At 45.1% G+C, this 70,628-nt stretch overlaps 4 protein-coding genes across 8 annotated transcripts; 1 reads left to right on the top strand and 3 right to left on the bottom strand.

The window, feature by feature from the left end:
• Positions 1–16,457: 16,457 nt before the first annotated feature.
• On the bottom strand, positions 16,458–31,993 carry LOC112553238 (lamin-A-like). 3 transcript variants are annotated; one of them, XM_025220331.1, is made up of 14 exons: positions 31,169–31,993; positions 22,972–23,050; positions 22,450–22,633; positions 22,130–22,193; positions 21,913–21,988; positions 21,365–21,460; positions 21,040–21,183; positions 20,701–20,844; positions 20,276–20,373; positions 19,997–20,069; positions 18,749–19,337; positions 18,380–18,481; positions 17,915–18,021; positions 16,458–17,629 (listed from the first exon to the last, which is right to left on the bottom strand). In XM_025220331.1, the coding sequence occupies exons 1-14, from the start codon at positions 31,228–31,230 to the stop codon at positions 17,561–17,563; spliced, it is 1,887 nt and encodes a 628-aa protein (XP_025076116.1). In that variant the 5' UTR covers positions 31,231–31,993; the 3' UTR covers positions 16,458–17,560. The 3 variants fall into 3 exon arrangements, with proteins under 3 accessions (XP_025076116.1, XP_025076115.1, XP_025076113.1); XM_025220330.1 differs by lacking the exon at positions 31,169–31,993 and adding an exon at positions 28,528–28,923; XM_025220328.1 differs by lacking the exon at positions 31,169–31,993 and adding an exon at positions 25,324–25,944.
• A 5,287-nt stretch (positions 31,994–37,280) lies between these two features.
• Positions 37,281–42,701, bottom strand: LOC112553162 (derlin-1-like). The gene is made up of 8 exons (XM_025220203.1): positions 42,435–42,701; positions 41,813–41,924; positions 41,459–41,523; positions 41,082–41,108; positions 40,530–40,625; positions 39,770–39,822; positions 38,607–38,717; positions 37,281–38,404 (listed from the first exon to the last, which is right to left on the bottom strand). Exons 1-8 carry the CDS (start codon positions 42,591–42,593, stop codon positions 38,272–38,274), a joined length of 756 nt encoding a protein of 251 aa, XP_025075988.1. The 5' UTR covers positions 42,594–42,701; the 3' UTR covers positions 37,281–38,271.
• A 172-nt stretch (positions 42,702–42,873) lies between these two features.
• LOC112577146 (TBC1 domain family member 31-like) lies at positions 42,874–59,867 on the top strand. Its single transcript, XM_025260120.1, has 23 exons — positions 42,874–43,315; positions 43,858–44,013; positions 44,166–44,281; positions 44,673–44,851; positions 45,545–45,693; positions 46,228–46,387; positions 46,682–46,882; positions 47,364–47,510; positions 47,720–47,817; positions 48,393–48,539; positions 49,306–49,439; positions 50,959–51,092; positions 52,373–52,552; positions 52,885–53,064; positions 53,599–53,651; positions 54,146–54,298; positions 54,649–54,784; positions 55,367–55,459; positions 55,787–56,044; positions 57,171–57,248; positions 57,370–57,517; positions 58,841–58,921; positions 59,271–59,867. The coding sequence occupies exons 1-23, from the start codon at positions 43,236–43,238 to the stop codon at positions 59,408–59,410; spliced, it is 3,201 nt and encodes a 1,066-aa protein (XP_025115905.1). The 5' UTR covers positions 42,874–43,235; the 3' UTR covers positions 59,411–59,867.
• Positions 59,663–69,102, bottom strand: LOC112577147 (arylacetamide deacetylase-like). Of its 3 annotated transcripts, none has more exons than XM_025260122.1 (7): positions 68,998–69,102; positions 65,624–65,777; positions 63,897–64,022; positions 63,109–63,235; positions 61,699–61,762; positions 61,207–61,396; positions 59,663–60,931 (listed from the first exon to the last, which is right to left on the bottom strand). In XM_025260122.1, exons 1-7 carry the CDS (start codon positions 69,000–69,002, stop codon positions 60,341–60,343), a joined length of 1,257 nt encoding a protein of 418 aa, XP_025115907.1. In that variant the 5' UTR covers positions 69,003–69,102; the 3' UTR covers positions 59,663–60,340. The 3 variants fall into 3 exon arrangements, with proteins under 3 accessions (XP_025115907.1, XP_025115909.1, XP_025115908.1); XM_025260124.1 differs by lacking the exon at positions 68,998–69,102 and adding an exon at positions 68,896–68,966; XM_025260123.1 differs by lacking the exon at positions 68,998–69,102 and adding an exon at positions 68,698–68,954.
• Between the last annotated feature and the right edge of the window lie 1,526 nt (positions 69,103–70,628).

Raw genomic sequence — 70,628 nt, 5'->3', positions numbered from 1 at the left:
AGATTGAACTGGAGTGTTCTATATTGCACCTCCTATATATGTCAATATTATTATTTTATTACTCTCTCCCTATCATGAAAAAACTTCTGGAGGAACCAGCGTAAATGATTCACCACCTGTAACAAAAACTAAATCAGAAATGTATCTAGTTATTTTAAATAAATGTATTTCGGATGGAAATACTTATTTTCAAACTGGCTGTTGTGTGCTGACTATAGACTTTGCATTTGCATTCTCTCGGTATCTAGAGCTTTTTCTGCGGATGACACAGACGTAAAAAAAAAGTCTACACAGGTAAACAAAAAGACCAACCTTCGATGTTTGTGCCTTCCATCAGTTCTCTGAAATCATCTACCAAAATATTTATCACTTTCTCCTTTCATCACGGGTGTTTCTGGTGGCACCCTGTCCGCTGATGGATGTTTCTGACATCGAAATGAAATTATGGAAGATCTTAAATTCGTTCATTTCTTTCTCATTTCATCTCTTTCTTTTTCTGGTAAAGCCTCTTCTTCTCCCTGGTAACCTCCTCGATTAAGACTAATATTTCGCTGTCGCACATCCCTCCTTCGTTTCAACCATGGTGCGCAGACGAATTTCGCGGCTCGGCACCATCGCTGTAGCGCAGTTTTCATTGGTGGAATATACGGTTGGCAAGGGAAGCCTCGGCCGCTCCCGGACGAATTTATTTATATCACTGACCTCGACCGCCGCGCTGACCTGACCCGTTTCTCAGCTAAGCAAGGGGCTGAGCTCGCTCATGCAACAGGATTGAGACCGCGAACTTAGCCAAGACGAAAAGCGAGTTAAGCAAGGCATCTTAAGACGAAAAGTTAAGACCGCCTATGCACCGGAGCCCTGGGGACGAAATCCTAAAACAAGGGAGACAATTTACGAGCAGCATCGCCAGTCTCCTGTTTCGTCTCCATTCGGACTAGTTTTACCTTGCCCTCCAGTTAATTTGCTGAATGTTTTTCAAGCGTGATCAAGTGCGTTTTGTCGTCTGGGCGACCAACAATCTGGATGGCATCTCGCGATCTTATCCGTGGGTCTGTCCGTCTGACTGTCTGGCTGTCTATCCACCTTGCTCTGGCACCTGACAACACGAGTGAGGTGTTTCTTGACAAAACCTTGCGGGAAGGAGTGTTCTTTCCGGAGTATTGTCGGAGAACAAAAATCTTCAGCTACTTACCTGGACTGGCAGCTGCCATCATGTGCAAATCTTGAAAACCATGAATGGATCAGATGTTGTCTAATACCTTGAGAGGTACACCGCTTACAACCAACGCCTAGCAACCATCTAAACCGCTGACATTTTAAAGTATTTCTAGATGACTAGTTTGCGATTAGCTGGACACATTGCACCTGTCTGCGATTGTTCCTTTTGCCCAAAGAAAAAGATACAGGAACCCTATCTGATCCCTTGATTGAGCAGTTGGCTACAGGGCCGTCGTCTCGCAATGAATTATAGATGGAGTCTGCTAGTGACACTGATACTGCTTACAGGCATGGTATGACACTGAGGGGCACAGCAGTTGAATACTTCTTTTCATATCTTTTTCATGCTTTTACAACTGCCTCTGAAAATATTTTTTTAAATAGTTAAAAGCGATCTGTTCCTATAAATTTCATATTTGTGTCACACCACTAATTTTTGCTTGAATATTCACCTCGACAGACCTGAGCAATCAAAGAGGTTCTACATGAAATGTTTCTTTGGAAAAAGAGCTCAGCGCCGCCTGTCTTGTCACAACAACAACAACAACAACAACAACAACAACTACTACTACTACTACTGTCGCTAAGGACACAGCAATCTGATGTTCTCTTCAATGATCTTCACTCCATTGTTTGATTAATCGTCTGCTCTAAGTTATAAATGTTGTTACGGATTCGTTCCATGTTCAACGTGGGACGTTCTTGATGTTGCAGGACATTGTGATAGCAGTGAGAGAGTGAGCAGACTATACTGTACCCAGGGTGGAAGCAGGATGCTGGCTGCAGTCTGTGACAAGATGGAAAACCTCATTGTCACTGACTGCTAAACTGTCCAACAAAACGTAGGAGGCAAAGTCTTGTACCTGCTCCTGAGGTTGGAGTATAGAGGGAAAGTCAGTGACAGAACATTTTCTCGCAGTCCCTAACTTGCTTCATAAAGTAGGTCTCAGTGTACACACATGACGTCATTATAATAACAAAAGGCGTTAAAATGTCGAGTTTGCAATAAGATGGAATATGGAAAATGGTCTGCGTACATTTTTTTAATTGTTTTTCATATCAGGCTGGAACTTTTCTCTCCCCCTCTCTTTCTCTGATCCTCTCAAGCATGCACGAAGACATTTTTGTTTTCTACATACACACGCTATATCAATACATGAATACCATTCGATGTTCTTTTCCTTATTGCTATTAGTGTTGTTTTTATTATTCACATGCATCACACATAAAGCACACGCACGCACACACACACGCTAACGCTGAATGAAGCACGCGCGGGCCGTTGCCCAATGTCTTGCTATATTTAGCCCGCGACATATTGAGTGATGACTTTCAGATGGATGTAATCGTGTTAATCTTTGAGTCATCGTGCTTGTCGTAATGACAACAAATCATTCCCCACATCTGACGCTACTTCACGCCAAACAAAAGTCTGGCACCGCATCCCTGGACATTACTCAGCAGCACAACATGGCCTCCTCAGGCAGACGGAGTGGACGACGGAATCGCAGCCCCGGATGTAATCAGTTTTGTTCCAAACGATTACTCAAAAATCTGCACGACGGAAGCAATTAAATTTACCACGCTTACAGTAATCTTGTTATGTTTCCACTTCAACGCTTGTGGACGGTGGAGGCGCTGTTCTACAGTCAAGAGTGAAAAATGTGTTTCTTGCCGAGCAACAACCGTTTGGTAATATTGCCGAGGACAAGAAAGCTGCCAGCCTGGCGGTTACGAACCTTGGTCTTCTTGCTCTTCTTTTGATTCCTTGTGTGACAAATGTCATCAGTCAGTTAAATGTAGACTGAACATCCAGCTAGGCGTGGTAGAGTGGTCGTGTCCTCCACACAATTAAAGAATCACTGAGAGAAAACCTCTGTAGATGGATAATTAACTTGATCCTAACAGAGAAATTTGCATGTTGGCCATTGTCATGAGAAACTCATCCATTAACTTGCCTTTCGAGCACGATTTCTTATATGATCGTCACTACAAGAATGCTTTATGATCTCAAACCAAAGAGTGGGTACGTTTGCACCCTGTGAGGGGCTCCCATACCCAATCGAGAATCGTGCGTGACCTACTGACCGGAAATGATTTGTGTTTCGATGATCGTACATGTAAAGCTGCTTTCGGCCATTTCCCGTGTACCAAAGTTATTTTTCCTTGCAGGCTTCGCCATTACACTCATTTCAAACATGACAGTATTTTTTACATAATGCGACATGGCACATTCCTTCCACACCAATGTCTCTGGCTGCTTCTCCATTGACGGACAAAGCTTATTAGTTAAATAACCAACTTGTTACTGCCAAACAAGTGGCAGTCCACAGACATTATCACACAAGATGATGTTGACATGACATTTAAAGGTTTGATGCAGACTGAATATCAGCTGGACCGTTTTCATTCATCCTTAATTTAGTATTTCGCCACTCCATGAACACTAATCACTCTCGTGCCTTTATGTCAAAAGTTTAGACATTGTTTTCTTTTTTTTCCTTTTTTTTTTTTTTTGTTGTTGTTGTCTGTTTGGCCAAGAGTGTTGATGCACAAAAAATTATTTTTAACTACAAAAGTTCCAATTTTAAATAGTCATTATGTTAAAATTAAAATAATACAAGATATGTAAGTTGCAAAGTCTTTCAGTGGATTAGTAGCAACAACCTCTACCGACAGGACGCCAGATATGACTCCACTTCATGATTTGAGAAATCTGTTTGACCAGACGTTTAAACAAAGAAAGTAATAATAAATGAGATTGAGGTATGTCACAAACCTGCTGCGCTATATTTTTTAATGTTTTTTTTTTTGAGCTAGGAAGGAGACAGGGAAAAAGTAACTGGAAGGGGGAGGTTGAAAGACAGCAATTACTGTCTGAGTGCGCGCCACACAGGGATGGCCGGCCGGGCTTTGTTTTTTTGTTGTTTTTTTTTTAATCAACTGGTGTTGATAGGTTGTTTTGTTCGAAGAACAAAGGAAAGAGTGTTTGAGTGTTTGGGATGTTGCTGTGTGAGTTTTTCCTTGACGGGGGCGGGGAGAAGTAACAGTCTCCTCGGTGTCATCAGTGTGTCCGGACGTTTTGTTTGCAACAAGTCTTGAACCGACTTGGTGTTGTAGTCCTGACCGGACTGTACACATCCTGACCAGATTTGTGTTATTTAACAAGTCCTGACCAGATTTGTGTTATTTAACAAGTCCTGAACAGAATTGGAAGTTAGCCTTGACTGGACTGTGCACATCCTGACCAGATTTGTATCTGTTGAGGTGAGTGTGTATCTTTGTTGATTGTTCGGTGAGCGTGTGTTTAATGTTTGAAGAATGTTAGTTAAGTTTTGAACTTGCCATTTAGCTAAAGATTTTTTTCTCCAGGTTTTTGTGGGTTTTTTTTTCACTTTTGTTGTTTGATCTTCGCTTATTCATCGTATCCGCCTCGGGCTCACCAACCAGAGCTGAATTAGAAATAACTTCAGGAAGAGCATCGGTGTCAGTGAAAACTTTGTGTTATATTCAAGTGGACATATTTGTGTTACCTAGAAGTGGAAACTTTGTGTTACTTTCAAGTGGACATATTTGTGTTACCTAGAAGTGGAAACTTTGTGTTATATTCAAGTGGACATATTTGTGTTACCTAGAAGTGGAAACTTTGTGTTACTTTCAAGTGGACATATTTGTGTTACCTAGAAGTGGAAACTTTGTGTTATATTCAAGTGGAGACTTGGTGTCATTTTCAACTGGAGATTTTTTTTTTTAGGGGGGAGGGGGAATTGAATGGTCGGAAGGAACATAAGATGTGTTGTGACAGTGGAAGTGTTCGGACTGTGGGTTCGGAAATTTGGGATTTGTTTTTTTGTGCATGGACAGCTGTGGAATGTGGCAAACATATCTCACATAAAATATAATAGAGAAGTCCGACATATTTTTGCCAAACACATCAACTTATCTATTGTAATTTAACAGCATTGATGCTAGAAAGCTCTGACAAAATCAACTTTTTAAAAATATGTAACAATTTAACATCTACATGTCAGTCCAAATTTTAAAATGACAACACCCTACCTACCTTGGGGTAACCTTCGATAAGAGACTTACATGGAAGCCTCAGACCAAGAAGGTCGAAGCCAGAGCCAAGGTGCGACTTGCAATTATGAAGAAGTTGGCTGGCACGAACTGGGGCGCGGATGACAGAATCCTCAAGAAGCTGTACACCGGAAGGGTCAGACCAGTCCTAGAGTATGGCATGACAGCATGGGGCACAGCAGCAAAATCCAACTTTGAGAAGGTCAGCAAGGTTCAGAACCAAGCAGCCAGACTCATCACTGGAGCCATGAGGTCTACGCCCATACAAGAACTGGAGACAATCACAGGGTTGGAATCACTTGAGGACCGACGTGACACAAAGATGCTCGTCCAAGCCGCCAAGTTCAAGAGACTTCCAAATCACCCCATGAGAAACAGACTGGCTCAGCCGACGAAGGGAAGGTTGAAAAGGGGAAGTTTCATCCACCAGGCTAGGATCCTTGAACGAAAACACCGAGACATCTTGGAACACGACCTCAGAGAGATCCCCTGTGCCGGACAAACCCAGCATGGAATGAAACTGCTTTCCCCCTGATTCACTGCAGCATCCCTGGTGTCAGCAAGAAAGACTCCCTAGACGCTGTGAAGAAGTCCTGTACTATGGAGTATATCCACAACAACTTCCCACAAGATCAATGGACTCACGTGTTCACTGACGGGTCAGCCGAACAAGCCGTGAAAAATGGTGGCGCCGGAATTTACATCAGGTACCCAGGAGGAAGAGAAGACCGTCTTTCTCTCGCAACCGGCCTCTACTCCACCAACTTCAAGGCTGAAGCAGTTGCCATTCAGACTTGTGCCACCCACGTTGAAAACAGTCCAGACACCTCCAACAACGTCGTCTTCTTTACGGACGCACTGTCTGTCCTGCAGGCCTTACAGACTGCCAGAGACAAGAAATTGAACGACCTGTCCACTGCTCTCTCCTCCTTATGCGGAGACTGCACAGTCGTCTTACAGTGGATTCCCTCCCACTGTGGGATTTTTGGCAACGAAGCCGCAGACACTCTTGCCAAGGAAGGATCCAAAAAAGAGCAGCAAGACAGGTCCACCACCTACAGCGAAGTCAAATCCATCATCAAGGCCAAACAGCACAACAAGTGGCTGCAGCAGCACCCACGTTTCAACCGAAACGACCCATACTACCTGCTTACAAGAGCTGAGCAGGTCATTATTTTCAGGCTGAGGACAGGCCACAACCGTCTCAATTACCACCTTTACACCAAGCTCCGGATCGGCCAGACAGACCAGTGCCCGTGCCAGACAGGCAGTCAGACAACAGCACATCTACTGCAAGAATGTCCCATGCACGAAGAACTCAGGCACCGCATTTGGACTGATGAGACGCCAGTATTGAGGAAGCTACACGGCAGCCTGGAGGACCTGCGGCGCACAGCATCATTTGTGCAGGAGGCAGGCGTGTCCATTTGAGTGAACGACGAAGAAGAAGAAGAAAATGACAACATGACGAGGACGATGTAGTTTAGCTTACAGTTTACTTATTTTATGAAAAAATAATGTATATTTAAAACAAACTTTACCACAGACAGTCACAATAATGTCTGGGTTTACTGTCGTGTACCTTGCTGTATGTAGGTGTTAAATAATTTACTGTGTCATGTGACACTTTGACACTAATGACCCAGCGTGTCTCTTCACACCATTTAAAAATCTGTTTCAATACAATTTGCTATAATTTATATCTGATATCTGATATCTGGCATCAACATTCTCTCAAGATACCGTTTTTATTTTTGCGTTTATTCTGAACTATACGTTTGTCTTTTCTTGGAGGTGTTTCTCAAATGTAAGTTTTATTCACTCCTTAAAGATTATCCTTTTCTCTTTTCTCTTTCTCTCTCGCACGCGCGCACACAGATGTGGGTCCCGCTCTACAGTCTGACAGAAGCGGGGGCGAGGGCAAACTGCTCGCTGGTTTCCTCCGACAACGGACGAATAAGCTGCGGTAACCTAGTCAATGATTGCCAACTGGTGTGTGAAGGCGCCATCACTTTCATGCCACTTCCGGCGTGTCATTTTCCCGCGCACCACTTCTCTTTTGCCAGGGGAGGCTATTGAGGATGTTTGAGGCTGGGTGGGTGCACGGGAGTGGTACATCGGGGGACTCGGACCCGAGGTCGGCGGCGTTCGACGAGCTGCTGCAACTTTTGACGCCGCACAACAGCCCGACGTCAGGTCTGGTGCCCCCGCACGAGGCTGACCGCCTCATTAGGCGCACCGTGTCGCCACGCGTCGCACGTGCACTGGCGCGGTCCTCGCGCGGCACACTTGTTTGACTTGCGGTCCGCCCGCGGCCCACTGGGCCAAGGTGCAAGGCTCGGCAGCTAATCGCCGGCACTCCCCGACCTAATTGGTAACCGAACCCCTACCCCCTTCCGCTGATTGCTGCGCGCGCGTCTGATAGGTCACGTGGTGTGTCGACCTGTAAATCACCCATTTCTTCACCTTCTCAACTAGCGCTCCGATTGAACGCCGCATATTTTACGACCGGGTAGGTCGCCAGGCCCGTCACCACGGTCACGTGACTACCCTCGGGCAATCAAAATTTAGCATTCTAATGTGATGCAAGCCAAGACTGCATCGATATTAGCCAACTCTAAAATGTCTGGATCATCACTTCATCTGAGTTAGTGTCATTGACATTGTTCATTTAACGTATTTTTATTTTTTATCCAGTTTTTCTTTCATTTTAAATGGAATTTTTTATGTTAGGATAATGCAAAAGTAAATGTATTAGTCACCCCTTAGAATAAGGTAGACTTCGTGTTCTGGAAGTTACTGCATACGGTCACTGGTTTGTGGCCTGTGGATAGGATTCTGCTTCCCACCCCACCCCCACTCTCCATCCTGCTCATTTTTCAGTAAAAATAAAAGTGGCTACCTGATTTATAAGGAGCTATTTAAAGCTTACAGATGTAAATGTGGCGGAGGGAAAGCTTTGATTCCGCTTTCCACGGGACGTACTCTAGACATGATGAGCCACTTCGGCCAGTAGGCTACAGGAGTCCATGCCAGTAAACTACTTCGCTCATTTATTCATGTTTATCTGTTCACCCTGGCCGTGCCTAGCATTATGTTAGCACATAGCTAGCTTGTTTGTTTGTCTGTTCATCCTGACCATGCCAAGCATTATGCTAGCACATAGCTAGCTTGGTTACGAGTGCTTGCGTTGCTCAGTACAAACTCAAGCCAAAGGCATGATAGACTAGCTGCTTGACTAGCCACTGTGTTTCCACATGTAATGTTCCATCAGGTAGTGTTTGTAAGCATAAAGCCAGCCATCTGTTCATGTGTTTGATGTGCATCCAGATGGCCGCCTACAAGTGACCTCAGGTCGGTTATTTTGATGAGACTGATATTTTTCAAACTCTGATGTGATCTCACTTGTTTCGAAAATCCTAACAAGTGATCACTTGTCATGATGGTGAGAGTAGAAAAACAGTCTTCATATGAATGCTGACCCGCAGTCCATCCCTTTCCACATTCTAGAATTTTATGCGGTTACAAATCGAAAGGTGAATAATGATTTAGTTATTTTATTATTGGGCGTCATCACGGATTCTTTAATGTGATCTTGCTCTTTTCTTACACACACATGCGTGCACCCCTCCAGTGAGACTTGAAAGAGAGAGAGAGAACGCTCACTCGCTAGAACACACACACCCTCTCTCTCTCTCATCCACGCACGCACCCACACACACACACAGTGGCCTGTCTCTCCGGGGGCAAGCGAGGCCAGTCAGTTGGAGGTCTCGGTAAACTCAGACCCCTCTTTGTCTCCGCATCTCTGAAAAGTTTGTAACTGTCCTGGCCTAGTCTGCTGGGACAGCCAGTCCCACGTCGACCATACATTATCTTCATCATCCAGCGGTCCTCTTCGACCCGCCGCCCTGCAGCCGCGGTAGCATCGTGGGTGATCGCGTTGTTTGTGAGGAGAGAAAGAATGTGTGTATATGTGCGTGTGATTGTGTGTGTGTGTTTGCTTGCTTGTTTGTTGTTTGTTTTTTTGTTTTGTTTTGTTTTGTTTTTCCAGGAGAGGATTCTTTCGATTTGCAATAAATAAAATTCTTTTACCAGCTTCATTACGAAAACGTGCTCACCAGACACCATTGTGGGCAATGCGAATCTGAGGATAATTTAATAGAGAGAAAAAGAGAGAGATAATCTAATCGGTGTGTGTGCGCGCGCGTGCAAAATGTACATTTGGAAGACAGCGTAATGATAAAAATGAGAGAGAAGAAGGGGTGAATAGGAAAGCACTTACACACAAATAAACAAAATAAAACACTACACACACGCGCGAGAATAAGTTTGCTGTGGACTCCATGTCTTGCATCTCTATTTTATTGGTACAATATCATCATCAATAATAATAAGTATAAAAATAATAATAAAATTTATATTAATTATTATTATTGAACAACAACAAAATAAAAAGCTTAGACACTAGACAAAGTAAGAATCACCACTCTCACATTTTCATGATAATGGACTGATTTTTTTTTTAACCAAGAGCCTAGCATTACTTCAAAAGCTGTTGTTATTTACTGTTTTTATTTCACATCACTAGAAACTGTTGATTCTGGGAGAGCAAGATAGAGTTGTTTGTCTGCGAAATGACCACGTGATACTTCATGTAAACAAACACCGAAAACCAAGGTTAAATATAAAGGAAACAACTGCCACGTGACAGTTTGAATGACTTTTGTACAACGGACAGGGCTGTGGGTCACGCGACGTCAGCACAAGGTTCGTTCGACAGAAGTAATGACGTCACAACACAGAATGACGTAATGTACTCTTGCAGCGTCAAAAGTAATAGAGTCAAGGTCAGGAAGCGTGCTGCAGCTCGAGCGGCACGTGATGCGCGGTATGTGGTGCGCTGTCGTCACGATTGCCTCCCCTTGAGCCTCTGTCACTTGCCTCCCCTTGAGCCTCTGTCACTTGCCTCCCCTTGAGCCTCTGTCACTTGCCTCCCCTTGAGCCTCTGTCACTTGCCACTCTTGTGACCTGAGATTTAGTGCTTGGCACGACGCGCGGCTTATCTACCTGCTCACTCGTGTATACCTCTGCCGTCATCCCTTTGTTGTTTTCACTATTACGTCTTTCTTCTTTCTCTTTGAATCTTCCTTTTTTTCTTCTTATTCTTTTCTTTCTTTTCTTTATTTCCTTTCCTCCTTTCTTTACCGTACATTCGTGCGTCTGTCAGTGTATCTCTTTCTTTTTCGCTATCTCTGTCTGGTAAAGGTAGATAGAAAGGTGTCAGAGACCGGAGCGAACTCTAAAACAAAAGGTTTTCACACATAATATCCTCAATATGAGCAGGTAGAGAAAAACAGAGATTGACGATCCAGAAAAATAGAAAGAAGGAGCGAGAGAGTGGGTGGATGGGGTGCGGTAGGCTGCTTCCGAGTGTAGATGACAGCGTAAATTTTCACACCTTTTGGCAGACACACCTGTTCCTGTCGCTTGTCAAGGGTTCTGTGCACTGAACCTTGCAACATGTGCTGACGCCTACAAACCAGAAACATGAACTTGACATTGACTAATGGCATCCTTGACCCATCTGACGTCGGAAGTGTTCATATTCCACGACCCTGTGTACAGTATACCCTGCACTTTTGCCTTTTCGCCTTTGTTTTTGTTTACTCGTTGGCTTCCTTGCTACAACCATTCCCGTTTCGAACCCAACATCAGTTTCCGTTTCCATTGTATGTCGACCCATCCAACCCGTAGTCTCCCGTGTCTGGATATACTAGAGGCAGATGAAATGAAGAAGCCGACATCCGGGCACTGTGAAACGGAAACAAACGCGCAGCATACTGGGAAGCCTCTGACTCTATCTCTTCTCAGTCTTAAAGACCAGCCAAAGTCAAACAAAACTAAGTTCAAAGGTCTAGTTGGGTGTACATTTTTTCCTGATGCCTGGGTAAGACTCAGTACAGGGCACTATTTCCACAATCTGGGTCGTGACGTCATATGTGTACACAGAAGAGCCTCATTCACATATGACCCAGTTGTCCCATTGATGGATATGGCTGATCTTATTCATAGATATCTAATTCATTGCTACACCATTCATTGTGTTGAAATACTCGTAGTGACCGACACTTCCTGTCTCAGGCCTACGTCACAGATGTTTGTAGGAATTTTTCTCAAAACTAGTGAAGACGAATGCTTGAAGCTGTGGCACCATTGTAACCAGAAGGCAAGATGTCTACCAACTGTGCTACCTTGACAAACGAATCTTTCTATTTTCATTGACTTTCTCGACGCGACAACGACACAAACAGAAATTTCTGAAGCCTTCTGACATGGACAAAACATCAGATTTGGATCAAATTGTTTTCTTTAAAATAAACTCTTCCTTATTTAATTTGCTTTCTTTAAAGTCATGTAAAACAAAAGGTGAAAAGTTCAAGTGTTTTATACCTTTAAATTAAAAACGTTCGAAATCACAGAAATTTTCTCATGATATGTCCAGCAATTCAATTGTACTTGCGAGGACGAGGGGATGATGTCTAAATGTATTTGTTGTTGCTGCTGCTGCTTTTGTTTGGTTTTTGGCGATAGCACAATGCGTCATACAGTCAATGTCCTCCTTTATACAACCCTTCCTCAGATAACCCTTCTCTCTCACTTCTTTAAGTTAACGCCACAGTTATCAAAAACTCTTCCTTGACGACAGAAGCAAGAGAAGAAAAAGAGAAAGAAGCACACTCACACACACACACGCATGCAGAGACACACGCCCAGAACTGTAACAACCTGAGCGTTCACAAATCACATTCACAGCAAAGGCATACTTCACATGACAAAACAGATCCTGTGTCCAGCGTCTGTGAAAGTGATCAAAAATACACATTTCCTCCATCACACACATACACATCTTCCAGCCTGTCTTTGTAGTTAAGACGGCGGAGGACATTAATGCCGAATTGATGCAACCTGTCTCTCCCAGAGCGCATTTCAACTGTTTGCCCGCCACTGATCTCCACCAAGAGCGATTTTCTCGCTGAGAAATGTCTTTGTGATTGCGCCAGCTCCGTGGGTATATGTCTCCTTTACAAACATTTCGGAACATCTGACTGCAAAGGTTCGACAGCCACAAACAAATCGCAAACGTCTCACTTTCGAAGAGGCCAACCATCTGTGATATCATTTGTTTTAAATCGGAGAGGGAATCAACACCACGATGCCCAAACAATAAGGAAAGTGGAGAAGAGAAGACAGAAGAAGAGGAAAGATACAGGGAGGAGGATACATGGAAAGTGTGGACAGCGCTGGTGTGATTAACTCCCCATGGGGCTTTGAGGAACCGTGAAAAATGGACAGAACTGGTGGCGAGGTCACCGTTGGTCAACGAGCATGAAAGCTGTGGGTCACATGACAGTGATTTGTCACTGGCCACCTTACAAACTCAGCTTCATCTCCATGTTCCGGTGAGATGGTCGAGGAACTCGGGAAAATGTGCTTCTGGGGAAGAGATGGAGATGAGAAATGATGTTACAAAACCAGATGCGTAGGTAGAAATAGTAGGTTGCCATGAGAACGCTGCGGTAGGTAGAAGTGGTATTCGAATATTAACGTCTCTGTGGTAGACCTGTAAGTCCAGATGTAACTGTGCTTTCAACATGATCATAGACTTACAAAATGGTGGAAGCAGCACACACACACACACACACAAACCCACTTATCTTTTTAGTCTTCTTTGTCCTCCTAGTGCCGCAACCATACCACCCCAGCGGATCCGGTTCTGGCCGAGGATCGATCTTCTCCTGGTCTGTCTCCGAACCTGCGTTTCATCTGTGGTTTAAGTCCAGAACTTGTCTGGTTAAACTCGGTGTCAAATTGCAATAAAATCAAATTGTCAACCGTACACTGCAGTCTATGCAAAAACTTATTAAATACATTTTTTACTAAAAAGGATATCGGCCGACAGCTCTTCCTTGCGATGTAAGTGTAGAAGCAGGACTGAAGTATCGTTGGAAGTCAGAGAAACATTGCAGTGTACTGCTGACGTCATGCAATGTCTGTAAGACACAATAACAAACACGTTAATGCTTTGTACAAAGCCACGATAGTGTGTTTTCACGAGCAAACCGTCGATGTCGCAGTTGAAGATGTGAAATATTTTCAAGGTGAGTCCCGTGCTGTGTCCTGGTGACCGTTAGCACGGACACCTCGTGTCGCGTAGTCACTGGTCAGTGGAACTTATTCTCTCCCTGTCTTGCTTGTGTCTTGCCGTCCACACAAAGTCCTCGACATTATGGATAGCAATTGTCATGAACTGTGGAGGACCGGCCATCTTGTCACTTATTTCTTGTTGGTGTTCTTTGTAGGGTACTGTTGTCCGTTTTCGATGTCCTCCATTGACTGGGCAGACAACTCTGACCACGCGTACAATGATGTCGAGGGGAGAGGATCGGGTAGGTTGTTGCCGTCTGTCACTCCGATCTTGTTCACTCCATTGAGTATGACGTGTGTGTTCCTGGCAGTTGGAGGTACCTAGGGGGACAGTAGCAGGGTGTTCGTGGTCCCTCGTGCACTAGTCATCTTCGTTAACAACAGCCTCGTTGTCGATGACGTCACCGGTTCTGGGGCCTTTGTTGACGAAGTTGACTTTTTCACGAACTTTAGACACGTTGTTTGTTAACGGCTGTATAGCCTGGTGGCTAACGACGAGGTCTGAAGACTGAAAGGTGGTGTGTTTCAAATCTGACAGTGGCAAATGACATGTGAGTGAGTGTGAGTGAAGTGAGTGAGTGAGTGAGTGAGTGAGTGAGTGAGTGAGTGAGTGAGTGAGTGAGTGAGTGAGTGAGTGAGTGAGTGAGTGAGTGAGTGAGTGAGTGAGTGGTGAGTGAGTGAGTGAGTGAGTGAGTGAGTGAGTGAGTGAGTGAGTGAGTGAGTGAGTGAGTGAGTGAGTGAGTGAGTGAGTGAGTGAGTGAGTGAGGAGTGAGTGAGTGAGTGAGTGAGTGAGTGAGTGAGTGAGTGAGTGAGTGAGTGAGTGAGTGAGTGAGTGAGTGAGTGAGTGAGTGAGTGAGTGAGTGAGTGAGTGAGTGAGTGAGTGAGTGATGAGTGAGTGAGTGAGTGAGTGAGTGAGTGAGTGAGTGAGTGAGTGAGTGAGTGAGTGAGTGAGTGAGTGAGTGAGTGAGTGAGTGAGTGAGTGAGTGAGTGAGTGAGTGAGTGAGTGAGTGAGTGAGTGAGTGAGTGATGAGTGAGTGAGTGAGTGAGTGAGTGAGTGAGTGAGTGAGTGAGTGAGTGAGTGAGTGAGTGAGTGAGTGAGTGAGTGAGTGAGTGAGTGAGTGAGTGAGTGAGTGAGTGAGTGAGTGAGTGAGTGAGTGAGTGAGTGAGTGAGTGAGTGAGTGAGTGAGTGAGTGAGTGAGTGAGTGAGTGAGTGAGTGAGTGAGTGAGTGATGAGTGAGTGAGTGAGTGAGTGAGTGAGTGAGTGAGTGAGTGAGTGATGAGTGAGTGAGTGAGTGAGTGAGTGAGTGATGAGTGAGTGAGTGAGTGAGTGAGTGAGTGAGTGAGTGAGTGAGTGAGTGAGTGAGTGATGAGTGAGTGAGTGAGTGAGTGAGTGAGTGAGTGAGTGAGTGAGTGAGTGAGTGAGTGAGTGAGTGAGTGAGTGAGTGAGTGAGTGAGTGAGTGAGTGAGTGAGTGAGTGAGTGAGTGAGTGAGTGAGTGAGTGAGTGAGTGAGTGAGTGAGTGAGTGAGTGAGTGAGTGAGTGAGTGAGTGAGTGAGTGAGTGAGTGAGTGAGTGAGTGAGTGAGTGAGTGAGTGAGTGAGTGAGTGAGTGAGTGAGTGAGTGAGTGAGTGAGTGAGTGAGTGAGTGAGTGAGTGAGTGAGTGAGTGAGTGAGTGAGTGAGTGAGTGAGTGAGTGAGTGAGTGAGTGAGTGAGTGAGTGAGTGAGTGAGTGAGTGAGTGAGTGAGTGAGTGAGTGAGTGAGTGAGTGAGTGAGTGAGTGAGTGAGTGAGTGAGTGAGTGAGTGAGTGAGTGAGTGAGTGAGTGAGTGAGTGAGTGAGTGAGTGAGTGAGTGAGTGAGTGAGTGAGTGAGTGAGTGAGTGAGTGAGTGAGTGAGTGAGTGAGTGAGTGAGTGAGTGAGTGAGTGAGTGAGTGAGTGAGTGAGTGAGTGAGTGAGTGAGTGAGTGAGTGAGTGAGTGAGTGAGTGAGTGAGTGAGTGAGTGAGTGAGTGAGTGAGTGAGTGAGTGAGTGAGTGAGTGAGTGAGTGAGTGAGTGAGTGAGTGAGTGAGTGAGTGAGTGAGTGAGTGAGTGAGTGAGTGAGTGAGTGAGTGAGTGAGTGAGTGAGTGAGTGAGTGAGTGAGTGAGTGAGTGAGTGAGTGAGTGAGTGAGTGAGTGAGTGAGTGAGTGAGTGAGTGAGTGAGTGAGTGAGTGAGTGAGTGAGTGAGTGAGTGAGTGAGTGAGTGAGTGAGTGAGTGAGTGAGTGAGTGAGTGAGTGAGTGAGTGAGTGAGTGAGTGAGTGAGTGAGTGAGTGAGTGAGTGAGTGAGTGAGTGAGTGAGTGAGTGAGTGAGTGAGTGAGTGAGTGAGTGAGTGAGTGAGTGAGTGAGTGAGTGAGTGAGTGAGTGAGTGAGTGAGTGAGTGAGTGAGTGAGTGAGTGAGTGAGTGAGTGAGTGAGTGAGTGAGTGAGTGAGTGAGTGAGTGAGTGAGTGAGTGAGTGAGTGAGTGAGTGAGTGAGTGAGTGAGTGAGTGAGTGAGTGAGTGAGTGAGTGAGTGAGTGAGTGAGTGAGTGAGTGAGTGAGTGAGTGAGTGAGTGAGTGAGTGAGTGAGTGAGTGAGTGAGTGAGTGAGTGAGTGAGTGAGTGAGTGAGTGAGTGAGTGAGTGAGTGAGTGAGTGAGTGAGTGAGTGAGTGAGTGAGTGAGTGAGTGAGTGAGTGAGTGAGTGAGTGAGTGAGTGAGTGAGTGAGTGAGTGAGTGAGTGAGTGAGTGAGTGAGTGAGTGAGTGAGTGAGTGAGTGAGTGAGTGAGTGAGTGAGTGAGTGAGTGACCCTCTCACCTCACTATTTCTTTTGACGTCACTATACGTCATTTGTCACGTTCTATTTAGACAACGTCCATCATTCGCACGCTTTCATCTACACACGCGCCCAGTCCTAGCACTGTGACTAGATCCATGACAATGCACATGGGTGTTTATTTACTTTATTTTTGCGGTGCTACAGACATTGACATCTCATTCTTTGGATTTCAGTACAAATGTACACACCTTCTGTATACATGTGTGTACAGTGTTGGGAAATGGACCATAAAAGTGAGCAAATTGAGTAACACCTGCGTGTTGTGTGGCCGATGTGTCAGGCCTCTGTTAAAGCATTATGTCAGGTGTGTGTTCAAACACTTTGTCAGAACAATCATGTACAGTTGTAGTGTGAGCATATGCAACGGCAAATCTGCTTAATATTGACATGGGTGATATCTGATCCAGGGTTAGAGAATTCGAGAGGTAAATACTTTTTAAACAACGTTTTTATAAAGAAGAAATTTTCTTGTATCTCTAGAATACAATCAAAATTTGCACAAATAACCACTGTGCAATAACAACAACTACAACAAATGGCTGTTTCCTCGCATTGTTATTTGCTGGATCATTTGACTGGTTGGGTGACCAGTGTCAGCAGTCTGTTTTGCAGACATGCTTCCTGCACCAGCAAGACTTGCATGTCACTTTGTCCATTTTGTGGATGTTTAATTTAAGATGGACGGATATGCTTTGAAAGGAAGGAAAAAACTAGGAACAATGCATCAGCAGTCTCCTGTACACTAATCAACAGTTCATGATATTTATAGCATCTGTCTGTTTTTTTTTTTGTTCCACACCACATGCTAGATTGAGAGTTGTTTTTTTTTTGTCTTGTGACTTGAGAATAGTCACAAAAATGTGTATAAATCTGAGTGGAGTAACAGGTGTGCAAAGGTGCAATGCAACTAACTTGCACGCTCCATTCATCGTCTACCCTTCATGCCATTGGTTTGTCAACACACAATCCTTGCCTAGCTCTTCTTGACCCGCTTGTAGTCCACTGTCCCTCAAATACTTTGCCATCCAAAGAACAACAATCCCTGCTGCCTGAAGGACTTAACGTGCATGGAGGTCCAAACAAGTGATGACAAGAGTGACAAGATGGCCTCCATAGCGCCAGGATAATAATAAAAATAAAAATTAATAGGATGGCTTGTAGGCTGAGGTGACGTGTCACACTAGAGTTCGCGTCGCTGCCGGTTCACTTCTAATCGCTGCCTGGATTTTTCTTGAGGTGTCGGAGCAACAGGCGACTGGCTGGTATGTACTGACCGCTCTAGAGACAACAAAAAGCATTTGTTCATTTTAGCGTGCGCTGGCAGCTTTAGCAGCAGTACAGCTTTGGCTTATTTCATATCAAGATCTTAGCAACAGGAGAAACAACACGCAGTTGTTATATTGTGGAATTAAAGCTCTGCGAGAAGTGTTTTAGTTCGTTTGAACGATCTTTGTAGTGAGCCCAAGCCTTCAGCATCTTGCTCATTGTGGCAGCCCTCCCCACTTTACCCCCACACGCGTTAATCCAAACCCTTTAGAGGACTTGGCCAGGTGTGGCGCTCACCTTGACATCAAGCACGGAAGTCAGGTCTCGAACCCTGAAGAACTTGGCGTGGTTGTGGGGTGTGAACATGTAGCGTCTGCCCTTGAACGTGCCGTCGTTCTCGCCAACTGCAACAGTCACGTGACACCACCTGCAGTTCAACGCTCTCGTGATACTTCAATGTGAACAAGTGAACAAACTTTTCCCTTCTTCGCCTTACACAGAGAAACGGGAATTATTGCTTGGGGAGACCGTCAAGGATGGTCAGAGCCCCGGTGAAAGAAAGAGAAATCAGCTGCAAAACTGACAAAAGAATGGATGGTCAGTCCGGTCCATGCAGGACCAGGTTACCGCATCTCAAAATAAATAAAAGAGAAAAGTCTCGGCGGTGATCTTTGTCAGCCGCTGAATTCTCTCCCCCTGGCTGACCAGCATGGGATAAATAATAATAACGAACTGTTGATGATGAAGGTGACAGGTACTCACTGGCGTCGTCCAGGCGGAGGCCGACGTAGGTGGCGGTGTCGTGGGTCTCGCTGTCCAGCTGACCGATGTACTTGACCATCCCAGTGTACACCACGGCTTGGGCTGCACACACACACACATACTGTACTTTATACCTCCTCACCATTCCGTCATGAGAGACAAGGAAGTCGTCCCCCCTCTGTCGGACTCGATCATTTACCCACAAGTGTTTTGTCGTTTACCGAGGGAGTGATCGGGAGTGACTGTAGCCTTCCTTCATCTACTTAAAATGCAACTGTCCTTTTCGTACACGACTTTGAAAATAAGAAAGGAGCAGCTTTCCGTCTACTATCGTGCACGTTACTGAGCGAGAGGGTGAAAGCAACTCACGCTTCTTGCGGCCGTAGCGCGGTGGCTTCTGGGTGATGGTGAAGATGACGCGGTCCCCGACGGCCACAGCGGCCGCTAGGATGTCGTCTTTCTGGCGGGCGGTCAGCTGAGCTCTGGCCAATAGCTTGCCTTCGTACTCGGTGTCCAGCGAACTGCAGGAGTCCACGTCACTTCCGTCGTTCGTGACGCACTGCGCACCCACCAGCGCCGAGTAGGGGCGGCCGCCAGACTTGCGCGGAGCGAGGCTAGAGTGCGCGCGCACCCACTGGCTGTCGCCGTCCTCAGCTCCCCCTAGCGGGTAATCCAGCCAAGGCTGGTATCGCGTGCCAACACGTGTTTCCGGTCGGTAGGGGATGGCCACGCCCTGGTGGCCGTTGGGTTTGGCGGGGCGACACCTGGCGACAAGTCTAGGGTGATCGTTGACGGAGGCGCTGCGACGCACGGGGTGAACCACGGCCGTCCTGTTGGCTCTGCCCTCTGTCTTCTTGCTGGTGCTGTCCCCTAGCGGCCAGCGCTCCGAGATCTCGGTGTCTCCATTGTGCCACCCGCCGTGAGGCTCGGGGTCAGCACCCGCCTCCCTACCACCGCCCTGCACAGACAAGACATCTTCCCTCAACATAGAGTGGTTCACAATGTCAAGGCGTCACGTGGTGCTGGGGGTCTGCAGGGTGCGGCCAGGACAGGAATTCTCCACGCACAGGACGCTCAGCAGACAAAGACGGGAGCGGGTCATCTTGCTTACAGCATTTTATTTTCTAATGACTGGGTAAAACAGAGCAAGATACTGTGTCCCCGCCTCTGTTCTTGAGATACACGCCTACAAATATCACCAAACACACACAGAGGTCAGCAACAGACACGTCAGCATTGTACATGAATCAGTTTGCGCTGTCAAGGTAACAGCCAATGAGAGCTGAGATCGTACGCGAGAACAGGTGGCGAGGAGTATGTCTACGATTTGGGGGAATAATACCTTCCTCTGTTTTACTCGGTCACTGTCAATAAAAAAGTGACCCAACTTGACCTTTCATTTTGAAGAGTCAGAAGGACACACCTGCTCATCCGACCTAATCTGTCGCTGGGATGACCATCGCAGTCTCTGATCACATTCATGGCTGCTTCCCTAATGTGTGATACGTCCCGTTATCTGGCGTGTAGGAGCATGAGAATATATCTGGTGTGGCTTGCAATGCTATCTAGTGTACATATATATATAATGTAGGTTGTGTGTGTGTTGTCAACACGTACCTGTGTGGACCACGAGGTAGGCGTGGTCACACCATGCTGGTGATTGGCGGACTGTGATCCGTCGCCGTCAGGCCTAGAGAGAAAGTTGAGGTCAAGGTTCAGCATTCTTTGTCTGAGGGAGAGAACTATTACCGAGTTTCAGTCTTTCCCACAGTCCCCGCCATCTTATCATAAGTTTGTTATGATGTAGTTTGACATGGAGATCACTTTTCATCCCTTACGTGGTTAACACTACTTTCCCCTCCCTTTCCCCGCAGTGGAAGGCTTGTGGCAACTCACTCAGTCTCGGACAGAGAGGCCATCCGGGAAATAATCTCTGTCACCTTTTTCATCGCCTCGTTCTTGTCGCTTGTTCTCGACAGCTCCTCGATGATCTCCTGCAAGCATGTGCAGAACACTCTCAGAACCAAGTAACCATAGCAACTTCGAGGCCAACGGACAACAACTGTACTGTGACAGAATCTGACAATAACACGGAGCAACACAATAAGGTAGTAACATCCACATGGACTGCCAGCAATGACAGCTGCGTCAACATTGAAAGCGAAGATTGAAGGACGACCTAATGTGCCCCACCCCCTCTCCCCTTCCCTCCCTCTGTACCTCTTCCTTAACCATGTCTCCACCCCACCCCCTCTTCCCTCCTCGCCAGTCTCTTAACCCATCTCTGGGAGGGAGGAGAGGAGGTCACAGTGATGGCTGACCTTGGCCTGGTCAAGCGCCTGGCCTTTGCGCATGAGCAGAGCGTCCTTGCCCGTGACGAGGCGTTTGAGTGACGTCACCTCGTGACGCGCCAACTGCAGCTCGGTGCGCAGATGCTCGCCCTCGGCCTCGCTGCCCTCCAGCTCCTGTGACAGCAGGGCACAGTGTGATGATGATGATGATGATGATGATGATGATGATGATGATGATGACACTTAGACAGAGCTGATGTCATTGACTGAAGCTAATAGACAGCTTGACCTGCGAGCGGGGTCATCAGAAATAAAAACAACGACAAGACCGATGGCAACATTCAGAAGACGAGGAGGCCTTGAACTCACCCGCGCCCTGTCCCTGAACTCTCGGACAGCCTTGCGGGAGGTCGCCAGCTGCAATGTTTGTTCTTCCAGCGCCTTCTTCAGCTCGCCGATCTCCTTGTTCCGCTCCTCAATGTCGTCCTTCAGTTGCGGGATCATCTCCAGGCCCTAGTATAGAGCAGAGGACGTTCATGTCAGGGTTATGTCAGGCTCTACTATAAGACGCAGGACTCTATCATGCACGTGTCCTAGTGTCAGCTACTGAGAGCTACTGAGCTACTCTACACTCTACAGACTACAACCATCAGGGTGACATTTGCTGGCAGCGCCCTCGGAGATGGCCGCTCACCTTTTCAATATTTTCATTCTTGATGAGGGCGTGACGCACTTGCAATTTCAAATCTTCAATTCGTTGCTCCAGCTCGGAAATCTTCTTTTTGGATTGCTGCGGTGGAAAAGACAGGAGAAATAAATAGTGAACTGACATCTTCAGTCGTCCTCTCACTGTTCTGTCTCTCTCTCTTCCCGTCTCTGCCACATCCGTCACAAACTGTTTCTAGGTTGCACGCACATGACAAACATTCTTACGGGCGACTAAAACAATAAGACAAAAGAAAACAAAATGGACAACAGCAACAACAACAGCAACAACAACAACAACAACAACAACAACAACAACAACAACAACACGTATTTAAGAGCAGGAGCAAAGTTCTGTCCACTTCCTGTAATTCTCGGAGGTCATGAAAACGCGACAAGATCCACGAGCAGAGCAAACCTTTCTCTACATGTTGACCTCTACACTTCCGTGTGAACACTTCGCTAGTCGTGGTGTGAACATCACTTGTGAACAGCACTACATCTACAGTAGGTGTGGCCACGGACAACCAGACTTACTGCCAGGTCTTGACAGGAACGGTCGTACTTGTCTGTCAGTCTGCGGATCTCACCATCGCGCGCTCGGCACTCCTGTCTGTGACAGAAAAGGTCACAGAGTCACACGTGGATATGTCAGCGCTTTCAGTTTCGGCCAATGGAGAGCTGGGACTATTTGATAGCTGGAAGACAGAGACAGAGATGGGTGGGAGGGAACAGCCAAAGGGACTAAACTCACTGGCTATTTTCCAAGTTTCGTCGCGTTGACTCCAGAGTTAGCTCCGCTTTCTCGACTTCAGACGCTGTAGACAGACATGTGACCGATGACGCTCGAACATCACGTGATCTTAATTCTTAATTCAGAAAGTATTTACAGGGTTGTTGTTTACTAGGCGCCTGTTACCCTGAAGTCCCTGAAGACCTACCCGATTACTGACACACATCCCACACAAAAGATTCTCTCACATCACTTGTTCATGCCCCAACACGACATGCATCTGCTGGAGCGAGTTTCAATGTGACTCAAGGGTGGTGTGACAGCAAACGACTCCTACCTACCTCTTATCTCCAGGTTTCTCATGCGGTCCTCCAGGTGTGAGTTGGTCCGCTCTAGTTTTTCTATCTGCTCCGTCTTTCGCTTGATTTCTTGTCGCAGCTTCTGACACGACTCGTTGACTTGCTGCACCTTGAGCTGCAGCTCCCCCACACTCGCCTGCAGCTCCTCCGCCTGCTTTTTGGAATTCTGAAACACACCTCCGACATTCAAGACAGCGCTTGGTATTCTGAAACTAACTTTGGACATTCAGAATAAAATATTTTGGAATTTTGAAACAGATTTGCAACTTTAAAGACAAAATTTCGCATCCTGTCCACTCATGCTCTTCAACTTTCTCCTCTGCGCGTGTCTGCATTGTTTTAAAGCAGGTACATGTACTTGAAATATTCTAACATGAAATATTTCATAGATTTCTTAACACCTAAAAAGTGGTTTTTGTTTGCTAAAACTGTTAAGGTTGTACAACTGGCGTGGGAGTCGGCCACAAGGTGTGTTTAGCTGAAGCCTTGCCTCCTCCTACAGACCTGATTGTCGCTCTGTTCGTGTTCCAGCCTGGCACGCAGACCCTCCAGCTCCTCATTTCTGGCCTTCACCTCCTTCTCCCTGCAGACAAGATGAGACGTTGAGACAACTGAGGTCTTTGAGACAAGAAATAAGATGATAACTCTTGTGTAGAACTGAGGGAAGATAATTTAGTGAGAGCTTAGCTGTTACATCGTCGTCTCATGCTGGAAAATGGCGTTGCCGTGGCAACAGACATTTTAAAAAGAAGGAGTTGTGCACATCTTGTCCCTCTCTTACTTTATTTTATATCGCGACCTCAGCAAGAATAGGAGCGTACACACAGACCACATATGCACTGCACGCACACTGTCAAACACACACACACACGTGCATGCTAACAGCCACGCCCACAAAACAACGCGCTACTGCTGCACTCAGTGACCTTTTAGCATCGTACTTTCCTTTGTACGGGAAACTGCACATTTCTGGTGGAATTCAATCAACTGTTGCCAAGCAAAGCCAGCAGAAGCCATGTCTAGTCTGTAGACCAGTGTTTGATGCCAGCTGTCGCAGACGACGCGGAAGAAGAGGAGGATTTGAGGGGGAAAAGAGAAAGGTCAAAGGTAATGAGGGAGGAGACTTGTCAGGTGACCAAGGGGTGGCACTGGCTTGTGTACAAACGACCTGATTACCTGTGGCTTCACGGCATCCACTTCCGCTGACGCACGTGCCGTTTGTTTTTAATGACGAAGGAGTTGGGGGTGGGGCGGGGGAAGGGTTGTGAAGGGGTGGGGGGACTGACTCAGCCAACCAGTCTGCACGAGAACCAAAGTACATCTTCAAGCAATCAGGATGGATGGAGGAAACAAGAGAGTACATCAGCGACCTCGCTACTGATGAAGGTCTGAGGTGGTTAGTCAGGTCTGTACTTCACCGGGTAGTGGCAAGACACCCAGCTCTCCATGTCTTCTACCGGGGTAGTGGGTACAGTCTGGGTATACACTGGCCTGAGTACACGCTCCGTACTATGTGTACATCACTGTGTCATGAATGTGTCATTTCAGGCAAAACCTCAATTTCGTGTAAAGTTTATTAGACACACACACACATCCACCTCCTCACTTCATCTTGTAATACAGAGTGAGATCGACTTCTGGGAGTGCAAGAAAGGTTTTTCCTCCGCAGACTGTAGACACTACATCATTTACATGCAGCTTGTGTGGCACGAGGTACCTGGTCCCACTGTCAAATCACAGTGAAGAAGCGTCTGTGTGTTGTCACTAGCCTGACACAATGATGACTAGACAGTAGTTGAAGGGTCACCAGATAAGAAATGTTTACTTTGAGAAATTTTCAAACTATCTAAAATTTGTCGTAACAAAGCAAACAAATTCTTTTTAGTTTTTCATGATTTGTGAATGCTGTCAGTTATGGAGAAGAAAGATGTACACGGACTGTCCACAAGTCATTTAGTGTGTATTGCCCACGACATGTAGGTATATGGCGGGTGGATGAGTACATGGTCCCAGGTATGTAGGTGTGTGGTGAGTATAAAGGGTATATGAACTAGTGTAATGGTGCGTGACGAGGTCGCTATATGAACTTTCTGTTAGAAGTATTCGACAGGAACACGACGAGCGAGTGTTGTTATTGTCCACTTGACAAACCGGGTGCCAGGTAGGGACATACACGCAACATTGCTCCTCACCCGGCTGAGTGCATCCACCCGGAGTGTGAGACAAAGACTCTCTTTCACTGATGGCAAGCCGCTTCACGCATGGCTGGTCATCTGACAGAATGCAAAGCAGTAAACCTGGTACTTACTCACGTAAATGTCACCCCGGGTAGAGCGGGGGAAATGCACATGAAAAACTCTTCCCTGTGCGACAAAGCTTCTCAAAAGAAGGATTCCCTCTCTGCCAAGTTTTACTCTCTTTGTTCGAGTGAACATGAACATTAGGGTGGGGCAGCCATTCGGTGCGAGTTATATTGCTGTGCAGAGTGAGTGAGTGAGTGAGTGAGTGAGTGTGAGAGAGAGAAAGAATGTTTGTGTCTGTGACTGAGGCACCACCACCCGAATAGTCATAGTACAACAGCTACAAGCAGGTCTACCATCTACCTGTATCTGAACACCCAGTCCTGCGACTGCTGACCTCTTGGTTCCTAATCCAGCAACGACTTACTCAGGGAGCTAAGCGGATAACTGCCTCCTTCAAATGGTGACGTCATGTCGTCTGCAGCCACAGGCGAGACACCTTTAGGGAAGACAACTCTGTGGTACGTCACTCTGCGAGAGATGGATAATGGACAATGGATAATGCCAAATCTCACCTGTAAGAGAGACGAGAGGAAAAGTGCCTGTGAACGCCCACCTGTTCCGCTGTTCCATGAGAGACGAGGCCAAAGCGTGGAAACTGCTGCGAGGTTTCTGCATGCTGCTGTCCCCCCCACTGGTGCTACTGGCACTCCCAGCACTCAGCCGTGCACCTCCTCTGGCACTCCCGGCACTCCCAGCGCCTCTGAGACTACCAGCACTACCAGCACCTCTGGGACTCCCGGCACTACCAGCACTACCACCACTACCACGTCCTGCAGCTCTAGGACTGCTGCTTCCTCCGTTGAGCGCGCTGCTGTCGGTGGAACCGGAAGTACTTCTCGAGGCAGTCACCACTCTCCGCCACAGAGTTGTCCGGCCGCCGCCCTGCTCCATGACCGCCTGCGCCACGGGTGGGTTCCAGGTGTGACCCGGGGCAAGAAAAACTCAGGTGTCGATGCGCAAAGGAGCATGCACCACGCACACACGCTGCAGTGCCCAGCTCGACCTCTGACCCGGGCCATGCCGCGTGCGGACCACCCTCCGCCGCAGCGCCAGTCTTCTGTAGACGCGCGCACACGTCACGAGCCACGTGACAAACATGGGTGCGCACCTTGTCGGCGTCGTCCTCAGCAGACTGATGGCACCAAACACCTCGGCTATATTGGCAACTGGCTTAGGGCGTTGGCTGCGCCACCAACCGGCTGAAGTGCCGGCGAAGGGGACATAAATCCTTGAAAAGAGGATCTTGGCTTGGGAGCTTTCTCCCTCCCTCCCTCCATGTCTTTCAACATGACGGGGTTGGGTTGGGTGGGGTAGTGGTGGTGGTGGTGGTGGTGGTGAAATTTTCCTTTGCAGGCGAGGTACCGAGTCTGGCAGCACCGCGAGGCCATTGGTCAGTCTGCCAATGACGTCACTTCCTTCACGCGCCTCCGCCTGACCAAGTCTTCAGGAGAACTGCGACAGAACGTTGTCTGCTCCAATCAGTCAAAAGCTTTGAAGACCTCAGAGGTCAGAGGCTGAGTACATGGCAGCTACAAGTACACGACGGCCACACGACACCGAGTACACGAGTACAGGACCGTCAGGACGCCCCCACAACCTGAGGGAATCAAAGCTGGAACTGCGGCAACCGCCATCCTTGTAGATGGTGCATCGTACCAACTGTTTGAACGTGTTTCAATGTGTCAAAGCTGCTCAAACTCCAAAACGAGGCTGACTTTAAACTCAGTTTGTACTTTGCATCACGACATATGGCGTCTGACAAGATGTTTTATTGTTAACGAGAAAGGTTTGATGTCTGCTGTGATTTTATTGTCAACTTTCGATCTCTCACGTGATTTGAGTGAAGCGAAATGTGACGGGAAGTTTGTGAGCTGACAAACACGTGCACGGCACTGTGAACACTGAACGCTGGTCGGATGTTGCCATAGGTCATAGGTCACCAGTCAAAGCAAAACACATTCGTTTCTGTTGTCTACGTCAGCGGTGCCGCAGTGTCAAGCACTGTGAGTCTGTGAGGTGGGTTCAAAACTGTTTGCAGTCGAGTGACAGAGACTTGCTCGTCACGGCTCGTGACTCTGTCTCCAGTGGAGCGGACACAGCGCAGGGGAGAAAACACTTTCGCTGGGGGCATCGGGTACAGGCAAGGGAGAGAAGACGTGTGGAGACTTGTAACCTCCGGTTATTTCTTATCTGGAGTGTAAACTTTACTTCTCCCTCTACCGAAATGATCGCCAGACCTGATGTTAAGGTGTGAGAGAGACAGAGACGCACCGCTCACACTGAAACCATTTTAGGTGGTTGATTAAACTGTAAGAGGTTCTTACAGACCTTTGGTGAAGAGAGTGACAACAGATGTTTATTTACGTGGCGGTAGAGTAAACAAAGAGAGAGAGTTGGGTGGATAGGGTATGACATCCACAGACAGTGGAACGGGTAAATATGACAAGTGGTAATCTTACACATATTTACAGAGAAGTAAATATTCACACAGACAGAGAAGGGAGGGTACATGCCAAGGGATGCTATTCACCACACTCAAATCGTGTGCTCTCCCTTGGTCCCACACTGCTTAATCTCCCCTGAGAGGTTTCCACTGAGTGTCACTGTCTAATATACATATTATTTATCCGCTTTTGTCGCCTCCTGCCCCAAAACATCTGACGAGACAACGACTGGCTTATCGTTGAGACTGGAGATAACGAAAACACACCTGACCTACAGGTGGCGCTGAACTGATGACGTCTGTGGCTACAAGGTGGTTGAGACGAGTCCTTGGGCTATACTATAGCAATACACCTTCGTGGAAAAGTCGTCTCAGGTGTGATTCTCCACGAGCCTGGAGCCAAAGCAGTCTTCATGCCGCCAAGTCTTCTAGAAACTTCAGAGAAGCTTAAAGCGCCCTCTGCCATCTGACGTCACGAGCGATAAGGATTCTCCTTCCTTCTCTGTGTCCACGTCTATCGTCTCTCTCTCTCACACGTAGCGGAATCTTCTAGAGCTGAACAGTCTGTCAACTCAGTCTTGTCGATCGTGACCTGTGACCTCTCCTTGTCAAGTTATGAAGTGTCCTAAGCCCTCCTCCTTCTTACTCTCCAGTCCGCAGTCTATCATGTCTGCCTGCACTCAGCCTGGTGTCAGCGAGATTCTCGTCTTTATCTCACGTGATCTGGTCCGTAGTCCACGTGCCTGCTGTCAGGGGCTGACACTAAGGGACAAACTATTTCGAGCGACACAGTGTGCGTGTGTGTGTGTGTGTTCATGTGTGCACGTGTGTAAGGGGACCGTCTGTCCGTGCGTGCACGTACCTTTTACCTGCGCCTGGGAGGCTGTGAGTCCTGACGACGCTACACGACGTGGACAGTGGGGGACATGGACTGCTGGACATTGTGGTGACACGGACAGTGTCTGGACTTCTAACTGTCTCACATTATGATGACAAGAAACTTGCAGCGATTATCATAATAAATAAACAGGATAATAGGATACTGGGCCTGCGGGAATATTGGAATATGAAGATAGTGAGACATGAGACACTGGGATATGAGATATGATATATATATATATAATTATCACAAGATATATAAGTTGCTACATCCTGGGACTGAAATCACTCGGACACCGTGGGACTGGAGAATGGATTGTCAAGTGACACCAGAGTTTGGTGGTGACAGTGGACTAGCTGGACTCTGGGACGTGCGAGCTTGAGATGGGAAATGCTGTTAAAATACAGGGCGCCGTCTAGGAGAAGACAACTCACTTTTTGTCGTCTGCAGCTTGGTCTCGTGCCGCACTCTTGCAGGTGTGAGTCTCCTCCGCCGACCTGTAGGCCGCCATATTGCGCCACGTGGGAGGCAACGCCTGGCCACTCCCAGTCCTGCAGGTCACACGTTGTCCTCAGTTACACCTGTGCACTCAGTCACCTTTACTGACCAATGAAGAATGCAGCGATCCACGTCAGCACAGAGGGTAGCTTCCTCTTTACCTCTCCAGCACTTTCTGTTGTAGAGTGACACCCGAGTCCAGCCAACACCCAAGATACAGCCAACAGACCATATACAGCGATACACCTGACACCCGACACACCGGGGACACTTGCAACACCTGCTTTAGTTTCACTTGTATAGACTTCATCGCGGGGATAGTACGTACCATCATCGACTAACTCCACCCAAGAACTCTCTGATGTCTGCCTCTGGGGGACAGTCACGTGTTCCGTCTCTCAGGCTTTCGAAAACATCCTGCGAACGAGGGTTTAATTGTTGTTTGTCTCCATGTTCTTCAAAACACCGACAGGTGTCACAACACTCGCTTATCTTATCTGGCATGCACGATACCGTCAAGGTGTGCTCTCTGTCGTTCCGGGTGCGGGGTAGGTAGAGAAGAACCAGCTAGTGGTCTGTCAAAATTCTCTAAAATGTCTCGTCAACTTTTCCTCAGTTCCTCGACGCCAAGCTGTCTAAACAACGGAGGTCGACATTGTCCACTTCCCAAAACCAAGCTCATTAGTGTCGGGTAGTTAGCCACCCGGCAGGCCGAGTGTGTTCATAAACTGTCACCTGGGGTCTGTTGCTTCGGTCTGCCAAGCCTACGGACGATGGTTGGTGTCGACTGTAGGCTGGCAACTGAGTTGACACAGCGCGGGGGACCCAGGAACCGTCGACACACCCGTACACAACATTTGCTAAAGTAACTCTTAGCCCATGAGAGAGAGAGGGGAAGAGGGATTACAGAAAGAGAGAAGGGAGTGAGTGAGACAAGCTCGAGTGGGGTGAACAGAACAATTGCTGTGTTGCCACGTTCCCCAGTTGACCTTTTGGGGTCATGTTGTTTGTGTAAGTTGGCTTATGATCGGTGCTGATATGGAAATTGAGTTTGGTGAATAGCGCCCCAGTATAAAGAACTGTTTTTGTGACTATAAATATAACTTTAGAATTAATTTTCTATTATAAATGCTTCCTTGGCGACAAGTTTTGTTATAAAAACCGCTCAGTGACCCCTCCCTACACCGACAACAGTCAACACCGACAACAGTCAACCGATTTTACATTTTGAATGACGGGACCGCAGCTGGTAAACAAGAGGAGGAGCTTTTCAACTCCAGCGGAAGGTCAACATGTAAGAATATTGTATAACATGTGTACACAATAATATACAGTTCACATTCTTTGGCGGTTTGTGCTCTAAATTCAGGAGGTTAAAAGTCTGTCCATACCCTGATCTTTTGTGATGTGTCATCGGGTCAAAGCCTTCAGGTGCTTGTAGCCAATAATTAGCTATCAAAACTGTGAAGCGCCCCTCGTCTTAATATTTGGAAATACAGTCTTACACAGATGTTAGCTATTTACTGTTTGAAAGAGGTTAGTTTATAACGCAGCTAGAGTATCATCCAGTTCCCAGCTAATCACACCATCTAAGATTATTCTTCATCCCCGGCTAGTTCACCTCCCTCCCAACTCGCCCCCACTCAACATCTCGCTCACCCTCACTTTCTCAATTGTCCCCGAACCTTAGTGAGTGCCGAAGACAAAATCCTTGGGCTTGATGAACAGATTACTGAGCAGTGAATGGACAGGTGGTTGCTGTAAGACCTCAGCGCCTTTGACCTTTGCTCCGGAACTGGCAGAGTAAGCGGGTGGACTGGCGTGTCGGGTAACTAGAATAAATTGTTCATTTTCATTAATGCTGTCAGTGTTCACCCGGACACTGCTTTGCATCTCTACAGATGTTATCTAAGTCTTCTCTGGGGTCATCTGAACGTTTGAACGGGTATTTACACCCTCCCACCCACACACAGACACATCTGTCACAGATTGAGAACACACACACAAACACACAAACACACACACCGAACAGCAGAGCGACTGGCGGGCTGAGTGACCAGCAAATATTTAACGCACCCTTTGGTGTTAAGACATGGCGGAGTGTAGGAAAGACAGAATGAAAGAAACTAAAAAAAAAAAGAAGACACAAACAGGCAAACACACGAATTCCCATTGTCACCTTTCGTACTCCGCCATCCCGCGTGTTGTAGCCAGGATGTTGTTAATACAGCAGTTTGTCTCCTCTTGTCTTCCTACAGCATGAGGTCAGGGGCGATAAGTGGCCGCAAAGGGGTGTCACTCTCTAAATCAATCCTTGCTTTTTTTTCTTGCCCTTGAGTGGCAGCTTGACAGTGCGATCAGTTAGTAATTAGTCGTGTTGTGTTTTAGTCATTAGTTGAGTTCTGTCACATTGCAGACGGACTTAGAACATGTTTGTAAGACTGGAAGAGCGGAAGGAGAGAGTAAGACTGTGTGTGTGTGTTGGGGTGGGTTGATGGGGATGTACAGGTGTGTGTTCCTGTGTCCCCGAGATTCGAACACACCAGCATGCACACAGACACCACGTGACCAACCCACCTGGCGCCGTCGTGACAGGACAGAGTCGATGCTCGTGTGAGGGAACTTTTGCGTTGACTCATCTCAGAATGATCCCGAGAAGTCCGAACACCTCCAGGTCAGCTCACCAACAGTCAGGACACCAACAGTCAGGACACCAACAGTCAGGACAACTCTAGCAGTCAGAACACTCCTTCACGTTCTTCTTCACCAGTCCAGCAGTGTCCCACTGTTCCACTGGAGGTCACCACGTGCAGACGATAACTGCCAGGTTCCGCCAGTCACGAAACATGAAATCTCGACTAGAAATCCAGGAGTCACAAGCTTCCAGGACGAGTCTGAAGCTAGAAAATACTGGCAGGGGCTTCATGATGGTGTTTCCAGAAATCACAGAAATCCGAAAAGCCCGTAAGCTGGGTGGTGGTGGTAGTGGTGGTTGTGGTGGTGGTTGTGGTGGTGGTGAATGTCAGAAAGTTTTCGACTTTTTCCTCCCAACACCTGCCGACTGCGGCTTCTGACGAGAGGAGCGACACCTGGCGACACCCGGCCATCGACGGGTCGGTGCTTGCGACCCTCTCCTTTCTCTCGTACCCTCTTCATACATATATACATACTTTCACACAGCAGGGAGGCCTGACCCCTTTCCATTCCATTTAGCGCTGTCACCTGTGCCGTGTTCCAGGTAATAAATACCTGGTCTCCTCGTCACATCAACCCGCTCCATTAGCCATTCACAAACACCACTCGTCTACACGGGTGCGATCCACCCTGGTGGTGGCGCTGCGCACTACAAATACCATTATACCCATTATTAGTATTAACCGCAAGTCTGCCTCGGGTCATCCACCCAACGATTTGTTCAAGTGCGCATCCCTCACATCACTACTTGTCAAACAGCACATCACGGTGTCAACAGTTGTTTTTAATCACTTTTGTCAACTGCCACTACTCAGTTGGTCACATTTCACATGGCATTTCACATTCACATGCCAGCCACTGGCATGGCCAGAGAAGTACCCGGTTATTGAAGTGAAATGTAGAGAATGTGTTGGGTGGCTGGCTGAGGGATTGGAACGCTTATCTTTCATGTCTTCCCCGGCGCTCATCGATGATGGGGCACGTGACACAACAAGGAATGATCTGCCAACAATAGACGAAAGGTGAGTGACATGTCGCTTCCAGTCGGCGGCCAGAACCTGTTTGTCAGCCGCTTGGAGTGTCAGTGGCCATGATTCTCACCTGGAGAGTTTTATTGCCTCCAGTCGTCATCGCGCCATTTGTCAGGCGGCCATAAAAAAGCAGGCGGCGCTAATGGAGCAGACAGGGCCACAGGTACCACAGGTGCTACAGGTACCACAGGTGCTACAGGTACTACAGGTGTGCCACAGGTGCCATAGGAACCACAGGTACCACAGGTGTGCCACAGGTGTACCACAGGTTCCAAAGGTGTGCCACAGATATGACAGGTGCCACAGGTATCACAAGTGTGCCGCAGGTACCACAGGTACGACAGGTGCTACAAGTACCACAGGTGTGTCACAGGTGCTACAGGTACCACAGATGTACCTCAGGTGCCACAGAGCCACTGCCACGTAATATCACAAGACTGAAAGTGTGTGGGTGGAAGGGGGGTAGGTTAGGTGGGGAGGGGCTTCTGATGGCTCCTCTGTGGGAAGGGAACATGGTTGAACACGTAGTCGGGCAGGGAATGTAGGTCAGATCAGGTGTCAGGTGTTTACCTGCAAGTCATCATGGTACCTTCCTAGTTTGGGTTGATAGCGCTAACGGTTTTTGTCCTCACCACTAACCCCAGGATCTCAGTAATAATCCCACCATACCTTGCCTACAAGAGGTGGGGAGTGTTTTGGGGAATACGGGTGGGTGGAATTGGTAGCCTGATGGCTTGGTGTGGAGGACAGGCATGGGGGTGTCTGACACGTCATCATTCCCCAGGAGGGAAGAGAATCCGCGGAAGTAGAAGTCAAGTGGAGGGTACGGCGAGCTAATGAATGAGATAATGAATCAGTGGACATGACGGACCTCACGAACAGCTCTCACTGCAAAGACTGGCGTAAGAAAGGGACACGAGTCGTTAGGATTATTCCCAAGAAAGGACATTCTAGCTGGACTCTAGTTACAGAGCCAGCAGTCTTATCAGCTTCCTGGGCACAGTGATGTTGGGAGTGATGCTCAATGACCGCAAGGTCGACCACCGCCTAGCTTTAGACCGGGTAGCAGCATACCCGAACAGTTCCTCAGATGTCGGAAAATTATTTTTTAAAAAAGCAGCTGCAACATCGGCAGGATCAGCGTTATGTCAACAGGCGTTTCAAACGTTTCACTAGTGTATGAATACTGATGGTATGTCGTGAGCAACATGTAACATTGGAGAGTCTGACCTCACGAAGCGGACAAGAAAGGTCACTGAGCGGCGACCTTTGACATCCACTGCGTCCAGGTCAGCCAAAGGTCAAGAACATGAATTAATGAAATAAGCGAATAACATATCGACATGGCACAATTTACCAGACCAAATGACATGACCAAATCAACTTGACACCTTGTACATCAGCATAACACGCCACTAGCACATCGACATGACATGACACTAACACACCCACACAATATGCCACTAGCACATCGACATGACATGACACTAACACACCCACACAATATGCCACTAGCACATCGACATGACATGACACTAACACACCCACATAATATGCCACTAGCACATCGACATGACATGACACTAACACACCCACATAACACTAGCACATCGACATGACATGACACTTAGTACAATACCCTTGTAATATGCCACATCAACATGACATGACACTAACACACCCACATAACACGCCACTAGCACATCGACATGACATGACACTAACACACCCACATAATATGCCACTAGCACATCGACATGACATGACACTAACACACCCACATAATACGCCACTAGCACATCGACATGACATGACACTAACACACCACATGACACTAGCACATCGACATGACATGACACTTAGTACACACCCACATAATATGCCACATCAACATGACATGACACTAACACACCCACATAATATGTCACTAGCACATCGACATGACATGACTTTTCGTGAGCATTGACAAGTAACTTCATGGCACTGGCACGGCAGATATCTAGATAAACAGAGATGTCATACTTGCTTGGCATGACACTAGTTTATTGCAATAACAAACAACTCACAACAACACAGGACTGAGTCAAACGACGAGAAAGGCAGAAAAGAAAGCGGGCAGACAAACATGCAGGCAGGTAAACAGACAGACTGGCGTAGAGACTGAGACGGACAATGAGACTGCTGGCGACGCGAGGACATATAGTGATGATTACAGCTTGTGAACAGACAGACAGACAGACAGACAGACAGACAGACAGACTGTAGGTTAGTCTGGGACTCACAGACGTCTGTTAGTGGCCACGATGCCGGCCAGCACGGTGCCACGGCTTTTGTACGGATGTCGTGACGGTTGCCCCGCTCTGACCCCTGGGTCATGACTTCTGTCTTTGACTCGAGTGGCCTGCAGCACGTCTGTCACGTCTTTGGTCCTCGGGTACCGGCAAGATACCCGGGTTTTGTCTTTGGCTGGAGAGGTCTGGCAGAAGGACAGAAATCCACAGAAAATCTGTGATTATTACACAACATTACTAACTGTGATTATTACACAACATTACTAACTGTGATTATTACACAAATTACTTCTCACGTTGACATCATGTTGTCAGTGGAACCTGTCACACTTCTGGCAACTTGCATTTGGGGGCAGGGGAACTTCTTCTTTCTATCATCAACTTTTGAAAGCGCCTCTCATTCCAACCATTTAATCTTCGATGTCATCGTGCCGTGTCCGTCAGAGCAGCAGGCGAACACCAGGTGGCAGACAACCAACCCCCGGTGTAGCACGGTCCATGCTTTCGCGATGGCTCAGAGGTTAGACTACAACCTGCGACTCACCTGGTCTCCTCTCCTGCGTCAGGCTTGTGACTTGTGTGGACTAAGTGTGTGTGTTGCTATACAACGGCTGACATCCTGTCTCGACATAACGACAGTTTTATGTATCTGGTTCGTTTAAAATATAGTAAATGCTCAGTTTACAAGTTTACTAAGTACTACAGTCTATTCAGGTGTACGTGTAATCAGTAGGCTTACCATTGTAATACAAGGTCCAGTGAAGTCAACCTGCGAAGGTAAGAGAGGCGGTATAAAACAACAGTCATACCACGTGATTCATCAGCTTGTCAATTTGAACGGTGGAAGAAATAAAATAAAACTTTAGCCTCCCAGCCACTGTTCTTGCATCGCAGGTGCAAAATGCTGTCACTCGATGTCATCCACCAAGTATATTTTGTCTGTTATACCACACAATATCATCAGTTTTCGCCCCAAGACAGAAGTTATATCACGAAAAGCAGTTTCCATTCCGAGTCAGAAGTCATATCACTTAATATCATCATCAGATTTCACTCCGATGTAGAAGTTATATCACTAAACATCATCAGCACTTTCACTCTGAGACAAAAGTTGTCATTGACTGTCATCATCAGTGATCACTGACGGCCAGGTTCTCCTATCAGTAACATCTTAGAAGCGCAGACTTGTCTCTGAATATCGCCAGTAATTTCACCTGGCGGACGAGGGTTTGTCACTAATCAGTAACTGTAGGTGGGGAGAGAAGTTGTGCCATCAACAATCCATTCAGTGGCTCTGTGTGCCCTCGCCCTGCACTTACAGTCTTACACCCATTTCTTCCCCTTAAAAAAAGTTTCAGCACAGACCACCCATGCATTAGCACCCGGGTAGACGATTGAGCTGTGATGGAGGCAGGACATGAATCATGTTCATAAAAGCGGTTGTTTACTGGGTGGCTGTATCATCTGAAGACAGACGGAGATAAGGACGGAAACATTTGTATTTCGGCAAATAAAAAGGTTTTTCTTGTCGACGGTGGAGTTCTTAACCACTTCATTTATTGTTGCAAGGTGTGAAGGCGGCTTAAGTGGTCCTGCAACAGGACACCATGCACTTGCGTGATGCCTGACGGAGGTGAGAGGATGGAGGATCATTAGCGGGGGTCGATATTGGATCGATCGACTTTAGCACCTGGCAACCCAGTGCTTTTCCATGTTGCTCGCGGCTCTGCATAAAATGAGCAATCAAGAATAATAACAGACCATCTGAGCCTTATAATTCATTTCAGAGGTAAGGAGAGATATTTGCAGCATAAAGCATGGTAATTACTGTCACGTGGTATACTGATTAGCTCATTCTGAAGCTGTCAGTGGTCTTAGGTCTGGAGGCCTGTTGAAGGATCGTTGTTCCAGTTCTTCAACACTTTTTTCCAAACCGTTGCGTGTAAATACAAGAAAGGTTATTTTAACAGTTTTGGTGATCCAGTACAGCAGAAATAATTTGATATGGTGTGTAATATCACAGCTAGTATTCTACTTCCATGCTTGGTGAAAAGACAACTTCCCCTACAAACCCTCCTGCTCGACAATTCCAAGGGGAGTTACTCTACACACTTGATTCAGTGTCGAGTTATCTTTCTTAGGGTGATGATCTACTTAGGAATCATGATCACCTAATGATATGCAAGCGTGCACACACACACACCCTTTTAATAAAACAAGATCTTTTTGAACACAAAACAGCATTGTTTGTTGTAGTTAATACTATTGCAGAGAAGTGCTACCACTGGTGTTGGACAAGCCGAGATGTTCCTTTAGTCAGGAGGTAAGTGAAGCAGTTTGTTATGACAGCAGGGCAACAGAAGTAAATATGACAATCTACTTGGTAAATACACACCAAGTATGGACACGGTGTACAACTCTACTACCAGCACATTTATTTTTAAGTTCTTCCTCTCGAATTATGTGAGAACTGGATTTTCAGGGTTTTAGCATATTGTGAAACATAATAACAAAAACATTTTTTGGGGGGTAAAATTCTTGCTATTTCTCTTGCCAAGGTTGCCAATAAGCCCACATGTGCATGTGTAAATGTGCTATTTATTAACTAACCCCTGCCCCTTCCCCCATCTCACTCATACATACACGCAACAGTCAAGACAACATACTATGAAGAAGGTTAAATAAAGCAAAATTTTATGCTTAAAAATATTTTCCAGAAATGTTTCAGCTTAATGCTAAATGTGAAATCAAATTGTGTTCTTTCTCATCACAACTCAAAACAACAGCAGTCATGAAAAGAAACAGGACATAAAACAGCTATACTTTACCAGACAACACAGATGCACCAGCCACCTTCTTTCACTCACACGCCATTCAGTTCACTCACTCACAGTTCCTCTCGCCATATTTTTCCTTTTAACAAGACAATTTAAATTAAAATATTAAGAATTTTTACTGCATTTTCACGTGCATCCTGCAGCCCAATATGTTCAAGAACATTACCCCTCTGCAGTGCTAAGCTACAACAGATAATCTACATCTTAATGAGCAACATCACAGAAGTAAAACAAACTACACAATATATACATTGGCCTCAAAAGCCTCATAATTCCAGGTGATGGTAAAGTGAAAGTGATAAATTTAGTGCCAAACAAGATGCTGTCAGATAGTGAGGGATTTTCAAAGACGACACTATTTTAAATTATGAATTATTTTCATGGTCTGTTCTGAAATGCGCTGCTGAACGCCACCTTTTATGGGTTTAAAGCACACAGTCATTTGCAGTATGTACACAGTGACATACCCCTCAAATGCTGATGGAGGATCACACGAGCCCCATGCCACCCTTTGTACAACAGGACTGTACACCTGTCTAGTGGAAGTCAGGTGACTGACACCCCCCCCACCCAACCCGTCTGAGAGAAGGACTGGATTTCTGGTCACACATCCTGCAAGCTGCCTTGCTTTCAAGGGTAACCCGTCTTCATCATCCAGGGTTTGCAGCTCACCCCAAAACCACAATCCTTCAAAAATTTTCTATTTGCCACAAACATTTTCAGGTTAATCACTTAGCAGATATGCTGTTTCATGCTGCAAGTGAAAAGACACCAATGATTTTGGAGACACAGGGGGTACCATCTGCACCAGTCCTCCCCAGGCCTTATTAGTTGCCCCCTAGTTGCTGGCCCTGGCCCCAGTTGTGACGACCACCTCCAGCATTATTTGCTGGACGCCTGCTGGATGGTGCTGTGCCAAAGCCCGCCACACCACCTTGACGATTGGGGAAATATTTATACCTGCAGCACAATCAAGGTGTTAGTATAATTAATTTTTATTATTATTTTTAAAGTACATTATAATTTCTCGTGCCAAGAACTTGGGAAATACATGTAAAAACAATATACAGATAAATTTTTTTATTTGTGCTCTGGCATGAAATAATCATGCAGGTACTCACTCAAACACATGTGTCCTCATGTAAATATAAAAGAAACTCACAAAAATGTGGGAACGCCAAGCAGCTGAGTTCCACCAAAGTCTTGAGGGTATTTAAACATAAGGAAGAAGTACAGATGTCCGACCACAATACCAAACAGCTCCATCATGCCACTGCACACAAACATTATAGGATAGCATAATGTCAAACATTTATAGCTGCATCATAGAATTTTATATTCTTTCCTAACGGTGCTACCCTACACTGTCTTTTATGAGACTGCTAAGAAAGAGAGAATCTTTTCACGTAGCTGTTCTAAACTTTCGCCCCAGTACTACTCCCTTAGCATTGAAAGCACAAGTGTTTGAATTCCTGTAACTGTAATACCTATGGAGAAAGTACCTAATGTGTAATGACACGCGTGTATGAGGAGATTAAACAGGAACATGTGTGAATAAGTAAAAAGCTAAATGAAGAAGAAATAACTTTTTATATTGATAAATATGTATCGCATTTTTATGTTATATTTTTAATGGTTAAAAAAGTCATTATCAGCAGTGAATTGTAGCTATAAAATAAAAATACAATGCTGGAAATTAACCATCTATCAAATAAAAAATTACAGGAGTATATCTTAGAAAACACACATTTGAAATGTTTATTTTTTATTAACAATAATACACACGGAAAAATTAACTCAAATATGCTCACTTAGTAACAGAGAATCAATAATACAATGTAGACTGCAATGATCATTATGGTAATGGGCAACAAGCCCATTAAATTTTGATCTGGAGAAGATTTACTTTCTGTTAAGTGAATTCAGTTTGGACCTTTAATTCTTTTAAAACTTGAGTCGAAACTTCTAAAAAAAGTTTGAATCTGTAAGATTGTATTCCAAAATTAGCTGTTTCATTTATGGGTAAAAAATCACATCTTGATCATGACAACCTTAGTGATATTTCTTCTTTTGACTCGAAGACATGCTAGATTTGCTAACAGAACTCTGCAGTATAGGTGAGTATTTTTCTCCTGCTTTCCTAGTGACAGGTGAGAATGCCAATGTTTGAAGACTTATATCTTGAAAATAAGCATAATTATGTACTCAACAAACAAACTCAACCCAATCATAAAGAAACAATGTAGCAATCATGTTGTCCTTTAAAACTATAATGCTAAAGAACATGCACAAGTTAGCTCAACACATGTACATTTTGTGACTCACCCACTGCCAATGATGAGGTTAAAGGCAAAGAGAACCCAAGGCAGATACATGGCCTTTGAAAAACAGAAAGCCAGTCATGATGAAATATGTTAATAAATTATCTATTACTAATTAGCCAATCATTAGTGACCTTGCTCACACACCTATGCTCCAAGTAATTGCAGAAAATTTGCAAAATGGGAAAGGAAATGTAATCAAACTGGCAGTCTCATTGTGCCAGACAATATGCAATAAACCAGATGTATGAAGACTGATACTTTGTCATTACTGATTACCAAATCAATGGCACAGTTTTACATATGTAAAAAATAGAATATTCGAAGTAGCTTTTTTTAACACCAGACCTCAAGATCACAACAGTCTATTAAATAATGTACACTGATGTGCACTTTTTGCTAATGGTCAATAATCACTCTCCCAATATGTTAATATGGACAGCTGAAAAACTCTAATAGTTTATGAGAAGATCAGAAAATCCCAACAATTTTAAAGGGAAGTCAGAAATCCCCTTGCATTTTGTGGATGGAAAATCCCATGTTTCACATGTGTAGAGCTACATTTATCTGGTAAAACTTGATTCTAGCAAGTTCACACCTCACTACAGTTCACGTGTAGAACTACATTCTTCACCTGGTTAAACTTGATTGGAGCAAGTGCACACCTTATACCTCTTTACAGTTAGCATTTGCTGGTATATGTATTAAGCCTTGTAAACGTATTGTGACAATCTGTCATAACTAAAATAAACGCATATGCTCACCTTGAATCTGGTTCCAAACCAGAATTGCACAACTGTGTCTTTGTTGAGCTGACACCAGACATACAGAACACTCAGGACCAGAGGATCCATCAAAATCTGCCCAGAGGATCATTACACCCAAACTCTTTATCAAGGCACAACATCTAATGCTACAATGGTAACTGTTCTTGCAGTGAGATCCCTAAAATCTGATTCGAGCAAGTCTGGATAAGCTTTATAATCTTTGACATCAGAAATAATATATATGTACTGAAACAGTCACTATTTCTGCTGCTAAGATGGACTTGTGTAATCAGAAACTTGACATTAAGTGTAGTCAGATAAAGCTCACATTGCTGTTACACACATCACTTATTATACATGTAGCTTGTTACACACAAAGCAAAAAACTGACTCTTCCTCACCTCATCCCTGTGACCAGTTAACAAGACAACCTTCGGAATGGGAACTTACTTACCTCTTTTAATTTCATCATTAAAATAAACAATTCTAGTGTGATTCAAAATGTGACATTTTAAATGAACTTGTTGATAAATGTATAATAAAATTTACCATCAGCTCAGCAGCAAGCCCAATTATCTAGATTATGGTTAAGGGGAAAAAGTAAAATAATCAGTGTTTAATGCTTTCAGTCCAAGTGCATCAGAATGATCAAAACATTACTAACTTACTAGTAAAATTTATGTCAAAAAAAATATGCTCTACCTAAGGACTAGGTGTCTGTTGTTATAAAACTTTAGCCTTTTATCTGTAACTCTTTATCACATGTTCATCAATAGTTTGGTAGGATTCATAACATGAATAGGACTTCTTGGAGTACTGCAAAAAAAGTGAGTACATATTCTGCAGGGCATAGGAATAGTTAACAAAGGTAAAGTTGTTGCTGCAAGAGGTTATTGACAAGAATGTCTGCTACATAAAAAGGATACAACAAGGCAAATCCAGTTAAATAGCAGCATAAACAGATAGTCTGCCGGTCTGCCATCAAACACACCTAAGAAAATAAAACAGTAGCTATTCTTTGAAGTTATTAATTAAAAAATTTTTTAAACATTTTTAAAGAATAGGAGGAAATCTGATAGATCTTTAGTCAACTCTAGCAGAATAATGTCTTAAAAAATGAAATAATATTTAAAATACTGCTAATATTAAACTAACAATTAAATGTGACAGTGCATCAGACTCAACAATTGATTCACTGCATTTCATTAAATAAAATTAAAATGAATCCCTTTGATGGTGAGCATGTTGTATGACAGTTATCATGAATATTTTCCTCTAACCTGTTTCAAGTCGGGATGAGTAGGAGTAAAGAAAATATAAATTCATTAAATAGTGGAATCCTCGTGGTCCTGATATAGGGTAGTATAATGCAGCTGTGAGTGGTCGCCATATCTGAAATACACATTTATTAGGACATAACACTGAAACTGTGAACAAAAACCTAGCAATAACACACATCCATATCCATGTATTTGCTGCAGTTTAACTTGATACTAAGACAAGCTGCTAACGATTATTATTAGAGAAGTAAGCCCCAGATTTGAGAATATTTTTGTGCAGTTTACACGGGCTGGTGCATTTTTACCTATGTTGCTGTGTCATTCTACTAGTAAAAAAAAACTTCGATGTTATTCTATTGATTACAGAATACAAGATTTTGAAAGTCTGTTTTTCTTACACAAATCCCTCTGGCAAGAATATAAACCATCTTTAAAATTCTGCGCAGTGACAATACAATAAATATTACTGAGACACGAAATTTTATAATTTATATATTGTGACTAACACCAGTACAATCAATACCTGAAAGAAAAAATAATCCTTAATATACTTTTTTCAATTAAACTGAGGATCTCAATCAGCCACAATGATGGACTAAACAAAGATCAAAAGATATCTTACTTGAAACTTGTAAATAAAGTGATCGAATGATAAGAGCAGCCAAAAAGGATTCAGAAGTCCCAATCTTGCAGCGACCGGCACAACAACGGTACCTGTAAACCAGTACCGAGTAATCTGGGGTATGCCCCGATACCAGTCACCAATATCATTCGATGCCATCGTTCTGAAGTCGTCTAATGCAACGCAGTTGTTTGCGAGATAGTTCTACACCCAGTAATCCCAAGACTGACGTGGCTCTTCTTGCTTTCCTTTTGCACGTTCACGTTGGACCGGAAGTTATTAAAATATAGAATCACAGTGAGAAATTTAGAACATTATTATTATTATTATTATAAAGTAAAGTTATCACATTCACAAAACCTCTTAAACTTAACTTTTGTCTTGTAATAAATAATAGTTCGTTGTGAGACCTTTACTTCGTTTCCTATAATTGTTGTTTCGGCCTTTTAAAGCAATCCATAAACAAGACGCGCTAACATGTTTGAAACATGTTGAGACTCAGGTTGGCAACCTGCATGCTACTAAAGTCTTTCAACCATGGTTCTCTTTTTCTTTTAGTCACGTTTGCTGCTTCAAAAAGTGTTATTTTATTGTTAAGCGTTTTCCTATTTTAGGTTTAAATAACTTAGTAGTTGACTGCTTCAACGAGAGCGAAACTGCGTAAGATTTCGACAGATGATCAAGGACTACAGCGTAGCACACGCAGATAAGAGTCGACGTCAACGATGGAGTTGAAGAACACGTAATCATTTGTTTTGTGGATACATTGATATTAGGCTACATTTCTGCGGCATTTAGACCATGATGAACATACTAGATTTGTGTAAGCAGTCCAGGGGGAAGATATGGCACAGGAAGCCTACTCCTTCAAGTGATGATGGGTAAGGCTTTGTTTCAGTTTTAATATACATTGTATTTTAGCAGCTTTAACATCAGCATAATGGTGTGTATGGCACACTATCAACACACACACACACACACACACACACACACACAGAGTCCATTCCATAAACATATGAAAGAAAGTCTGTTAAAAAGGTTTTATAAAGGCTCAAAAGTTCTCGTTTTTGGAATGTCTGAGTAACTTCAGATGATAGTAACTTTAAATGAGTGTTGGCAATCATTCCGTTAATATTATTAAAAAAAAATGCAAGTGAACATTTTATTTTATGTCATGTCTTATGTCTCCTTGGAAAGAAAAAAGTTGTATTAGTCATCTTACTGGATAAACTATTAAAAAGCAGTTCATGTGCTGATTGCAGGTACCAATTATTTTATGCTTTGCCAGTCAAATAATGTAGAGAGAGGCAAACGTTTTTTGCTTTTTCCATTTAAATAAAAGTTTATTGTAGACTTACATCTTGTTAAAAAAGGATTAATGTGCTATTCTGCTAGGACAGCTAATGTTTACCAAATGTTTCAGGTTAATGGTGACCGTCACACACAGTGTTCCTAGTTCGTCGGGAAGCAATGGACGAAATGTTCGATTTTTGCATGCAGCATTCAACAAGTCAGGTGATGGCTTCATTGCAAGTGACCACCATGGAAATATCTTCTTGTTTGACCTTTGCAAGAATAGGTGAGTAATTAATCTCTGACCCAAACACCTAACTGTCTAATGCTTGATTTGTGTCAGCTGTTACTCTTATGTTTGCTACCTCAGTATCCTTTGAATGTTTGTTGTAGGCTTGTAATTGTTGTATCATTCTATTTTTCTTTGTCCCTTGCAAGATTTGTGCTGATACAGAAGACTGGCCATCCTTGCACTGCCCTTGCCTTCAGCCTTCACAGACCTTCTGAATTCCTGGTTGCCTTGTCAGATTACTCTCTCAAATGTTTTGATGCTGGTAATTTTTACCATGACATAGATCTTTTGTGTTTATTGTGTGCACATGTGTGTGTGTGTGCATGTGTATGACAGCATGCATTTGAGCATGTCATGTGTGGACTGGCATATATACTCTAAATAAAGTAGGATCAGATGGTTGTTATTTGTTTGTATGTTTGTCTGTCATTCTGATTCAGATCTAGTGCAGATTCACGCCATTTGTCTTATCTTCACCAGATTTGGCAGAAGCATTCCTTAGCTTGGGGTTAAGAACATAAACATAACTAAGAAAAGTCTGACTTTATATTCAGATCTGATGTTTGGCATGACACAGTAACATCTGTTCAGTAACACAATGATCAGTGAAATGTTTGGATCCATGGTATTGCTATTTATATTATTGTGTGCAGACACCAGGGAAATGATTGCTTGGATGAAAGGCCATGAATCTGCCATACACAGCATTTCCCTTCATGCTTCTGGTCGATATGCATTAACCACATCGGTAGATACCGCCCACTTGTGGGATATGGATACTTTCCAGCGGAAACGCAAGCTTAACAACAAAGAGGATGTTGGACTGTTGCAGGTAAATATTAAGCAGTTTATTAATTTCTGTTGTGTGATAGGTCCTTCTGCACATCCTTTTTTCCATAGAGTAGGGGAAAAAAGTAGATTTCAGAATTCTTAGTCATAAAGTATTTATTTTCTTGCAGGAAATTTCCATTAATGGGTTCAGCTTAACAGGTTTTTCAATGCCTTTGGGACTGAGATTAAAAAATTGCTGAGGAAGAATTTTAAAAAGTTATAAAATATTTTCTCATGCAAATCAACTACTCCAGAAATGTATAAGTGCTTTCTAATATAAAAATTTAAAATATTGTTTACTATTTTGTTACCATTTTCTGTTTTAGTGATGCAAATATGTAAAAAAAAATCTTGATTTTGAAAGGGAAAAGTTTGGTCAAATCATATAACAAGACTTTAATAGGTCTTTGCTGTGTGAGTCAAGGAGAAACAGCATGTCTAAGCCTAAGGCCTAAATTTGGGGAGAGGATTTTATAAAAATTATCCTTAAATAGTCTGACAACATTTCCTATGCTTCAGAGGGGATGTATAGGAATAAGAACTCTGACAACAGAGTCTTCCCCTTAACAGGTGATTTCAAACAGTGTAACTGATCTAGATTTTGACTTTGAGCTTGTTACTTGCCTATTTTTACATTTTACAAGTCTTACTTGATTAATGGTGGGTACCCTCTAATATTTTTTTTAAAAACTAGGTGTTTTTTCTACCCATGAGCAATCTGATAATGACGTGCTTCCGTGATGACTCCATCTTTGCTTGGGAATGTGAGACGCTGACCTGCAAATACCAGTTGCCAGTTCCCTCAGGGAGTAGTCCGCAGTACCGAAGCTTTGCTGCAACAAGGTGGGGGTAGTATGTTACCCATGACTGAGAAGCTGTCCATAAATCTGCAACTTAGCAGCATCTCCAGTGGACTGTTTGTTGTCTCGCTCTCAGTATGACCTTATGAGCTGACTACTTCACTCGTGACCTCATTGACTGACTACCCTGTGACATCAGCTGACTTATACGCTACTGTGTAACTTTATAAACTGATTGTACACTACTGTTTGACTTCATCAGCTGACTGTATACTATGTGACTTCATCTTGAATCATTTTAATTGTAAACATTTTGCTTGAAGACATTTTTAGTGAAAACGAATGATTCGTGTTCTTGGATGAGCAAATTGCAAGCGATTAAAGGGAATGTAAGGGCATTGTCCAAGTAGGAAAGATTTAAAACAAGCTTCAACAGGGCAGAAAAGTTTTATCCTCACCCTGTTAGATGATTGTTGAATGGGTTTAATTCTGATACATGCTGCAGCAGAGACCACCCATTATTAAATATATGTGTGGGTGTATGCACATGCATACATATAGGTGTGTGGCTTTTCAGGGATGGACGAATGCTTGCAGCAGGTGGGCGATCAAGATTTATCCACCTGTGGTCTCTTGACACACGTCGGCTGCTACGTGTTATTGAGATGCCCACCAAAGTCACCGCAGTGAAGCAGCTAGAGTTCCTTCCTGACAGTTTCCAGGATGGTTTTGACCAGGTCTTAAATTTCTTTATCGGTCTTGTTCATATTATGTTAGTATATATATATATGTAATCTTTTGTAATCTGAATTTTCAGGTTATCGCATTACAAAAATACAATGTTGATATTAAAAATCAATTTTCACAAGGTCTATAGGGCAAAGAAAATAGCATTTTCCAACTTTGGAAATCAGTGGAATGGTTCCCTGAATACATTTTCCTCCTTAAGTCATGTTCCTAGTTGGGTTGCATCATTCTCATAATTTTTGTCAGATTATTTCAGAAATTTATATGTATTTGGTGATTTCCAGATTCTTGGAGTTCTCTCACAGGATGGAATCATGCGCTTTATCAATATTGACAGTTGTCGTCTGCTGTTTGATGTGGGCACCATAGACTGTCGCCTCAACAATGTAGCTGTCAGTCCTAATGGCCGATATCTTGTGGGAGTGATGGATGATGGGAATCTGCATATCTTGAGCCTGCAAGCTTTGTGGGCAGACATCAACAAGGTAGACTTTATCATCACAGTTATATGGATAGGCTTCAGATATATAATTGGCTCTGTCATATAGTTTGCAAAACTGTCAACACCAGTAATAGAAGTATTTTTCCATTTTAGTTACCTTGTAATAATATAGTATTGGTACATAGCCTAAACTCTTTACTCTGTATTTAGTATTTCCATTGTGGTCCTTACAGTACCTTGTAATGACATAGTATCAGTACATAGCAAAACCTGAACTCCTTACTCTGTACTGAGCATGTTTTCTTAATTACCTTAAGGTCCTTATCATTGTCACAACACATTCTAAGCTTCATGCAGACATGTGACAACATTTTGAGAAGCCTAAACATACTTTTTATGGCAGCAGTAATGTAGTTATAAAACTATATATATATATGTGTGTAGATGTTTAAACTGTTCTGCTAGAAAAATGGGAAAATCCCCGAGGAAGCAGCTTATGGAGTTTTTTGTTTTCATGAGTTCAGCCTCCAGCTCCTCTGGTAAAAGTTGTACGGAGCAACAAGATGTCTGACACGATGTCCACTGACAGTACAGTGAGAAGTGTAGGTGAGGCGACAGCAGATGACTCCAACAAGCTGGAGACCAAGCCACTTCACAGTCAAAGCACAGAGGTAAGTGGATCATTGTGGACTGAGTTTGTAGGCTGTGTGGTGTTTGTCAAACAATGTCTGTGCTCACGGGTTTCTTGGTGTGTCAGTGTGCCTCAATGTGGCTGTACCTTTTTGTTGCACCAGGTCAGAGATGGCAAATAAATGGTCAGACCTGACCCTGCTTGTGTGTGCGTGTGTGCATGCATGTGTGTGCGGCCAAATGTGTTTAGATGGGGACATACAAAAAGGCTGGAGGGGTGTGCAGCCTTAACACAGACAAACTGCTGGCTATCCTGAAGGGGTATGGGGAGTATCCATCCAAATACAGGTAAGGCTTTCATCCATTCTTTAACTACCTTCCTGTAAAAACCATCCTGATGGTTTCTATTGCTGTGAAGCAGATGTTCAAGTTAAATATTGTGTACCTTGTTACTAGAAAAACATAGTGAGCTGCTATGTTTAAGTTTTTGCATGGAATGTCTTTTAGCTTGTTAATTTTTGGCAAAGTCATTATGACAGCTATTTATTAAAAGTATGATAGGGAGTTTGTGCTGTGTATTAACTTCTTTCTGTTTCAAATGATGGAGCATAAAATGCACGATGTGTCAGATGACACTTGAGTGTACTATCATATAATACTGCAATATCAGGAGAAAAAGGAGCATTACAACTCATCTTGGAAGTATATTTTTTTAACCTTGCCATCCATCATTGTCTAGCTTTATTTAACAAGTGAGGTCCATGAAAAACCTCGGTTCATTTAAGTCATATGAAATGGTGCTTAACATTGAGTTTGGGTCTTTCTTTCAGTAACCCTTTCCCTGTCCAGCGTTGTATGATGCTGTTTAAGACACTGTCTTCATGTAGCTTTGAGTTCTAGTTTCACCAATATTCCTTTGACAGGATGTTTATCTGGCGCAAGCTTCTGTGCTTGCCAGAGAACCATGCAGCATATGGAGCATTGGTTGACAAAGGAGTGCACCCTGCTTACAGCAACCTGCACAAGGCATACCCTATCAAGAGCAGCAAACTTCTCCGCATCCTCCAGAGGTTATTTTTCTGATTGTTGAGAAATTTTGGAGAACAACTGCAAACTTATTTTGAAAGTTGTAGTGAGGAGCTACTCGGGAGATTTTTTCTCTCTAATACAGTAAAACCTTCCTATTAAGATTCATTAAAATCCACCAAAATCAGGTCATAACTGAATGGGGTTATAGTAAGGAGATCAACCAGTCTGCTTTAATTTCAGGAACCATGACTTCAAACACTAATTTAAGTTTATTGATTTAAGTGTTGAAATAAAAGCCATACCATTATGTTTTTCTTTGATTTTTCTTGATCATGCTTATTCTGCCATTATCACGCTTCACTGAAGATTTAATTTTTAAATTTCTGTAATAAATGTAATTTCTTTTTTTAACCCGTGACTTCTGCAATAAAGTTGTAATAAAGCACAAGGTGTCAGTTGTAAGTCAGGTTGAGGAGTTAGTTGTAATAGAGATGACATTTATATAGCAAAATGCATCCATGAACATTTTTTGGATTGTAACTAAGAATTGGGGAGGGGAGTCTAATAGGGAACATCTTAATAAAGAGGTTTTACTGTAGTAATAATAATGATGATGATGTTGATAAAGTCTTGTTGGAAAACTCGTTTATCTGTTTGTGGTGCTCAATGATTTGTGTTTAAAAATTGTTTTCTCCCCTCGCATGTGTACACATTGACAGATGTTCTCATTCACATCTTTGAGAAAGGTAATACTTAGGATCTTTGTCCTCAGACCTGGCAGTAACTAACAGCAGCATCTTATTTCAGAATTTTGTCGGCGCTGGCTCACTGGGCACCTATTTTTGGAGAGACGCAGTTCCTGCCCTCACTGGCATTTCCGTTCGTCAAGCTCTTTCAGAACAACCACCTGGTGTGTTTTGAGATGGTAGCTACTATCTTAGGTAGGAATCTTCACAGACACATGCCTGCAATAACATGGATGCAAACAGTTGCATGAACATTCATGAGTACAGTTGCATGAAGGTTTATTTTTGTTGTGGACAGTTACTGAATAGTTGTTTGAATAGTTGTTTGAACAGTTAAGGAGTGTAAACATTTGCATGCACAATTGTGTAAGCAGTTCCATGTATGACAATGTAACTTGTAGGATGGATGGAATACATTCTTTGCTGTCTCATTATTCAGAAAAAATTTACATGGATTTATCACTGTGAAATGTGGACACTGAGAACTAATGTCATGTAACATCTGTAATGTATGTCTGTGCTGTGTTTCAATTTCTTTGCTGACACCTGTCCTGATTATTTCTCTGAACTGCTCTTCCCTTACATACTTACATCCCTTACATCCCTCATTTGATGATGGTCTCCTTACTCTTCCTGTCACCACAACAACAACATATAGCCACAGGATGTTTAGTTATTGTGCAGTGAAACAATGGAACTCTCTCCCTTTCCATACCCGCCACCTACCGCACTATTGAATCCTTTAAACATGCACTGAAAGCACACCTCTTCCGTAAATATTTCTCCTAACAATCTTTCCCATAATGCTGGTCCTTTTTCACGTCCTTCCTTTTTGCAATATCATGTTACTCTCAGCTCTTCTTCTTGGTTTTTGGCTTCCTTTGTGTTTTCTGTATTTGATTTTATTCTTCGTTTAGTACGGTTGTTTATTCTTTTATAGTTCATACGTTATTTGTTTGTTGTCCTGTCCCTCGTATACTGTCTGTGTTTTGTTCTTGTTTTTGTTATTGGTTCCTCTTTGTGTTTTCTTTGTTTGATTTTATTCTTCATTTAGAACGGTTGTTGATTCTTTTATAGTTCGTATGTTATTTGTTTTCGTGTCCCTCGTATGCTGTCCATGTTTCGATTTTTGTTCTTAATCGCTAAGAGCATGCTCCTTAGGAGTGTGAGTATACGCTTTACAAATTTTGCATTTTATTATTATATACTATACTTGCTGTGTCAGTCTTGAGCACAGTGTGCAGACCTTTACACTGCTGACCTGTTATATTTATAGCTTGCTAACTTTGCTTTGCAAGTGATGTCAGTGTACCACCTTGTCATGTGTGTACAATATTAATGTGTTATCTTGTAATTGGTTTGTTGATGTTATTGTATCACCATGTAGCATGGGTACTGATGTTAGATGTTAGTGTCATTAATGTGTGTAGTGATATTAGTGTCACCTTGTGTGCTGATGTTAGTGTGTCACCTAGTCTTCCCTATGACTGGTACAAAAGAAAAACCAAAGATGGAAGGCAATTATAGGATGATCTGGCATCACCGTATCATGTGTAGTAATGTAAGGTGTTGGTCTGTCATCAATGTGTGTATTGATATTAGTGTCACCTTGCAGTGTGTACTGATGTTAGTGTCTTAGCCTGTGATTGTTTACTGACCAAGCTGTCCAGATAGAAGAACAAAACAAAAGCATCAGCTTTCTGTATATTTCCAGTGAACTGGTGTCAGCACTGGTTTGAGTACTTCCCCAACCCTCCGATTAATCTGCTGGCGATGGTGGAGAATATTCTGGCGTACCATGATCGCCATCTGCTGCAGCATTTTGTCACCTACAGTGTCACTGCACAAGTATGAAATCTTCACCACTATCAGAATTACTGAGACTTAAGGTGCAGCTACACTGTAAAGTTGAGAGTCGTGAGAGTACCAGTTTTTACTACAATATTAAATCATCAACTCGTTATGTTAGGATTTTGTGCTGAACTGCCAAGTGTAAGTATTTTTTTTAGTTGGGACTATGCACGTTTGAGTAAACTATAATGTCAGACTGGAAATGTCCCTTCTAATTTAAATAACTACAATAGAAATAAAGTCACTACTAAAGGGTTCTCTTGTTTTCTTGTAACAAAGCAAATGTTTTTTAACTCAGGAGTTGCTTCTTACACCACTGTTATGAAAGTCCGCTAGAGAGCTGAGATCATAAGGCAGTACTATGAAGGATATTCATTTTGTTTCCATTTTTATAGGTAAACCAAAGAATGTAACTGCACCTAGGGCTTAAGGAATCATTTTTCTGCAGCTACCTTTCTTGGTATTGTTTAGCCAGTTGTTTTCTGGCAATAATTTAGAATGTTCTAGACCTAGTCACTTTAGAAGATGATGTCAGACATCAGAGGTTTCATGTCAGTCATCAGTCCAAAAAGCCTTTAAACTTTATTTGAGTGTTTAGATTCCTTATGTATTTTTTGACATTAAAAAACGAGATTTGTGGCGATAGGACCCAGTTTGGTGTGGTAGCCTACTTCATGATAACCATTTTTTAAAATTCCATTTGCCTACCTTCCTGTGACAAAAAAACAAGCTTGAATCAAATTCACTGAAAACAATTTCAGTTCTACTAATATTGATCTATATGTAGAAAAACAAAATTTATAGCTGTACCTTACATAGGTTTTTTTTACAAATTTTTGAAAACGATAAAAATGTGTATGTTCAGAAAAGCCTGTGCTTAAAGGTGTGACTCTGGTGAGCTGAACGAAAACTAGTAAATAGATTTTAAAGTTTAGCAACAATCTATGTCAAACCTGATCAGAAGGCATGCATTAAAATAATTCTTCTCTCAAAAGCTCATAAAGAAAAACAATAAACACCTAGCTGACAAATAGGAGTGTCGATATTTCTAAAAATGTTAAGATGAGCCACAGGTCTGATTCACCGGTGTGAAAAATTTAGAAGATATATTTTGTATCAATGTGATTGAGTAAACTTTTTTCCTTTCATTTACAAACAGCACATTTCTTGCACTGATTTTTGTACGAGAAAAGGCAAGAACATAATAAAGATATTTCTACTTCTACCGAGATATTCTGTTAAAAATAAGAGAAACATGATTAATTCCAATTCTTTAGGTATATGCTTGGCCTCTGCTGGAGACAGTCTTCTCAGAGGTACTCACACGAGAAGAATGGCTTGTGCTTTGGGATAATATTGTCAGCAACCCCCCAGCCTTCCTCATCATGTTGACGGCAGCTTATTCCATCTGTGCTCGTGGACCACTTATGCAGTGTACAGAGCTGGATGATTTTCACGTCAGTTTCTCAGATCTTCTTGAATGTCAGTCTCAGTGTAGAACTTGCATGATGTGTAAGAGTTCTTAATAATATAAGTTTTTACTTTAGTTCTACCTACCGCTATGAGCATTGTGCCTCATATGTCTCAAGAGAGATGCTTAATGCCTCACATACTACAATTGTAAGTTTTGATTGTTATGGTTTCTTAATTTTCATGCAATAAATACATTTTTGACAACACACTACAACATATTTTTGACAGTCTATGGTTAGCGTAATGCATTTTTGATTTGGATGCATTTTTTTGATGCAATAAATTGTTGTTGCCTTTTTGTTGAATTCGCCAACAGTACTTCTTCCATCATCGCAATGCTGTGGATGTGAAAATGGTGGTGAAAGAAGCATACCGTCTGATGGAGGCTACTCCCCGTGATCTTCACCCTGTGACCAAACTTGAGCCATTCACACCCCTTACACATGGCCAGTACCCAATTTTCAATAAGTACCCAAAGTTCATCGTTGATTATCAGGTAACTGTTAAAGCAGATAAAGTGTTTTGTTAATGTGTTCTAGAACTTTTGACATATACAGGATGGGGAAGAAATTGATTTCAGAAATGATACTAATGTTTTTGTTGATATGAGTTAAAAGTATTGGTCTCTCAAGTAAACAGCAGGTCTGATAATGTTATATATTTCAGCCACATGATCAATGCACTGAGCTTTATTTTTGTGTAATGATACCTACATATGCTGAAGATGAATAGTAAACCTGTGTTGGACAGGACTTTTTCATGACAGTGATGACAGTCTGACTTGACACAGAACACCTGTAATTGACAGACAGCCTGTTGACAGACAGCCTTGAACTGACTTGACAGACAGCCTGTAATTTGAACTGACTTGACAGACAGCCTGTAATTGGAACTGACTTGACAGACAGCCTGTCTTGACAGACAAAGTGGAACTGACTTGACAGACAGCCTGTAGTTGGAACTGACTTGACAGACAGCCTGTACTTTGAACTGATGAATGTAACAGAGAGCCTGTAATTTGTGATCTAAGATCCAGGAGAGAGAGAGGATTCGTCAAGAAGAAATGGAATACTTGAGGAAAAAGTGTGTACAAGATACTTATCTATATTTCTTTGTTGTTTTATTATTCTGTGAAATGTGGCACTGGCCATAAACTAGTTAAAAAGTTATAGACTTAAATGATCTAAAATAGATATATCTAAAGATAACTGCTCCTGTTTTTTTGCTCTCTTGCTAATCAGTTTTTTCCCTAGAAGTTAATTTCTTTATTGGAACATATAATTTCTCTATGTAAAAATTTCCGTAAATATAATGCAGTATTGTATCATAACATACATTGGACCATTTTATTGATTGTATGCTGCAGTTCCACCACCATGCGGCACCGTATCTGATGTGCCTTTTGTTATACAGAATGCCATTTGACAGTTTGCGTAGACAATTGTCATGATGCTCTGGTGCCAGCACTATATTGTACCTTATATGGAGTGCCTGTTGTTCAGTAAAATGCTATTTTATTTATTGTTTCACCAATTGTCACTTTTGTGATAACAAATGCCATTTTATTGATTGTGTAGACAGCTGTCACTTGATGCGCAGCGCATGACCCTTCGTCGCCAGCAGGAGGAAGAGCAGTGGTATCAGCAGCAGGCCCTACTGTTGGAGGCTGAAGAAAAGCGGCGGCAAATGATCCTTCAGGAGGAGCAGAAACTGGCTGATCAGCGCCAGCGGTGTGTAGCAAAGTATTTTTCTTACCTTCATTGATATGTGACCAGTGATGGTGGCAGTGACAGTGACTGAGTCAACAAGCCTGCTCCCTTTCTTTCTTTTGCTTGAAAGCCAACTAATGACCATGACTGTTGTGTCTGACAATTCTTCTCCTACTGCTCCTACTCCTACCGATAATGTGTAGCAAAGTGGGCCACCAACATCCGTATGCAGGTTTTGGTCATGTACATATTTTAGATATGTGTAGGAGCGCTACCAACATTTGTATGCAGGTTTTGGTGATGTACAGATTTTAGATATGTGTAGGAAAGAGCGCTGCCAGCATTTGTATGCAGGTTTTGGCCATGTGCAGGTTACTGGCCATGCACAGAGAAGTCAAGCTGAAGGAACTGCAGCTGCTGGATGCGGCGCGTAGGAAGTTCCTTCACTTCCAGAAACAGCAGCGAGCAGCAGAGCTTCGGCGCCTGGATGACGAGCTCCAGAGAAAGGTCAGACATTCTGAATCAAACATTTGCATATTGTAAACACAATGGTGAAACATTCACAGTGTTTTGTACAAAACTAAAATTGTTGACTTGCTGAAAACGCAAGATCTCGTCTTGATAACAGTCGTCCTGTCAAGCCCTTGTGTTCATGCAACTATAGGTATACATCACAGTGGGTTTAACAAGGTTCTCCACAATGTGTTGGTTAAATTTGTTCCACAAAAATGTACGCAGACTGGTGATAGCAAGAAAGGACTCTCAGTTGGGTTGCTCACTTCCTGACTGACAGCTAAAGCTGTTCACTTGGTCTTAGTCATTCATGGTTTGTGAACTTGGCCAGTGTCTTAGTCATCCATAGTTTATTGGAGAACTTGGGCAGTGTCTTAGTAGTTTATTAGTGGCTGATTTTTAAAATAGTTATATTCCACTTGGGTTAGGGTTAGGGTTAGGGTTACACGTGGGTCATTACTCTGATAAAACTAAACCTAGAAGATCTTAATTCTCTGTTTCAATGTGGTAAGAATGCAGTCTTACAAGGCTGAGAGAATTTCAGTGAGTCGCATTTTTACAATCTTTTCTCTGAAGGCACTACTGCGAGACCAGGAAACTCAAAATGCCATTGAAGAAGCTGAGATCCGGAATCTTGAACTGCAGCTCCAGAAAAAAATGTTTGAACAGGTACACACATCTTCAGGGTTAGTCTAACGTAGTTACCATATTCCTCACCTGCCATCATACATGTGAAAAAAACAAACTATTGTTAAAAAAATAACCTCTAGAGTCTAGAACTCTAGATGGTTGCACTGAAAAGAACTATCTGTAACTTTTACTGTATATTCAGTACATTGTGAGCAGTTAACCTGCGTCCCTTGAGGGAGGTATAGCGTTGCATTAAAAGTATATATATTTCATCTTCTTTATGCAGAATGAAGGGTTTGTTCTTGTACGAGTAAAAAAACTCATCTGTACATGCATAAGCTGTTTGAAGGGTTACTGTGGTTGTAGGAGCTGCAGCGAGAGTTTGCCATATCTTCGGTTGGACTTCGTACAGAGGAAGAAATGGAACGCAAGCAGGAAGAACTGGAGCAACGTATCCAGCGGCGCCTGCAGGAAGCTGAGCGAGAGCGCGAGTTGGAAGTTCGCAAGATGATGCAGCAGGGTCTGGCTGAGGCCACGCAGCGCCAAGTGGACATGATGGCAGGACAAGAGATGGAGCACAGATTTCGAATGGATCAACTTCAGAGGGAGGCCCGCCAGGTGCAGGTGAATGAATAGACAGGCTACGTACAGTATTTAGGCAGGAGGGAAGGGTGGAGTGTGGCTGTAGAGGTGACTGAGTGCTTGAGTATATGTGTGCAAGGAAGAAGAGAGTTGTGTGTGAACACAGTTCAGCGGATCATTTTTTGTTTTGCCTTTGTGCTGTAATACAATCTGATCACATGACAACACTTCTCTACAAGCTGCAATGGTCGCCTTTTTTTCTCCACATTGACTAAGAGGTGGTCACACTGCTGTCATTGTCTCCATCACCTTGTCTCGTGAACTGCTAGTGTTAACCCATCATCAGGCCCAGCCAGTTTCCCTCGTCTGCTCAAGCCAGGGGCCATATATCAGGCCAGATAAATTTTGCTACTGCATCTTTTTTTCCTCCAGTCTCGCTGTCTGGAATGCTTTGCCGCCATCACTTTGCCCAATAACTATCTCTGATGTTTTAACTCTGGCTTAACGAACCACCTTTCGTGGGAATAATTCCAGCAGCTGGTGGTTTTCTCCACCTTCCTTCCTCTCTTTGTGTCCATGTATGCATGTGTTCGTATGTTTGTGGCGATGAACATTGTGTGTGTGTGATGTCAAGCCAGCTGATTATTTGAAAGCATGTTGAGCTTGCTGTCAGCAGAAAATGGGCTATAGAGGTACCACGACCCAGCACAGACAGAACTACCGACCAGCAGACTTAGCTGATAGCACCATCACTAGTCCCCTTTGGCAGTCCACTAGGTGCAGGACATTAATATCTTGTTACAGGATGCCGCACTACATTGTATCACACTACAGAGTGTGGGGTCAGACCATTGTTGCATAGCGTATTTTACTGCAGCGCCTTTTGTAAAAGATATCTGGTCACAGCATACTATCATGATCTAGATGATTACACCAGGGTTTTGAAAGCCTGGAAGTCATGTGTGTGTTTTATATATGTAGTGAGTTTTGATTTGTTACTGTTGGCCTTTTTGCAAGTTTGTCAGCCCTAAGATTGCAGCCTTTTCTTCTGACCACAGTGGCACTGTAGTAAGTAATAGTAAATAGCCTGGGTGACACATGGCAGTGTTGAATTATTGATCATAAAATAAATGCTGGAAAACCACTTGTTGTCTTTGCATGTTTACAGCTAGCCAGGCGGAACACCGAGAACCGTGCTCTGGAGCAGGAGGTCCACAGCCTGATGAAGAAGTGCCAGGGACAGAAGGTTAGTCCTCTCTTCCCACCCTCCAACCACCGAGTTTTTCCCTTGTTTTTTCCCCAAACTGAAATGCTTGTGGTGTTCACTTTGTGCTCATGTATAGTGCTTCTGATGTTTCTTTTTTCAGGAGCATCAGACTCAGGTGGGTATGGAGAACCTGGACAAAGAGAGAGCAAGCCGAGGAGTGGATACAGCACGCCGGCTAGCCACCATGGAGTCTGAGCTGCTAGATGGTCGCAGCCACACAATGGGCTTGACGTCAAAAGTGTTAGAAGGTTGGTTAGCCAGCATACATCACCCCACTACATGTAGGGTAGTCACTTCAATATGTGAATCTGTCGTACATGCTCACCTCACTATCACAGCTGCTGTCCTAAGGACCGATTTAAGATGCATTTTTCTGATCCGTAGCACAAGGCTTCAGGTAGCCATTCGGTAAAAAAATGTGCAAATGTCAGGGCCAAGTCAGGAGAGCAGGGTATCGAATATCTGATAAACTGTGCTGTTGTGCTTTTTGTGCATCACAGCTAAATATCTTTCCCTCAAGAATAATAACCGCCAACAGTTGGTGCAACTTACCTTGTAGTGGTGTGGTGGCTTGCGGGCCTTGTTGATCCACAAAGCTATGTCGGCGGGGGCTAGCCTTGTGCTCCTGGCAGGTCTAACCAGGTCTATCGGGAGAGGCCAGACTAAAATGTTGCACCCTGGCCCTCCAGGTTGGGAGGGGGGAGTTGCTTTGGGCTAACAACCCACTCATATATATATAAAAAAAAGCTGTTACAGAAACTGCAACAGTACCACAACAAGATTCCTTCCTCTCTTGAAGAGCTTATGACGCGTTCTGGTGAAAGCCTCGGGTTATGCGAAACCAGATGGAAAGAAGACCGAAGTTTGAGAATCAACAACAAGTAGGAACTCCCAATCCAGCTTTAAGGAGAGAACATCCTGGAAAGAGGCCGCTTCACATATCTGGGGAGCATTATCAACAAGGATGGTGGAGCAGATGATGACATCAAAAGCAGCATCAACAAAGCCAGGCATGCTTTCAACAGCCTACACCCCATCTGGAACTTCCGAGCATTATACTTCAGCATCTTCAACACCAATGTGAAGGCAGTCCTACTGTATGGTTCTGACACCGGAGAGTGACAAACACCATCAACAACAAGCTCCAGAACACCATATTCTGGAATAAGATGGCTGAAAGACAGCAGCCTGTGGAAAAGAACAACCAGAATGCCACTAGTCAAGACATGGTTGGGTGGATAGGCATTGACACCATGGCCAGACACTTGACTGGAACACTCAGGGGAAGAGGAGAGTTGGAAAAGAACAGTAGAGAGCGAGGCAAAGGACGTCAGAACCACCTGGGCCAACTGCCCAAAACCGGGTCCGCTCTCGAGGTGTTGTTGCGGCCCTATGCTTCTCAAGACAAGGACTAAACTAACGAAACAAGAATGATAAAGTATTCGTGTAATCTGTTAATCTTTATTGTCCAAAATGTCCATGTGTGTTTGCAAAGTAATTTTGTTAGAATGTTTCTATCATTGAATTTATGGCTTGAATCCTGGTTCTTGGTGTTTGTTTTTAAATTCCAGGTCAAAGAAAAAGCTCCTCCAAAACTCTGGCGGACACGTCGGAAGCAGATGTTGATCCAGCAGCTGATCAGTCATCGAGAGGTGAGAGGTCACCTTCTTGTTCCACACTGAGGGCATTGACCAAAAGAGGAACGTTGCCTCAATAATCTCACTTCCATGATGATAAATCAGTTGTTTCATGACTGAATAATATTACAGCTGATGTGTTCAGTTATGTTTCATGTTATCTTTATCACATTTTTCAAGTTTCCCAATTTTTGTATGCATTGATGTTCTGTTTGCAGTGTCACTGGAAATTAATTCTTTTTAAGTTTAATTACTGTCTTTAAAAGTCCACAGAACTAAAACCATTTTGCATGTAAACTGCACAGTTATCCTGTAAGGTTTATGGCCATTTTTTCTAATTTGATATTTTTTAAAAACCTTTCAGTTAAATTTGATCGAGATCGCCAAGTGTTGGACACTCAGGAGATGGAGTTGCTGAAGGAAGTGAGGCGTCTTCGTCAGAAACTAGCCACAGACAACCGCAGCAAGCGACCGCCCCCTGTATCAGCAGCAGGGGATTGCTAGGAGCAAGACTTGTGAACAGGGTGGAGACAGCAAGTTGTCAGAGATGATTATTGTGTGCATAGCCAGTCATCAAATCATTGTGCGCCCCACAAAGTAGGTTTAAAGTAGCAAGTAGTTGGAACATTCAGGGTCTAAGAATATGGAACCAGAGTCACACGGCCCTAGTGAAGTTATTTTTGTCTCCTGCACAGAATGGAATGCAAGGCCTGTCATACTTGGACCTTGTGCACAAACTATGAAACACTAGCTGGGTTCCTAGTGTAAGGCTGCCAGCCAAACTATATTTTACAAATACACATGGTTGAGCCGACTGCTTCATGTTGTGCATCCTGCTGATGACTAATGTGTTGTCACCAGGCATCGTAGTCGGCATGACCTATGTAGGTAGTGCAAAGAAATTATGATCTGCCTTCTGTACGTTAGCATATAATATTTTACAAATAAAATGGAAATATTTTCTGAAATGTTTGTTGTGCAAGAATATGCCATCCAATATCCTCCTTATTTAAAAAAAAGGTCTAGTTGTCTGTTTTTAAGATCAGTTTTCTGCTCGTTAGCTTTTGCTTCCACTTGTCTTTGTTCCCACTTCTCAGTAATTTACTAGTGACTTCAGTTTCTTGCTGCACCAACAGTGGTGTTTTGAAGTCGACCTCATGATTCTTCAGTGGCAGCGCGTGCACACACACACGCACACAGATTTATGTTACTAGCTGATGCTGATGATGTGTACGTTGATGTTAACTGAGCATCTTGTGAGGTCAAACGTTTAAACAGCAGCGTCCAGACCTGCTGATGTTGCTTTCCTGGTCAAGTTCAAACAGTATCTGGACTTCACAGGCTACAAAAGCTCCACCTAGTTCTTGGATCACTCACCAGAACTAGTCGGGGACCGAGTGCCAGACGGTGAGCATAGAGAGGTGTGTGTGTGTGTCAGTAAATGCCGAAGACATTGACGTTGATGAAGTCGACGAGGTCCTCCATAGCCTGCAGGCTGTCTCTAAATGTCAGCCACCCGCCGCCAGCGAACAGGAAGAAGCCGTGGAAAGCGTTGGGATAGTGCTTGAGCTTGACCTTCACCTTGCTTTGGTGCAGGCGGTGTGCGTACATAACCGCCTCGTCTCTTAAAACGTCATACTGCGACACAATGACGTAAGCATTGGCCGCACCGCTAACGTCACTGGCGAGCATGGGGCAGAACCTGGGATCGGCGACCTTGACACCAATCTGCGCGGCGACCTCGGGGTCGGGGTCGCCCAGGGCGGCGGTGTGTCTGCGGGTGAGATTGAGGTAGCCGGGCAGGTGAAGTCGGCTGTCGACGTGGGGCTCGAGCTGCTGGCCTTGCTGACGTGGCACGTGCTGATTGGCCAGCAGCGCCGGCAGGTAGAGGGCAGGCAGGCCGGCGTAGCGCAGCCAGTTGGTGGCTTCCTTCTCCGGGGAGGTAATCCCTGGCAACAGCTTGGCGTTGTCTTGGTACGAGGGCGTGGCCAGGTTCAGAGCCTGCAGAGCCGGGTTGATGAGGATCTGACACAAACACACAGGAACACTCACAAAAATATGAATGTGTTTTGTTTAGCCTGGTGTAACGTCACTACCTGCATGTTCAGCCTGGTGTAACGTCACTACCTGCATGTTCAACCTGTTGTAACGTCACTACCTGTATGTTGTAACGTAACTACCCGCTTGTTCAGCCTGGTGTAACGTCACTACAGTCTACCATCATGTTTAGCTTGTGGTCGTCACCATGCTAACCTCGTTGTGACGTGATTCCGGCACAGTAAAACTTGAGACATGGTTACCTGCATGCTGAGCTTGTCCCTGAGGGCCAGGGCCACAGCAGCCGCGAGGTTGCCTCCCGCTCCGTCACCTGCCACCATGATGGCGTCCTGCCGCACGCCAAGCTGCAGCGCATGCTTCACCACGTAGCGCGTGACGGCCAGGCAGTCCTCGTACGCCGCCGGAAACACGTGATGTGGCGCCTTCCGGTATCTGTAGGGGCAGACGAGGATACTCGGGATACTCAGGGTGTCCAGTGCTTACAACCGACACACGCAAGAAGCTACTGGCGGCAGTGCGGCACGTCACCCTGTCATCACGTGTTGACCACGTGCTAAACATCTACCATTCTGCGTGCCAGTCACGACTGTCATCAGTAGAATCTACAGAACTAGTTTTTGAGTATAGCAAGAAGAGTAGAAAACAGTCCTACAGAAAGTAGTTCTACATCCACACATGGAGGAACATGGAGGAGGAGAAACATGTCCGACAGTCCAAGGGACATAACATCTTACTCCACAGCGATGACCTTGCAGCGCGTGGTGTTGGCCAGGTGCTTGAGCGGTCCATCGTACACACCTGCAAGCAGATAATGTTGACGTCACGGGGGTCAATAAAACAGCACGTGGGTGACGTCACGGGCCAGAGCGTGCGGTGTTTGCACGTCCTTGTAGGAGACTGCCCCACCCCACCTTCCCCACAAGAGCAGGTGACTGAGGTTTGTCTTATCTCTGGCTGCTGCATCCCCTGGTGACAGTCGCTATGTGTGTGTTACTATGGTCACCGACAGGCCGGCGTTAAAGGAGAACCTAAGTGTAACGGTGGCTGTAAGTGATCAATGCTCACGTGCTCCATCTCTCTCGCTCATGTCGGGCGTCAAACAGCTGCGCCGCCAGTTCTCCGAGGCCGCCATGTTGTTCGCTCTTTCGCGAAGGAAAACAACAAACCCTGATTGATGACGTAGGCGGCGTCTTGGGACAGCAAAGATAACTCTGTCGAGCAAGTCTCCACTTCGCACTGCTCTACCTCGTCTTCGGGTTGAAAGTCAGTCAGTCAGTCCCTTGACCGCCCCTGTGGTTGGGGGGATGACATGGGTAGACACAGCAGCCGACAGGCCGCCATCTTGTCTACTGTGGGCGACAGTCAGCAGGTCTGTACACGACGACCTGTCCAGCTGGCGTCCTTGACGAGGGCGACTCCCAAGGACCGGAAGCTGCTGACCTCTGGGAGCTGTAGCCGTTGCTGTACAGACGCCGAGCTTTGCCGTCACCAGTGATGCCGGTCATAGCTCCATCCTGATCCACGATGCTCGCCTCTCCACGACGACTGCACTGGGTGGTTGGGATGACGTCACCCAACAAAGCATGGCGGCCTCCATGAAGGCAGAGGGCTGTTGTACACGCGATTGTAGTTGACTCCTCCAAACACAACTCGCCTCTTCCTTTAACATCGGCCTCCTTCTCTCAACGTGCATCGTCTTCGTGCCAGCAGCAGTTGGCACTGTGTGTGTGTGTGTGTGTGAGTGTGTGTGTGTGTGTGTGTGGTGGGGGTGGCTGTGTACGTGCGTGCGTGTCTAGGTAAGCGAGATAAAAGAGAGACTGAGAAAGGTGTGTGGGTGGAGAGAGAAAGGGGAGGTCACTGGCTGTCCTGACGTCACGAGGGGATGGCAGCCTGAGGAAGGAAACGTTTGTGGTGCCAGCTGCTTTCTACGACAGCTGCTTTATTTTTAGCTGAGGTGTACCACGTGTTCACACATTAAAACTGAAGAAAACAATATTTGGCCGCGGACAACCAGGTAAATACAAAGTACGCACAATCGGAAGGTATATAACAAAAAAAAGATACAAGCATGCAAGTCCACCCATCCACACCGTGAGGTCGGGTACTTGCCTACAGACATCCACACCGTGAGGTCGGGTACTTGCCTACAGACATCCAAGTCCATCCTCCTCCGTGGAAGTAGACGATGGTGGGCTGGGTGTGGGTGGCGGATGGGGCCCTGTGAGGTGTGTAGACGCTGACGGGAACCCCACTGTACACGTCCTGGCTCACCTGCACGTCACAGTAATCACACGTCACGCTAGACGGCACGTCACAAACGTCACCTCCAGCAACGCGTCACAAACCGGGTACCGCTACTCGCGTCGCGTCACTTTAGCCTGCACGTGACTGTCATCGCGAACCACGCGACCCTGCTCGCCTCGATCGTGTGACGTCCTCATCAACGATGATCTAGAGGACAAAGAGAGATGACAGCCGACGACCGAGCGTCAGCTGCGTGTGCCGTGACGTCAGAGCACGAACGTTGCGTGTGAGCGATGACGCGAGTATGTGTAGGTGAGTGTGACTGACGTCAGCTGTGACCATCAGTGGCAGGTGCACAGCCTTCCATCCATCCTCCTCCAGATGGTCAAGGCCAACCTGTCGCCAAGGACACAGCGAGTGATCACCGTTGTCCTGGTTGCCGTAGCAACGCCACAGGATACATCAGTCGCACCTACGTGTACAGCCGCACAGACAACCGGCGTCTTGACAAGTCTGGGGTGGTGGCTACTGGACATCACGCACTCTGTAAATGTTTACAGTCGATGGCTACTGTACACCACGCAGTCCTTGTTGCACAACAAAGATGAGAGGAGAAAATAAAAAGCAGAGAGAGAGAGACGGTGGGTAAACAGAGGAGAAATTGTTTGAGTAAAAGGTTTTGACTTACAGTCAAGGTCACCGGCTCAGGTCGCTGCCATGGCAAGGGGTTAAAGGTCAGCGAAAAGACCGTGTTGATGAAGAACTTGAGGTTGTCGTGGGCGGGGTTGAAGCCAAGATGCTGGATGATGGAGCTCTGTGGACACGAGAGGAAATCACTTTATCAAAGGTCTCGTGTTCAAAGCTCGCTACAAATAAAGTTTCACAAGCCGGAGGCTCTTCCTCAGCATCTCTGCCGCTAATGGCCGGCGCCAGATCTTGTGGCCGCCCTCTGACATTAGTGACACACGAGCAGGAGACAGGAGTGGCTGGTGATGATGAGGATGATGACTGCTGATGATGGGAGTATCGCTGTAACTATAGTGGTAGTCATGTAGTCACAATGGTGGTGTGAGTAATATAGTCACAATGGTAGTGTAAGTACTGTCATGATAGTGGTAGTCATGTAAACATAATGGTGGAGTGAGTATTTTGTGTCGATGAAGCTCAGAATCCAAAGCTCGTTGAACAAAAACAAAGAAACGTTGACGAGACAGAATTAACACACACACACAGCACACACCACACACCACACCGATAAACACCAGCAAGGGGCGCTAATCCAACAGTTGCTGACAAAAGGGAAGACAACTTCACGGCCTCACAACACAGAAAGTACAGCTGCCGAGAATTGTATGAAGTCGGGGAGACATTATGGATCTCTTTTACTGGAGAGCAACTGAGGGAAGTCACACCAAGCTACAGTTAATATTATTGTGACAGGAAGACACGGAGACCACGTGGTTAGATGGAGAGGAGGAAGTGGAGAGTGATGTCCCTTGGTCTGACTGGCGGGGAGCAGCTGTCCGTCGCTTTGTGTCTGTTGCTGTCAATCTGTGAAGTTTTGTGTGAATGTTGATGTGTGCATCTACATCACAGTTTTATCTACTCCGGGATTTAACTGTGTGTCTGTCCTCACCATTGTTTGTCCTGCCACGTCAGCGCCATCTTGTCATGACTGACATGCTACGTGTGCATGACAGTGCCAACACCAGACGAGTCCTTGTCTACAGCTGCTGCAGGAAGCTGTGATGGCGAGTAGCTACAGCGAGCTGTGCACAGCACACATAGGTGATGGACTAACACTGTGACGTCTAACACTAACACTGGGCTAACACTGTGACGTCTAACACTAACACTGGGCTAACACTGTGACGTCTAACACTAGCACTGGACTAACACTGTGACGTCTAACACTAACACTGGACTAACACTGTGACGTCTAACACTAACACTGGGCTAACACTGTGACGTCTCGTGACTAGGTCGTGACCGTCAGTGTCATGCCGTTACAACAGCTGTCATCACGTGACCATACTGCTGTCTGCACAAGTGAAGCCTCGCCACCAGAGACTGGCAGTGGAGCTTCCATAAACAACATCGTACTAGCTCGCAACTACTTTATAAAAATCAGAACTGAGTTGATTTACCCAAGATTCCATGCCAGGGCTGCACACGTCACGTGAACTGATGGCGGCAGTGACGTGGACACGCAGTAAGCTGCTTGTGTTTGAGATCAGCCTTTATTATTATTGTCTTGTTGTTGTAAAGCACTTTGAGCCTGCCTTTGATGTTGGTGTGAGTTACTATATAGATCAACTTTATTATCATCATCATCATCATCATCATCATCATCATCATCATCATCATCATCATCATCATCATAACTACAGGGGGAGAGACAGTGACGTCACTTACAACAGCAAGAGCGATCCGTCCAGTCTCGTCCAGCCACCGGACTTTCTCGGGTTCTGGTAACCCCGGGGGTAGCGGCCGCTGCAGCACCAGGTGCACCCTGTACGCCAGCGCCACCAGCAGGACGCTCAACAGCAGCAGCAACAACACGCGCATACTGCACACCGACAAACAGCGATAACAACATCACCATCCTTACAACCACTGTCTGCTAAATAAAATACAACAATGAAATGTGTTCATAGAGAGAGAGAAAGGAGAGAGTTCACATAGACAGAGAAAGGAGAGACAGTGAGTGTGTTTGGAGGACTCGGTGCAGGAGAGAGGGAAAAAAGGAAGGAAGTGAAAAGTTGGCAGTGAACATGAAATAAACTAGATGCCCTCGCACCACAAACTCTCCGCTCTTCTTAGTAACCGCATGTTAGCCACAAGCCTGAATAGGAAACTCTCCTACGTAATCATCGATGGATGCAGGTGTGGACAGGTGATTACATGTGATTACAGGTGAAATGCTTTAAAGCGAGAGATTACGCGATAAATAAAACTTCCGCGTGAAGAAAGTGACTGGGGAGGGACTTCAACGTCGCCTCGTGACAAATATAGGCAAATCCATCCGCAGGATCGTGACAAACGTCAGCACAGCTACTTGTAGGATCTCGACAATCCTCGACAGCTGCGTGCAGGATCTCGACAATCCTCGACAGCTGTTTGTAAGATCGGGAAAACGTCATCACAGCTGCTTGTAGGATCGAGGTCATGGTCAGCTCAGACCCTTGACCAAAAAATATCCGAGATTTTCTTTGCGGGTATCTGAGCAGGCGTTGTGAAAAGGTCATGCTCGATGACCCCTGCAGATAACGTCCAATGAGAATGTCGTTTCGCTCGTCAGAGCAGATTGAACCCTGCATCAGGAAGCAGTCGACCTTGCAAATGATGGATGGTGACCTTGAGCACAGCCCCCTGTTTGACTTGTTCTCAGATTCTGACATTTTCTTAGGAAGCCGGCACTAGCCGACACCCGGGACTGCAGCTCTGTGGACGCCGACATTTTCAGATTGAGAGAGCAAGCAATGCAAACATGGCGGCTTGCAATGCCAGAAACGACGACAACTTTTTTCATTTTCTTAGAAACTGACTTTCACAGATGCGTTTGGCGGTCAGGTCAGTTTGGCCAGTGCAGCAGGTGTAGATGTCCAGCGCAGTCCCTAAAGAAGGCCATAGAGCAGGCTATAGGGCAGTCCATAGAGCAGGCTACAGGGCAGTCCATAGAGCAGGCTATAGGGCAGTCCATAGAGCAGGCTATAGGGCAGTCCATAGAGCAGGCTATAGGGCAGTCCATAGAGCAGGCTATAGGGCAGTCCAGAGAGCAGGCTATAGGGCAGTCCATAGAGCAGGCTATAGGGCAGTCCATAGAGCAGGCTATAGGGCAGTCCATAGAGCAGGCTATAGGGCAGTCCATAGAGCAGGCTATAGGGCAGTCCAGGCTATAGGGCAGTCCAGAGAGCCGGCCAGTTTGGACAAACGAGACAGAAGAGCGTTGAGCACCAAGGTAAGGTCACGTGACTGGCTGGCAGCCACAGGAACGTAACAAGCTACTGGATGCCGGTCATCACGTGCAGCTGTAGTCTCGCTAACGATGAACGATGAGACCACACCGGTCACATGACACATCATCAACTGGCCTTCCTAATGATTAATATGACAGTCAACGCCGGGGGTGGGGGCAGACAAATCACGTGACACGCATCATCAGCTTTGACCCACAGGCCAGACGCGTGTCACGTGAGCACAGGGCGCAGGGTGGGGAGCCTTGTAGACTGTCAGACTTTTATTTGTTAGACATGACAGCGAGTACTGACAGTCACGTGGGGTCAGTGGCTGTCACAACGCTCACACATGTGGAATATTGTCACAGACTGCAGACAGTCCTAATCGACATGTGACATCTTGTCACACACTGCACGTCACTAAACTACAGCCCGAGTCTTGTAGAGTCTGTAGAGAGGGAGACGGTGGCGACAGGTAGACGACGCGTGAGATCCTGCTACTACGTCACTCACTGCGTATTTATCGGACACATGTCACACTTAGCGGAGCGTGACACAGCGTGACATCACACCGACCAACATTGCAACTGACAGGCACTGCATGGCGGTGACGTCACGCACAGGCGATTCTTCCCATGCTGCACCCACTTCCTGCCTCTGTTGCATGCTGGGTAACTCGCGTGTCACTGTTGTGTGACGTGCAAAGTGTCACGGTTGCATGCTGGGTAACTCACGTTCACTATTGTATATAGGATACATCAAGTGTTGCTGTGACATGACGGGTAACGCAAGTGTCGCTGTTGTCTATCGGGTAACGCAAGTGTTGCTGTTGTCTATCGGGTAACTCAAGTGCTGCTGTTGCATGCCGGGTAACTACAGACGCTATTGTTGCACTCGGGTGGGCAGGGTGCTCACCCTGCACGCTGCCTGTAGAGGGCGCTAGGTAAGCACGTGCCTGTCCTCGTTATTGTCATCGATTTCTTCAGCCTCCGTCTTAGATGTTGTTGACACTCGCCACGCGATTGCACAGCAAATGCGCTTTTAGAGGAGAAAGAGTTTTACTCGTCCTCGACAAACCGAAACTCAACAGTCTTGAGTAAACACCGCGCGCAGCATTGTGGACAAACAAACACCACCCGCATCATTGTGGACAAACACAAACATCGCCAGCAGATAAGAGGAGAGGACAGGCTGATGACACGCCGAGGACGGCCGGTGTTAGTGCGGAAATCAAATGAAGTCTACTGTCGCGTGCGTCACGCTCGGTGCACGTGTGAAAGTGATGGACACGGGTATTATGACACGTGTCACTGACCTACATGCCGGGTGGACGGTTAAAGGACTACTGGGGTGGAGCTTAGTTCTACTGCAGCAAGAGACTAGGTACACAACACAAGCCATGTACATGTGTATATAGACTTATAGTAGTCGTGTACATGACGACAGCTGACCCTGTGAACCACGATCAGAGGGAGGAGCACTCCAGACAGCAGCAGTCACGTGGTATGTGAGAAATAAAAAAACTCTCACCTTTGAGGTCTCGAATTGAATGCTGCACCTGAGTGTCACCACCCGGACGTCATGAAGGTTACCATAGAGACCGAAGCTTCTGGCACAACGAGTGTGATGTCACTAACTGTGGCTGAGAGACTGTCCAGCCTTCTTGTGTGTCACGTGACCGCCACTAACGACTGACAGAAGTGCGGGTTATTTTCAGCCTTTTCTCACCTGCGCGCTCTACACGTGCGTCATACCGCACGTGACGTCACTCAACACCTGACGACGCACGAGAGCAGTGAACAGTGAACACACACACACACAGACGCTCACCTCATCAGGACCACGCAGTCGGACGGTGTGGCGGGGACAGGCTGCTGTGTGCACTGATCGCTCCTCTATCTCAACACCTGATGATATCGTCATGACCCCAGCAAGGGTCAATGTTCACAGGTCAAAGGCCACACTGAGCGGTATCTGCGTGTGTGGTTCTATTGTTTCTCAGCCTGGTTCGGTTTTAAGGACTGATAACAGGCACAAGCATCAGCTCCTTTGATAACTGCAGGGTTCAAATCTTGAGCCTAGGATCTTGAAAGATGGGGACAAGTGAAGAGACTAAAGTGAGAGAAGAACAAACACACAGACATCCTTCACTACAGCCAATAAACAGAAATAAACTGACAAGGGGTTAGGCTGCTCCGTTAGTCTGGTGGTGGGGATGGGGAGGTGAGAGGAACAGCCACCCGCTGCACCACCAGGCCATGTTCTCACAAAAAGTTGAATAGTATAGGCGATGAGGCCCTCCCCACCCCAGCCACCCGAAAACACACACCCTGAGTGAAAGTCAGCTCACACTGGGTTCACCAACACAGATACAGAGCAGCGAACACGCTTACTAACGCACTAAAACTATCCTGTGGATGCAGTGGTCACAACTGTCAGGAGGGGAAGGAAGAAGATGGCGGACTTAGATTTCGCTGACGTGTAAACAATTTATAATTTCCACCCGTATCTTAGTCCAACGTTCGTGTTGTTTGAGGTGACTGAGTGCATCGTGCGATCACAATGACAAATGTTACGTCACTGCTCGCCGCTCACCAACCCTCGGTGATACATGCTGGTCTAAATGACACCCCCCCTTCCAGTCTAACCCCTACCGGAAGTCAAGTCTCCCCATGGTCAGTGCGAATAGTCGGGTATCCCATGGACCTTACAGGACTTCAGGACTGAGAGTTACTGATCCTACTTGTCTCTAGTCAGCTGTCTTGTGAGGGCCGTGCCCATCTCCTCCTTGTTGCCTCCCCAGTGTGCAGCTGTCTCAGCGCCCTCACAGACATCACAGCGCCCTCACAGACATCACAGCGCCCTCACAGACACCACAGCGCCCTCACAGACACCACATCGCCCTCACAAACACCACAGTGCCCTCACAAACACCACAGCGCCCTCACAGACACCACATCGCCCTCACAGACATCACATCGCCCTCACAGACATCACAGCGCCCTCACAGACATCACAGCGCCCTCACAGACATCACAGCGCCCTCACAGACACCACATCGCCCTCACAGACATCACAGCGCCCTCACAGACATCACAGCGCCCTCACAGACATCACAGCGCCCTCACAGACACCACAGCGCCCTCACAGACACCACATCGCCCTCACAACACCACAGTGCCTCACAAACACCACAGCGCCCTCACAGACACCACAGCGCCCTCACAGACACCACATCGTCCTCACAGACATCACATCGCCCTCACAGACATCACAGCGCCCTCACAGACATCACAGCGCCCTCACAGACACCACATCGCCCTCACAGACATCACAGCGCCCTCACAGACATCACAGCGCCCTCACAGACATCACATCGCCCTCGCAGACATCACAGCGCCCTCACAGACACCCCAGCACCCTCAAAGACCATGGCAACGCCATCAGCGCCATCTGTGTGT

Source organism: Pomacea canaliculata, linkage group LG12, assembly GCF_003073045.1.
Source record: "Pomacea canaliculata isolate SZHN2017 linkage group LG12, ASM307304v1, whole genome shotgun sequence".
Classification (NCBI taxonomy): domain Eukaryota; kingdom Metazoa; phylum Mollusca; class Gastropoda; order Architaenioglossa; family Ampullariidae; genus Pomacea; species Pomacea canaliculata.
This window is presented reverse-complemented; position numbering and strand designations above follow the sequence as displayed.

What these genes read in the sequence shown, in the direction of transcription:
- LOC112577147 (XM_025260122.1), bottom strand. An exon ending in GACGGATCGCTCTTGCTGTT is followed by an intron (nt 64,023 to 65,623) that starts GTAAGTGACGTC and finishes TCGTGTCCACAG; the next exon opens with AGCTCCATCATCCAGCATCT. An exon ending in GGGACAAGCTCAGCATGCAG is followed by an intron (nt 60,932 to 61,206) that starts GTAACCATGTCT and finishes TGTTTGTGTCAG; the next exon opens with ATCCTCATCAACCCGGCTCT.
- LOC112553162 (XM_025220203.1), bottom strand. Translation starts at nt 42,593, where the DNA reads ATGGCATCGAATGATATTGGTGACTGGTATCGGGGCATACCCCAGATT. An exon ending in GGTTTGGAACCAGATTCAAG is followed by an intron (nt 39,823 to 40,529) that starts GTGAGCATATGC and finishes TGTTTTTCAAAG; the next exon opens with GCCATGTATCTGCCTTGGGT. An exon ending in CTTGGCGTTCCCACATTTTT is followed by an intron (nt 38,405 to 38,606) that starts GTGAGTTTCTTT and finishes ATTGTGCTGCAG; the next exon opens with GTATAAATATTTCCCCAATC.
- LOC112577146 (XM_025260120.1), top strand. Translation starts at nt 43,236, where the DNA reads ATGATGAACATACTAGATTTGTGTAAGCAGTCCAGGGGGAAGATATGG. An exon ending in GAGTATCCATCCAAATACAG is followed by an intron (nt 47,818 to 48,392) that starts GTAAGGCTTTCA and finishes TTCCTTTGACAG; the next exon opens with GATGTTTATCTGGCGCAAGC. An exon ending in GACGTCAAAAGTGTTAGAAG is followed by an intron (nt 57,518 to 58,840) that starts GTTGGTTAGCCA and finishes TTTAAATTCCAG; the next exon opens with GTCAAAGAAAAAGCTCCTCC.
- LOC112553238 (XM_025220328.1), bottom strand. Translation starts at nt 25,661, where the DNA reads ATGGAGCAGGGCGGCGGCCGGACAACTCTGTGGCGGAGAGTGGTGACT. An exon ending in ACGAACAGAGCGACAATCAG is followed by an intron (nt 22,634 to 22,971) that starts GTCTGTAGGAGG and finishes GGTGTGTTTCAG; the next exon opens with AATTCCAAAAAGCAGGCGGA. An exon ending in CTTCCGTGCTTGATGTCAAG is followed by an intron (nt 17,630 to 17,914) that starts GTGAGCGCCACA and finishes TGTTGTCTCTAG; the next exon opens with AGCGGTCAGTACATACCAGC.